This window comes from Apodemus sylvaticus, chromosome 22 (assembly GCF_947179515.1).
Source record: "Apodemus sylvaticus chromosome 22, mApoSyl1.1, whole genome shotgun sequence".
NCBI classification, from domain to species: domain Eukaryota; kingdom Metazoa; phylum Chordata; class Mammalia; order Rodentia; family Muridae; genus Apodemus; species Apodemus sylvaticus.
The window spans coordinates 13,056,387-13,128,475 of NC_067493.1; the positions used below are offsets into that span (position 1 = coordinate 13,056,387).

The 72,089-nt window shown below is 42.9% G+C and overlaps 1 protein-coding gene across 1 annotated transcript; it reads right to left on the minus strand.

Annotated features, from left to right (window-relative positions):
- Window positions 1–31,181: 31,181 nt before the first annotated feature.
- Window positions 31,182–33,990, minus strand: LOC127673301 (uncharacterized). The gene is given in 7 exon segments (XM_052168868.1): window positions 31,182–31,261; window positions 31,264–31,275; window positions 31,567–31,914; window positions 32,161–32,357; window positions 32,887–32,934; window positions 33,470–33,672; window positions 33,859–33,990. Coding segments are annotated over 7 exon segments (1,020 nt in total).
- Window positions 33,991–72,089: the final 38,099 nt, after the last annotated feature.

Below are 72,089 nucleotides of genomic sequence, written 5' to 3' on the forward strand. Positions count from 1 at the left end.
AAAAAAAAAAATGAGATTAGCCAAGAATAAAGACAAAAAGTACATAAGGCACATAAGGGGAAAACTATCAAACAAGTCATGAAAGCCAAATATTGATTTTTTGAGGAAATGAATAGAAGTCAGAACTCTGACAAAACCTGTAAGAAAGTAAAAAGATACATTTAAATGGTGATTTTTAAAATAGCTCCTAGTCATTAAAAAAAACAAATGTCTGGGCATGGTTGTGCATGCCTTTAATCCCAGCACTCAGGAGGAACAGGCAGGGGATTGCTGTGAGTTTGAGGCCAGCTTGATCTACATAGGGAGTCCTAGACCAGTCAGGTCTACACAATGAGACCCTGTCTCAAGTGCAAAAAAAAATGCAATTTATGATAAAGCTTGCAAATTCTCATGAAAAGGATGAAGTCTCAGAGGACAACACTCTCCATTAAGGCTAAGATCATCATAAACTACACTGGTCACCTCGACTCTCAAACTTGCTTTGAGCAAAGCCAGACTGATGAGGCTCAGAGAGGGAAAGCCCTGAGGCAGAAGTGAAGAGCTGAGTGCTTGTCCGGAGGGTTTCTCAAACAGGGCAGTGACCTGGGGAGGATCTGCAGACATTGGAATTTCAAAGCAGCCTTGAAGCTCACCAAATCACTCAAGGTGCTTGGTGTGTGGCTGGGCCACTCCATCCTACCACAGTGCTGGTGGATGGGCAGATGTACTCACCAGGCTCTGCCCTATGAGGGTAGATGCCTCAAGCCAGCTCCACAGAACTCTGACTTCTGCATGCTTGCAGAAATGCAGCATGGTGTGTCTTTCCACTGTCGTGGAGATGTTTAACCATGGCTGCTCTAAGTGGAACAGTGAGCTCTTGGATCTTGGTGCCATTGGCAATCTGAGAAGAGTGAGTGGGTGGCCTGCCCTGGATGGCCACAGCTGATGGAAGTGACTGTTTTAATTTTCCATTACATTATTTAGTTGCCACAGTTTTCATCAGAGAAGACTGCTCGCATATAGATCTTAGCCAATGCATTTTAGTCTCTGTTAGCTGCCTGTTGACTACACTGGGTGTTTGGTATCCCAGTGTAACTCCAAGCTTTTCTCAGGGTGAGCTTTCAAGCTCACAAAAAGACATTGTCTTGGGATGACATATTTCAGTTAGCAAGAACAGTTAGCCAGAAGTAGAACTACAAAAGTCAAAAAAGCAAAGTTAGTATGGAATCTTTCTCAGAACATTGGACTTCGATGGATTAGACCTCTGTTTTAGTTTTGGCAGGTGGTCCAGGGTATATGTAGAGTTTTATGGCCTGAATGGTGCAGCCATCATAGAATCAGTAGTGCTAAGGTCTGGAGCCCTGCTACACCAGGATGTATTTGGGCCACCATGATAGCCTTCATCTCTATGTTGGAGATTGATGCTAATGCTGTGAATATGCATGCCCAGATGCTGAAGGTCCTTGTCCCAAGTTGGTTTGGGATCTATCAATAAATATTCCAGTGGCCAATGCCTGGGAATGGGGCGGGACACTTAGAGTTATGTTGGTAGGAACCAGAGAGAAGTACCTGGATGAGGGAAGAAGAAGTAAACACAGTAGTGGCAGGAAATGAAGCCAACCAACCATGTGGTTTTGAATAGGGGCCACTGGCCACTTCCCTATTGTGCCTGGGATAACAGTTGAAGGTTTATCAGTACCCAGCCTTTGAAATATGCAGGGCATTTCCATTTGCAGATCCAAGATAGTTCCTGAGTGGGGGCATGGGTGAGATCCTCTGGGACCACAAAGCGATGCTGCCAAATTGTCATTGCCACATCTCTACAGTGGATCAGGAGTAAGAGCTCACAATAGTACTATTGTAGACAATGAAACTTAATGTCCCCCAAATTAAAGTAAAAGTATGCAATGTGGACAAATATGAACAAGTCCTATCAGAGCATCTGAACTTTCAGGCTGAAGAGTACCTGCTCCATCAGTGGAGGCTGGGGGATCCCAAGAGGCACATAATGAAAGATTCCCACGCAGGAAGAATTATGTTCAAATCCTGCCTGTGTTGCCATCCATGCAGGTGCAGTTCCACTCTCCTCACTGATGTGGGAGGATTGACTTAATGAGGGATTGTCCTAAATCAGGGGACTCTGTGCTCTTTGTTGGACCCAACCTCAACTCTCTTGTGGGGAAAAGGAAAATGAAAGCTTGACAAGATGCCTTGTCCTTGTCAAGCTGTCTAGGGATGCAGGGAGGCCTTTGTTTGTTGCAGAGGGAAACTTCAGAAAAGCCCAAAGAACTTCAAAGCACACCAAGGAGTATCTGGACACTTTGTGAGGAAAAAGAAGAGAGAAAAACAGACAAGTCTGCCTTTCAAATTCTGCATGGAGACGGGCGGCAGACCCTGCAGAACCTCATGGTGGCTTGGCTTGTGGGGTCTGTACTCAGTGTGGGTAGAGGAGGAGGTGGGGTCTCCTGAAAAAGAAAATTAAATTATCTCAGGGTAAACCTGCATCCTATAGGTCCTAGCTAGATCACTGACCTGCAGCACTGGCCCAACCCTTTAAGGGAAGAAACAGGGCATGTCTCTACCTAGAGGGAGATTCCATTCTTTACATTTAAACCCTCTTGGTTGTTTTATAATTATTTTATCTTTTTGTGTGTATGGGTGTGTGGTGGCTAATCTAGGCTGTCATTTGACTACATCTCTAATCAATTAACACCCATGCAGACAGGCACTGCTGAGGGATTTTATTGATTGGTTCATTTGAGGTATGAAGGCCGCTTAAAAGGACAGGGAAGAAGGAAGCTTTGCTTTTTGCCTGCTTGCCTTTACTCTCTCTGGTGTTAGACCCTGCTTTGGGATTTCAGTGGAGACCAAGGACCACCAACTCTTCTTGAATTTCCTCGGACTTCAGCACCAGATAGGGAGGACTGAGGCAAAGAGTCTCACGGACTGAGCAACCACCAAATCCTTGCTCAGCCATTGAAGAAGACAGCCAATGTTGGAGTATCTGAACCACAGCCTGTGAACCACCATAATAGATCTCTTTAATACATATTTATGCTGAGAGAGAGAGAGAGAGAGGGGGGGGGGGAGGGATAGAGAGGGAGACAGGGAGAGAGACTGAGACAGAGACTGAGAGACAGAATCAGAGAGAGAGGGAGAGGGAGAGGGAGAGGGAGAGAGAGAGAGAGAGAGAGAGAGAGAGAGAGAGTATTCATTCCAGTAGTTCTGTTTCTTACATAGTCCTGAGGAACACAGGGTGTTTTGTCTACAGATATGTCTGTGCACAAAGTGCAGGCAGTGTCCAAAGAGGCCAGAAGTGGGCATCAGATCCTGTACAACTGGAGTTAACAGATGGTTATGAGCCACCCAGTGGGTGCTAGTTATCAAACCCAGGTCCTCCAGGAGAGCAGACAGTGTTTCTAACTATTAAGCCATCTCTCCACCCGATCTTTAAGTTTTCACAACATTTTTATAGAGTTCAGTTAGTGTGGTGGCTTGAATGACCATGGCCCCCATGGGCTCATATATTTGAATGTCTTGGTCCCTAGTTTGTGAAACTGTTTTGGAAAAGATTAAGAGGTGTGTCTTTGTTGGAGTAAGAGTAAACTTTGCTGTGTCAAAAGGCCATGCTAGGCCCATCAGCCTCTCTCTCTCCCTGATGTTTGCTTATGGATCAGATCTAAGCTCTTGGACACAGCTCTGTCACCACACCTACCTACCTGCTGCCCACCATGATGGTCATGGATTCACCCTGTGAAACTGTAAGCAAGCCCCCAGTTAAATGCTTTCTTTTATAGGTTTTCTTGGTTATGGAGTCTCTTCAAAGCTATAAAAATAGCTAAGACAGGTTCACTTTCACTTTGCAAGGAAAGAACAGAATCCCTCTGTACAGTGTCTCTACCTGCGCATTTCTCTTTCCAGCTATCTATAGAAGGCCTTGCTAGTCAGCACAGCCAAGGACTGACACAGACTCATTGTTATTATCTGATGATGTCTGTGACATTGGGTTCTACTCTTGTTGTTGTGCATCCTTAGTCCTTAACAGATGTTCTTTACACAACACTTATTCTAGTTTATACAGTGCTCTGCAGACAAATTCTACCATCCCAAAGAGCTCCTCTGTGCTATCTGTCTTGCAAACTGGGGACCTGGTGTTCAAATACACAAGTCAAAAGGGCAACATTTCCCATGCAAACCATCACACACACCATAGCACAACTGGATGAACCAACGAGTCTACAGACATGAGTTTTAGGAGTACAGGTGAAGAGTCACAGGGGCAGGGAGCCCTTGAAGGCAGCCACATCACCAAAGAGGCCCATCACAGCCTTGATAGTGACCCACAGAAACAGCAGTCATGGTGGATGTTCTTTACTAGGAGGCAGCCAGCCAGGTCAGGGTCACCTTCCCAATAGTCGTTTACTGCCTCTATAACCTGGCGCACAGTGGGGAGAATGAGTCTTGATCTGGCTCTGAGTTGTGTGACATCTGTATCACTAAGAGGTCTCGGGAGGCAGATGAGTGTCAGCAACCCACTTAATGTGTTGATTTCACTGCAAAGTCTTCCTGGGAGTCTATTTCTGGGCCCCTCCCTCTCATTAACCCCTTCCTTGTACTGAAACCTTGTGTTCTCCCTAGTTGTGTAGAGCCCATGTTCTCGGTCTAGTCTTTTCAGCTAGGTGTCCACAAACTTATATGCAGGGGCAAGTCATCTAATGATCCAAGCAGCTCCCACGCTGGAGAGCACTCTGCCAGAAGGTTAAACAAGTTGGGTTTTTTTTTTCTGGGAATGGTGGTGCACACCTGTAATACCATTGTTTAGAGCTGTAGTTCTCGACCTTCCTAATATTGTGAGCCTTCCTTACAGTTCAAGTCTAAGTGACCCAAGCCATAATATTATTTTCATTGCTACCTTATAACTCTAATATTCCTAGTATTAAGAATTTTATATATATATATATATATATATATATATATATATATATATATATATAACTTGTCTATAACAGTATGTATGTATGTATACACATACATATGTTTTCTGATATTGTTAGGTGACCCCTGTGAAAGGGTCATTTGACCCTGTACTGGCTGATTTTTTTGTCAATTTGACACAAGCTGGAGTTATCACACAGAAAATAGCTTCTCTTGAGGAAATGCCTCCATGTGATCCAGCTGTAAGGCATTTTCTCAATTAGTGATCAAGGGAGGAGGGCCCCTTGTAGGTGAGGCCATCCCTGGGCTGGTAATCTTGGGCTCTATAAGAAAGCAAGCTGAGCAAGCCAGGGAAAAGGAAGCCAGTTAGAAAGATCCCTCCATGGCCTCTGCATCAGATCCAGCTTCCTGACCTGCTTGAGTTCCAGTCCTGACTTCCTTTAGTAATGAACAGAAATGTGGAAGTGTAAGCTGAATAAAACCTTTCCTCCACAACTTGCCTCTTGGTCATCATGTTTTGTGCAGGAATAGAAACCCTAACTAACAGACCCACAGTTTGACATCCACTGATGTAAGGAATTTAAATTGGAGGACCTGTAGATCAAGGGGAGCACAAGCTTTGGGGTGAGCATCAAGCCATCAGAACTACATAGTGAGATTGTGTGAACACTACATTCCAGGACTGTTTTCTGTGTATACTTCTAAGCTCTTGTTTCAGCTCCATTGACCCTTCTGACTACTTTCCTGATGGTTGACCATAGCTGCTAAGAACTGCTTGAGGTGTGATTTGAATTTGGCAGTGATGTAGTTGTGTGTGTGTACTACGCATGTAAGTGTGTGTGTGAGGGTTTGTATAAGATTGGAAGAGGGAGTGGCACTATTAGAAGATATGGTCCTGTTAGAGTAGGTGTGTCACTGTGGGTGTGGGCTTAAGACCCTCATGCTAGCTGTCTGGAAGTTGTATTCTGCTAGCAGCCTTCAGAAGAAGAGGTAGAACTACCAGCTCTTGCATCATGTCTGCTTGGATTCTTCAATGATCCTGCATTGATGATAATGGACTGAATCTCTCAACCTGTAAGCCAGCCACAGTTAACCGTTGGCCTTATAAGAGTTGCCTTGTTCATGGTATTTGTTTACAGCAGTAAAACCCTTAGACTGTGTGTGTGTGTGTGTGTGTGTGTGTGTGTGTGTGTGTGTGTGTGTGTAACTATGTGTGTATGTGTGGTTTGTGTCTGTGTCTGTGTATGTGTATGTCTATGTGCATGTGTATTGTATGTGTGAACTTGTGTGTTTGTGTTCATCTCTATGTCCATGTGGGTGGAAGCAGGAGTTTGACATGAGGATTCTTCCTCAGTCCCTCTGCTCTTAGTTTTTGTTGAGCTGTGTACTCTCTCTGAATCCAGTGCTCACCAAGATATAAACTGGCTCAGCATTGAGCTAGGGGGTCCCGCCTGATCCTAGGGTCTCTTAGTTTTCTTTTCTATTCCTGTGTTAGAACACTGACCAAAAACCATTTCAGAAAAGCCTTGATTTATCTCACTTTCAGATTACTGTCCATCATGAAGGTAAGTCAGGGAAAGTAGGAATGAGAAGTCAGGAAGTGAAGTAGAAGCCATGGTGAAACACTGCTTACTGGCTTGTTCAACCTTTCTCACACCACTTCAAACTACCAGTCCAGGGATGGCACTGCTCACGTTATCCTGGGCCAACCCGAAAGGAGGATTCATGAAGAAAATGCTTCACAGACCTGCCTACAGGCCAATGTGATTGTGGCATTTTTCTCAACTAATGTTGCTTCTTCCAAGTTTACTCTACCTTTTATCAAGTTAAAAACAAACAAAACTAAACAGGAAACCAGCACCGAGTGTATCCTATGCACATGACCATACCATTTTTTGAGGTGAATGTTGGGGATCCCAGCTCAGGTCCCTACACTTTCTCAGCAGACACCATACTGACAGCATCTCCTAATTCCTGATACATACTGTTTAGTGGGTCCTTCGGAATGTCATAGGAACTTCCACATTAGAATTCCCCTGCTGTCCATAGTAACTGGTTGGAATGTGCTGATTGATTCCTATGCTGCTAATTTCAAATGGTATTGTCTTTCAATCCAAGTCCCTACCTTGTCTGCATCTTTTGACTCTCTGTGTCTTTTTTTAACCTACATGCTATAATTTCTGCTGTAGGCCTTACCCATTGTTTACAGTCCTTTATATATTTCCTGAGAGGACTTCAAACACTGCAGAGAGTAGGAGACAAGTCAGAACCTTGGCCTGTGCAAATGGCCCTGCCTGCTTATTTTCCTGCCCAAGTGGTGTCCAGTCAGTGCGCTCATCTGTGCATGGCTGCTGTGCAGCTGACTTCATTTCAGTTCAGGTGCAGAAGTGTTTCCTTTGCAGCATTGTTGGATTTGCTTACCAGATTTAATAATGGTTCCTCAAAATTCTCTACACACATTAGCAATGGACTAGGTCCCCTTTCCTTGTGTGCAGATGACAGCTAGACGCCCTGCCACCTTCACTTCTAGCTACCACTCCTTCTCTGCCGTCTGTGCTGCACAGGCCTCCAGTGTTCACTCAGAAAGCCAACCTGCAGCCTGTGTGTGGTTTTCCTAAACTTGGCTACAGTAACCCTGGGTCTCCAGTCCTCAGGGTCACTGGACACCTCATCTCAGGAACTAGATGAAGTGTACAGCTCAATTCTTGATGAGACAGGGACTAGCCTGGTGTATATAAACTTTTCCCAAGCTAAATGCCAAGGTGGCAAGTGATGTGGTTTGTGTGTGGGTCCTCCATCATCAGAGCCCACATGAGTTGACCTATACCCTGGAAGGGGCCCAGACATCACTGAGTATCTGCTAAAAGTTTTCAGGAATCACACATGCCCAGGATGAGGACTTAGTGAGCCATTTTTCCTGGTGACTCCTGGCTTTGACCCATACAGGCTTCCTTATACACAGAGAAAAGTAAGACTACATGCAACCCATTCCCTACAGACCAAATGTGTAAAATTTTCAGGGACTCACCCCTGTTGTGTGTTGATCACCACTAGAATTATGGTAAAGCCTGGCAATTCTTTAGGATAACCATCTGTTAAAACTTGATGCAGTGTGTCTGAACAGCTTTGGGCTCAGGGATGGCTAGAATGGTGAGTTCCATTACAGTTAAACTGACTTTCTCCTCTGCAGGGCTCCAGTGTCCAGTTTGACAGAGAAAAAGCCAGTAAGTAGAGACCTCTGTCCATGAGCCCCGATATGTCTTGTCTAGAATCTGTGTTCCTAACTGCTAGGGGCACTGCTGAGCCCAAGACCTCCAGGTCACAGTCACATAGTTTATACTGTTCACCATTGTTGGTATTTGCACAATTACTGCAACATCAGTGGCTTGTTTTACCTGAATACAGGGTGCCTGCCGGGGTTCCCTTCATGTGATTGACCTGTTTGTCTCAGAGATGCAGTCCACAGGTAGATATGTTTAGAATGGACCACTTGGGAAATGAATTGTATCATTTAAAATGAATAAACAAGTCATTTTTATTAATATTCAAACAAATGAAAATTCAACAATGAAACCAATGTTATGAAAGAAAAAAATCAAGCAAATGAAAGGAGATCCTTTCTCTAAAGAAATAAGAACAGCTTATATAGGAACCACTGCTGGGTACAAGTCAGCAGATAATTTTCCTAGCTATATGTCTACCTCAGGCAGAGGGAAGAAGACTTTGCTGCACCTATGTGCACAACAGCAGATAGAAATATGTGCTGGAAAGCTGAAACAGCAGCAGCCACACCTCCAGCCACATCAGCAGCCACATCTACAGGTGACTGGATAGCATCTGGTATTGATAGAGCTTGATCTATATTTGGAAGATGTACTGGACCAGCTTCTTACTCAAATGGTTGCACAACTGTTACCTCGAAGAGCTCAGTTTCCTCACAGAGCAGCAGACTTTCCTGTGGCTCGGCCTCAGAAGCTGGCCTACGAACCAGATTCTTTTGCATCCCAGAGACTTGGGCATCCTGCACTTGGGCCTCTGCAATTGATTTGTAATCTAAAATCAGATGGAGATGGGCTTTTAGTGAAGGCAGCCTAGGATTGGTTGAGCTTCCCTTGATGCTCACAAGAGGACATTTCATGCCAGAGAATCCCTCATAGTGGGGCATCCTACCTGACTGCTGTCCAGCCCTGGCTTCTGGCCAAAGCTCTGCAGAATTCCCTGGAAGAACCCATCACTGAAAACCACTCCTACCTTCCCAGGCAATCCACCCCAGGCCTCCTCACCTCTCTGAAAGTTCAGATATTTGGCCTCGAGATCCTCCAACACTGAGAAAATCTCCCTGGCTTGGGGATCCAAAGCTCTGGAGAATTCCCTGGTGGAACCCATCACCGAAAACCACTCTTACCTTCCCAGGAAGTCCACCCCAGGCCTGCTCACCTCTCTCAAAGTTCAGGTATTTGGCCTCGAGATCCTCCAACACTGAGAAAATCTCCATCTGTGGAATTGAGTCTCACACACACCTTTAGGTGATTCACAATGTTCTAGTTTGGAGAACTGCAAAATTCTTAGGGAAGTGTCTGAATCCAATATATGATGAAACGGAATATTGCACTGCAAGGAAGAGGAGGATGGAGTGAAGTAGAGTCGGATGCCTGGCCTTGCATCACCAGCGGAGCTGTGGGCTCCATCAAAGGAGGCAAAGGCCACCAGCCTGTGTGCTGATGGACATAGTGGTCAGGAGTGTAAGGAGTGGTCAGGTTGTGTGCAGAGGGCTCCAGATGCTGTCTGTCCCCTGGAGGACAGATGGAACTGGACTGTAGTGGGGATGGATTCTCCCAGGGCCCTTCAGATTCCATCCTTCCCTCAGCTGCTCAGAACCAAGGATCCCATTGGAGACCTCTAATTTTCGCCACCTGAAGGTGATATATCAGGTACCATCCCTCTAGTGGGAATCCCCAAAGCAGGACACCAGGCAAGTGCTTAGTCCTCAGCACAGATGTGCTTGTCTCCTGACAGCCCAGCTCCTCAATGTTCTGCTCCTGTCCCTCTGACAACCACCAGAGGGCACAGAGACAGGGAAGCCTCCAGGGGTTTGTAGGGTCAGAGCCTGGGCCCTGGCAACCCTACCAACCTAGACTGTGGCCACCGATTTTCCATGGACCTGTTTGACAAAAGAGAGGAGCAGAAAGAGACTGGGTATTGTGATGGGTGCCTTTCACACTCACAGACTGGGTATTGTGATGAGTAAGCAGGGCTCCCTCATGGCCTCTGCTTCACCTCCTGCCTCCAGTTCCCTGCACTGAGTTCCAGTGCCTGCTTCCCTCAGTGATGGACTGTGACTGGAAAATGGAAGTCAAATAAATCCTTACCTCCCCACGTTGTTCTTAATCAGTGTTTTATCACAGTTGAACCAGACCTGTGCATTGCCTGACCATTATAAACCTCCTAATATGTTAATTGCAAGATAAGTTGGCTCTGTCATGGCCACCCTCACTGCAAGCTCAGCATGATGGATCAGGCTCCTGTTGACAGGAAAGATCACAGATGGATAAATGGGCATGGAAACCGATGGATTCACTAAGCAGCATCTGGCAATCTCTCAAATGGCCTTGTTATAGAGTGCACACTGACAGATTGTTCACCAAGGTGTGTATCTACCCATTACTCTGCAAAACTATAGCTAAGAACAGAGGGTAAAGCAAATTGATCGTGTACATATAAAAAAGTCTACGCCATGGTCTGTTCCATGACAGCAATGGCGGTCTCTCCACACTCATGGGCATCCCCAAGTGGTGGTCTGTCTAGCTTTCTCAGTCAGCTGTTGCAGAATTGCTCTGCACCCTTGTGGCTAGCCTGTGGAAACTGGCTGTCCCTGGCTCTAATCCCCTACCTCTGTCAAAAGAAAGTCAAATGAAAACTCCAGAGGCTTGTAATTTGCCAGTCAGATTTATATTAGTAAATCCTTAAACCCCCAAAATGCCCACTCAAACTCAATAGATACTGATATAATTTGTATACTTATGTTAAACAAAAGTGTCCTGTAATAGTAAATCATCTATCTAAGAAATTCCCTGGTACTTATGGCTCCTAGGACCACGTGGATCTGGCTCATCATCCTCTCCTACAGATTCCATCTTATCTCTCCCATCTCAGTTTCTGTCTCTCTCTGTGTGCTTCTCCCCTTCTCTTCCTATTCTTCCTGTAAGATCCCGCCTCCTTATCTTCACCTAGTGATTGGCTTCCTGTTGTTTCTTCAGCCAATCAAATAGCTAGGGGAAATCCCCCCTGTAAGTGAGTCTACCTGTTCTTAATTCATGGCTGTTTTCTTTTGTTTTGCTTCTTGTTTTTTTTATTGATTACATGTAGTTCCATATTATAGGTTTACATCTATGACCTGTCTGTAAAGTCTTGTTTTGGTTTTGGTATGAATGTCAGGTAAAGATTCGTGATGTAACATGCAGGTTCAAATTTTCCAATACTGTTTTGTGGAAAGTGTTCCCTCCAAAACTCATTAGACTTACTACTTGTGTAAGTGGGGGCATTTTCTCATCTGTTCGATTCAATTATAGCTTGTTCTTCTCTTTTCTGGGTACCATTCCCTCTTGGCGAGTGTCATCATGTGGATAACTCTTTCTACATTTTTTTTTTAGAATTGTTTGGTTGGTTCTTGAACCTTTGCTTTTCTATCCTATTATGAATAACTTGGAATGTAAAGGCTCAGGGAGATTTCTGATAAAAATTGAAGTAAGTATAGGGGAGATCTTTTTATTGTGTTGTGTCTTCTGATCAGTGGCTACCATATGACTCTCTGATTTTTAGTCTGTTCATTCATCCTTTAAGCATTTAATTTGTAGTTATTGCTATGACATCATTTCCTTACTATTCCCAACTTATTGTCACCATTGCATACAAATGCATTTGAATCCTGTGGCCTATGAGGTTTTCAGGTTACTTCTTTGTCCTATACATTCATTCTGTGTACACTTTGGTGTGCTTTGCATGGACAGCATGGTGAGGCCTGAATATGAGATCCCTTCTATTCACTGCTTTATCGTCCTATGGCTGCAGTGGAATGTTCTTGCCTTACTGCACTAGCTGGCACTTCTATGATGGGATTGAATGGCTGTAGTCAGAGTAGACTTCTGAATTTCTTCTAATTTTGGCATTTCCCATCACATATGAAGCCAGCTGAGGAGTTTGTATAGATTTTCTTTATTGGGTAGAAGAAGTTTGTGTTGTTCCTTTTTTCCAAGCTTTTATCATAAAAAAGTTTTAGAAGCATTCATTGTGGCCCAAAATACAGTTTTGGAAGATAGAAGAAAATTCATAGCAAGAAAATAGAATCATCCTTTTTCCTTGTGTCCCACTTTATAAAATTAAATGGATTTCTCTATGAGGCTAGTAGATGTCTCAGCAGTTAATAAAATCCACACTGAGTGGTTCTCAAGCAACTGTAAGTTCAGTCCCATGTCGTCTGATGCTTTCTTCCTTCCTTGGTGGACCCTGTGCATACATGCTACACAGATATACAGGCAGGCACAACAGTCATATGCAGAAAGATAAAAATAATTTTTAAAAAGTCAAATGCATAAAAAGATTTTCATGTTATTAAATTCATTCTTAAAAATAACAGATATACCCTTAATCTTTTTAATATATTTTTAATTGTGTGTCTGTGGCGGTATATGTGCATGGCTGTGCATATGTCCTTGGAGGCCATAGGTGTCAGAACTTCCAGAGATGGAGTTCTGTTGGTTCTAAAGTGCTATCATGGGTACCGGAAACCACACTTAGGTCCTCTGCAAACTGAGCAAACACTCTTAAATGCTGAGCCATTTCTCTATCACCAACTCTTTTTTGCTTGTTTGTTTGTTTGTTTTGAGGCAGGATCTCTCTGAGTATCCCTGGTGGAGCCAGAAGTCAACTGTGAAGGGCAGCTATCCTGGAACTCACAAAGATCCATTAACCTTGACCTCCTGAGTGCTTGGGACTACCATCCCCAATCCTCATGCTTTTCTTATCGCCAGCATTAAGAAAACAACAGTGTCTGTTTTCTCCAATTGATATGCTGTTGGTATGAATAAATGCAAAACTAGCCTGAGTTAACAGTATCCGAAGACCATTTTTCAACATGTGTCTTAGTTAAGATTTATATTGCTTTGATGAAACATTATGACCAAAGACCAAGTTGGGGAGGAAAGGGTTTATTCAGCTTACACTTCCACATTGCTGTTCATTACCAAATGAGCCAAGACAAGAATTCAAACAGGACAGGATCTTGGAGGTAGGAGCTGATGTAGAGGCCATGGAGGGGTGCTGTTTAGAAGCCTACCTACCAGACTTGCTCAGCCGGCTTTCTTATAGAACCCAGGAAACCAGGCCAGGAATGGCACCACCCACAATGAGCTGGACTCCCCCTCACTGATCACTAATTAAGAAGATATCTTTCTTAAAAAAATATTTTTATTTTCTATATTCTTTGTTTACATTCCAAATGATTTCCCCTTTCCCAGATTCCCCCTCGCCATATGTCCCATAGGCCTTCTTCTCTCCATCCATTCTCCAATCACCTCCCTCCTTTTTCTCTGTCCTTATATTCCTCTCCAATGCTAGATCAGTCTTTCCAGGATCAGGACGTTCTCCATACTTCTTCATGGGAGTCATTTGTTATGCAATTTGTGCCTTGGGTATTCAGAGCTTCTGGGCTAATTAATATCCACTTATCAGAGATTGCATTCCATGTGTATTCTTTTGTGACTGGGTTACCTCACTTAGGATGATATTTTCCAGATCAAACCATTTGCCTAAAAATTTTGCAAATTCATTGTTTCTAATTGCTGAGTAGTATTCCATTGTGTAAATATACCACATTTTCTATATCCATTCCTCCTTTGAGGGACTTCTTGGTTCTTTCCAGCTTCTGGCTATTATAAATAAGGCTGCTATGAACATAATGGAGCATGTGTCTTTATTGAATGCCGGGGAATCCTTTGGGTATATGCCCACGAGAGGTATAGCAGGGTCCTCTGGAAGTGTCATGTCCAGTTTTCTGAGGAACTGCCAGACTGATTTAAAAAGTGGTTTTACCATCTTACAGCCCCACCAGCAGTGGAGGAGTGTTCCTCTTTTTCCACATCCTCACCAACACCTGCTGTCTCCTGAGTTTTTTACCTTAGCCATTCTGACTGGTGTAAGGTGAAATCTCAGGGTTGTTTTGATTTGCATTTCCCTAATGACTAATGATGTTGAGCACTTTTTAAGGTGCCTGTCGGCCATCCGAATTTCTTCAGGTGAAAATTCTTTGTTTAGATCTGTACCCCATTTTTAATAGAGTTATTTGGTTCCCTGGGGTTTGACTTCTTGATTTCTTTGTATATATTGGATATTAGCCCAGATGTAGGGTTGGTGAATATCCTTTCCCAAATTGATGGTTGCCTTTTGTACTTTTAACAATGTGCTTTGCCTTACAGAAACTTTGTAATTTTATGAGGTCCCATTTTTCAGTTCTTGATCTTAGAGCATAAGCTATTGGTGTTCTGTTCAGGAACTTTACCCATGTGCCCATGTCTCTAATTGAGAAGATATCTTACAGCTGGATCTCACAGAAGCATTTTCTCAACTGAGGCTCCTGCCTCTCTGATGATGCTAGCTTGTGTCAAGTTGACACAAAATGAGCCAGTATAGTGTGCATGAGTGTTTTTGCCAGAATGTAGTTATGTATGCTGCTTGGATGTAGTGGTGTCAGATCTCAGGGAATTACTGATTGCTGTGAACTGACCTATTGGTGCTAAGAACCCAACACGGGTTGTCTGCAAGAGCATCAAGTGCTCTTAGGTTCTGAGCTATCTCTCTAGCCCTTAATCCCAAAGGCACTTGAACCCACTTTACTCTGCACAGCCTTGAAAAATACTGTAGGGTTTTTTCTATTTCCATGAAATAACCGTTTTTTCCTGTGCAAGAGGGATTTCATTTAAGAAGATACTTTAAACTAAAGATGTAAATCCATGCTCTCTGGATAGGTGACACCTATGTTTATATAGGTGGCAAGGTAATCTCTATGAAGTGTGTTGAATACAAGCAAGGCCTGCCACTTAAGACCAAGAACTACTTGTTATTTGCTTGATTTATTTCCTGGAGTTATGGATGTACACATAACTTCTGCAGGGCTAATTGCCTTTCCATTTGAATTCTAACCTTTTGGGCCAGCATGATTTATAAGAAAGGCTGTTACCATATCTGAGGATGATGAATGGAAGAGACTTGGAACACTCCTGTCTCCAACTTTCACTAGTGGCAAATTCAAGGAGGTGACCATTATGGGGAGGGAGTTTCCTTAAGGAACAAATCTGGGACAGGTAGAAAACAAACCCATAGTCCTTCTCCAATGGTCAGTCCTCTGGGTTAGAATTTTTATTAGATGGCCTTTTGTCTTCATACCAGAGAACCCATTATAAAATCAACTGAAAATCATCGCATCCTACTCAACTCTTCAAGACTAGGAGGATGTGTCTTTTGAGGACCTGAGTTTCCACATTTAGCTCTTACATTTTGTGCTTAGATGTTACCCATCATTGGGCAGAATGGAGAAATGTGAACAACTTGAGCCAAGAAGAGAAAGGGGAGCCCATCAACATGAAAGAATAAATAAGTGTTGATGTGGTTGATGGGACTGTAAGTACCTCAGTGTCCCCTCAACCCTAGAAATGAGTTCACACTGCCAGAGCAGAATAGGTTACCCCCAGCCTAGTGATTCATGGTACAATTGGGACACCTGACACATTTAGTGCTAGTTACAGCCAATCTATATTTTAAGGTTAAAATTATAACATATACACACCATAGAATATTTGTTTGTTCAAAGAGGGTACGGTATAGACAGGACAACCTGAATGGCAGTTTCCTCTCTGAATGGCATTGATGAGGAAAGGCAGAAATGTCCAGAAAATGTCACTGGCCATTTTGTATGTTGGGAGTACAGGTACAATGCAGACTTTAACATATTCATAAAATAGCACTCACAGGTTTCTTATCTATTAAGCTGATGCAGAACCATATAAACTTGTGCAAGATATATAAAGTTTAGATGGACAGCCTCATCCATTGCTAGTCACAGAGGCATAGGGTATTAAAGGAGTTTCTTACAGAGGTCATTTCAAATACCTCAACAAAAGATAGTTAAACAGAGCTTGATAAGTTAATTCCTAAATAGCCAAAAGCTTTGGAAAATCAGTGAAAAACATAAAAGATTGTTTTTTTAATTTCAAACCTTTTTATTGATTCTCTGAGAATGTCATACCATGCACCCCAATCCCACTCATTTCCCTGTCCCCTCATACATGCCCTCCTCCCTTGCAAACTACACCCCCAACAGAGAAGAAAATCTCCTTGTGGAAGTTGTAGTGTGTCACAGTGTATCTCCCAATATACCCTTTTGTTCACAATTCTTTGCTTGCAAGGATTCCTGACACCCTCACATGCACCACCAGGGGAAGCTCTCCTACCCTGCCCCAGCTGGGCCATCCAATGCAGCAGCAAGCAAGGGGTAGTGTTCTGCCCCATTTGTGCATAATGACTCTGGACACGGGTCATCGTGCATGGAGGATGCCTGTGCTTACCCCACATCAAGTGACTGGAGATCATCTTAGGCTAGCTCCTCTTTTGGCCCCATTGGGGCTGGATTGCTGGTTGTCTAAGGCTTGCTCCTTGCTTGGCCGCTCAGGTGGCCCCAGGCAGGGGTCATATGTCTCAGGCTCACTCCCACCAATTTTAATTTTTCTTTTATGTGTATGGGTGTTTTTTCTGCATGTATGCTAATGCATCACATATATGCAGGGCCCTCAGAGGTCAGAAGAGGACATTGAATCTCTTGGAACTGGAGTAACAGGTGGTTGTGAGCAACCATATGTGTGCTGAACTAAACCCAAGTCTTTAAGGCCTGTGTGAGGGGGTGGGAGAGGATGTCCCCCAGGTGCCCACTCTACCACAGGGCAGACTTTTTGTTTTATAGGGCTAACCATGTGAAATGGTGGGAGGTACTGTCCGTAGTCTTTAAGTAGGGCAGCCAGTGCAGTTAACTGCTGAGCCCTCTCTCCAGCCCCCAGATTCCCCTATTTCCTTTAACTTGCCTACCAGATGATATTTACATCAATACACTTGAAAAGTACCTTCATTTCTAACTTCTCTTGTTTAGGTAATATGAAAACTTCAAAGTGTTACCACATAGAGGGGGTGTGCAGTTAAGGGGCCATGAAAACTCATATTTGTCTCCAGAATAAAGTTTTAAGTTTTTTGAGGTGTCTCTTGTGTGTTTCAGTAATTTCACAGCCAAATTTTGTGTGTGCACTTGGTTGTGAGTGTTTGTGTGCGTATGTGTGTGTGTGTCTGTGTGTGTCTCTGTGGGTGACAGGTACCAACTTTACCCAGGGCATAATAGATGGGGCAAAAAAACCAAACAAAAACCAAAACTAAACAAAACAGCAGCACTCATGGTATCCAATGCACATGATCACACCAGTTTCCTATGTGAATGTTGGGGATCACAACTCAGGTCTCTACACTTTCTCAGCAGGAGCCATACTGACAGCACCTCCCAATCCCTGATAGTGTTTGGTGGGTCCCTCATACCTGCATTGGGACCTCCACTTAAGCATTCCCCAGCTGTGCACAGTATTCTGGTGCAGTGTGCAGGTTGATGAAATTCCATCGTCAACCCCGTCATACATTCTTTCAGAAACCAAGAGATCCAGAAAGCCCTCTGCCTCATTTGCTGTGGGTGCATCCCTTCCACGCTGTCTCAGAGATCTCAGTCTCCCAGGGACACGTAGCAGCCTTCTCCCCATGGGATGCTGACTATACTAAGTGGCCCTATTGCCCAGGACAGCCAGTGATTTCCTTCCCTTAAATTCTTTACACTGGATCTCTCAAGTAGAAGCGGTGACATCTTTTAGACTGGTGTTGACAGTGGGAATCAAGTTACGAGTGTTTTAAAAAACTCGACTTCTTGGCTTAGAATTCTGTTGTTTGGTTTGGGAGTTAGGATTTGTTTGTTTGTTTGTTTGTTTGTTTTGAGGGTGTACTGGGACCACATATGTCCACGAAATATTTACTAGTCTCAGAATTTTTAACCTAGGCTTAGAAATAAATCAGAGATTTAAAGGCAATTTGAGAAGGAACTACTTTTTTGAACATTTTTTTAAAATCAATGTAGATCTTCCATTATGTATGTATCTAACAGGATTGGAGCTTTATATTGGAGTTTATATAATTACATTTTGAATGGATTATGCTTATTTCCATGAACTCAGTAATAACTTGCCAATAACAAAGGCATGAACTACTTTATTCTTGCTTTACTTTCAGCAGCAGTGACTGCTGGTAAGAATCACTTTGCAGTTTCTCTGTGTTACACTTTGGTGTGCATGGTTAACTGTGGTAGTTAGATCATTAATTGCAATATTGCCATGGAAACCTATTATTAAAAGAGACATTTTTCGATACAGTTTTTGAAATATCCTTTCTAAAGTGAGTCATGAAAATAATGTTTCAATTACACCTGAGATAGCACTGATTAGATTTGTCATTGTGATTTTTAAAACTCTAGTCTGGCAGTTTTCAGAAAACAAAAGAGACAATATTAGTAGTATCTATCAAAATTAGATTATATTTATTTTTAATGTGTTATGATATAATAAATGGGTGTGGCACTATGTAGAATATACAAGCATCACTTTTCATACCCATGTTTCTGAATACATTTTTATTCTTGGTTAAGATGAATAGAATTAATGAAATATTATAAATGGAAATTTTTTTGGTTCATGCTGTTGGTAACACAAAATGCATCTGAAGCAGGTGGGCTCCTACCTTATCTACTAGGTTTGTGGAATGCCCAGCTACCATGACTGATGTGTTCCAGCTGTGTCCTGTGTGCTCACAAGAAGAATGACCACCTTTCTGTTGGTGAAAAGTTTAATTTCCTTTCACCACAAGACATCCTCAGTGCAACAGGGACTCTGCTGCCTGCATTCAGAAAGCAAAAGTTTGTCTGGGAAATTACTAGAAGAAGCAACTTAAAATACTGTACAAGGTCATTTTCTGTGAAAGCAGATGGATACAGACACAAACACTGTCCCTCTGTTTGCAATGGGCTCATGGCTGTGTCTATACAGGAAGTTGAAGGATTCCTGAATGGCACATCAAGACCAGTATTTCAGGGCCCTTGGTGGTGGTGGGGGGGGGGGTCATTTGGAAAAGATCCACCTCAAAGACTTTTCCCAATCAGTATGGCCATTGTGATTTTAGGACCATTCGCCTGAGTTGTTAGTTGTTAGGCTTGGTGGCAAGCGCCTTTTAACTGCTGAGCCATCTCTCCAGGCCCTTGAGCCAGCATCTTGCTATGTAGTCCAGGCTAGAATCTGATTTCTTTTCCATAGATTTCAAGTCCAGTATGAAAGTACAGGCCTGGGACTCTGAGGCAGCAGGATCACGAGTCTAATGCTACACAGCATGAACCTTCTCTCTCTCTGAACCATATTCTAGAGTTGGACACCAACTAATAGACTTTTCATTTGAAAATAAATTTAGAGAAGAAATTAAAAGATTCATTTGGGCACAGATTATCTTGGAATTTGGTTCTTTATACAGATTTCTTTGAGTAGAATATTTTAACAATCACACACACACAAACCACCGTCACCACCACCACCATCACAATCACCACTAATTTGAGTAGAATATTTTAAACACACACACACACACACACACCACTACCACCACAATCACCACCAAAAAAAAAATAAACCCTTATGGAATTTTCACTAAAGTTTGGAGTTGCATTTCTTAACCAAACAACACGATTGGAATCTAGGGAGTCCTACTTAGGTAGCTGAAAATGTAAACTTTTCCTACAGGGAGAGGCAGGGAACAGTCTTCTACAGACTTCATTAAGTTATTGGGGTAAATGAGAATGAGATAAATGATAGATAGATAGATAGATAGATGAGAGAGAGAGACAGACACAGAGAGAGAGAGAGACAGAGACAGAGAGAGAGACAGAGAGAGAGAGAGAGAGAGAGAGAGAGTCCTGATTCATCTGTAAACTCCTTCTACAGGAAATTTGAAGCACAGTAATTTTATTCTTGGATTCTACAGTCTACTACTTGGAAAGGAACTAATAAAGTTGAATTTTTCTAAATCAAACATGAATCTGGGTCAAGGTGTTTTTGTAAAGTGAGACTGTGAACTCTCCGTCAACTTGCAGCAGTATTTTAATATGCCCAAGCTTGGGTTTTTCTCATTGCATTAGGATTTTTTATTTGGTCTGGACCTAGCATCTGGAGGTACAGAGACACTTACTAATTCCAGGAGTTATAGTGAGATTTTTAGCTTGAAAAGATGTGTTGAGGTTTGCTGGGGAAATAGCTCAGTGGTTAAGGTCATCTACTGCTCTTCCAGAGGAGCTGAGTTCTTTCCCAGAGCCTATGTCAGCTGGCTCACAAGCACCTGAAACTCCAGCTCCAGGGGATTGGGTGCCCTCCTCTGGCCTGTGTGGGTACTGCACTCATGTATACATATTCACACAGACCTCCTAAGTTCACATAATTAAAAATCTTTGTAAAAATGGTTGTTGAATATTATTGCTTTCTCCTTCAAGAAAAATCACCCTCGGCGGCGGCGGCGGCGGCAGCAGTGCAACAGTGGCTGCTCCAGCTGAAGGGCCATCAGCAGTGGAACCAAGGCGACACAGGGTCCAGTTAGGCCCTGTGCCCACGACCACTGACCTTCGCTGACCAGCCGGGCGGCAAGCAGCTGCGGTTCTGCGGAGCCTTTCGCTGCACGGAAGCCACTTCAGAACTCGGCTTCCCGCCAGTCAGGAGAGACTCACCTCCATCTTGATTTCGGACTCCAGAGATCGGACAGACTGAGGTACACAAACATAATCCAAGGCCAACACCGCAGGGGTCTGAGCCGGACGGGCGTTGGCCTGCACCCAGGCCCTGGGCTGTTCGAGTAGCCATCGGGGCGCCAACCCAGCCAGGAGGTTTTTTTGCCCTGGCCAGCGCACGCGCCGCCATTTTGCCTACAGGACCCAGAGTGCTCGGGAGGGCAGAGACGGCTAACAAGCGTAGCCTGAGGCTAACAAAACGGGGGTCTAGGCCCCAAAAGGCACAGGACTGACCCCAAGAACTGGGCAGCTTGGTGGGCCATCTATGTGTCAACCCACCCAGGAGATTGTTAGCACAGCAGACTCTCCCGGTGCTTTCGGGGAGCGCAGACGCGCACGCCGGCCATCCAGGTCACCTGGCAGACCCAATTAACAGTAATAGCCCTAGGGGAACTTTGCTCGGACCTTGGCCTCCCAGGCTTTTGCCTGGACTCAGGGACTGGGTGGCCAGGCTAACCTTGTGTGCGCCAGCCTGGTTGGGGAATCGGCTGCCCAGCGGAGTGAGTGGAACACAGGGGAGGTCACAGCAGCATACACCTTCGGCGCTCCCTGGGGGTGCACACGGGCTCCATCTGGTCCACAGACACAATCTGGGGCAAGGCCTCAGGCAGAAGCCCTCAGCTCAACTCTCTCCGCTTCAGCTCAGCCTGGGCAGACGCACCACATCTCCAGGTCCCTCAAGAGGCTAGCGGGGGCTTCCGGGCGGCCAGCTGGGAGAAGTCGGTGTGCTCCCGTAAATACTGCGGGCCCCAGCAGGAGCCTTCAGGTGCCTGCTTCGGGATCTGAACAGCCTGGACAGCAGCACCCTGTCTACAGGCAGTGCAGGGTGTAAGCTGTGCACCAGAGGCCAACGGGGAAGGGGCAGCTTGCACTAGTGAGTCCAGCATTGACAAGACCAAGTAACACCAGTGAGAGCTAGATGGCAAAAGGAAAACGCAGGAACGTCACTAACAGAAATCAAGGCAATATGGCAACATCTGAACCCAATTCTCCTCTACCAGCATGTCCTGGATACCCCATCACACCAGTAAAACAAGATCTGGATTTAAAATCACTGGTCATGATGCTGGTACAGGAACACATGAAGGACATACTTAAAGAAATTCAGGAGAAAATGGATCAAAAGTTAGAAGCCCTTGCAAGGGAAACACAAAAATCATTGAAAGAAATCCAGGAGAATACAAAAGCCAACAAGGAGGAAATGCAAAAAACACTTAAAGAAATACAGGAGAACTTTGGTCAACAGGCTGAGGTCATGAAAGACGAAACACAAAAATCTCTTAAAGAAATACAGGAGAACTTTGGTCAACAGGCTGAGGTCATGAAAGAGGAAACACAAAAATCTCTTAAAGAATTACAGGAAAGCACAAACAAGCAAGTGAAGGAGCTAAGCAAAACCATCCAGGATCTAAAATCAGAAGTAGAAACAACTAAGAAAACTCAAAGGGAGACAACTTTGGAGATAGAAAGCCTTGGGAAGAAATCAGGGGACAGAGATGCAAATATCAACAACAGAATACAAGAAATAGAAGAAAGAATCTCAGATGCTGAAGATTCCATAGAAACCATGGACTCAACAGTTAAAGAAAATGCAAAATGCAAAAAGCTTGTAACCCAAAATATCCAGGAAATCCAGGACACAATGAGAAGACCAAACCTAAGGATTATAGGCATAGATGAGAGTGAAGATTTACAACTTAAAGGGCCAGCAAATATCTTCAATAAAATTATGGAAGAAAACTTCCCTAACCTAAAGAGAGAGATGCCCATGAATATACAAGAAGCCTACAGAACTCCAAACAGACTGGACCAGAACAGAAATACTTCCCGTCACATAATAATCAAAACACCAAATGTTCTAAACAAAGAAAGAATATTAAAGGCAGTAAGAGAAAAAGGCCAAGTAACATATAAAGGAAGACCTATCAGAATCACAGCAGACTTTTCACCTGAGACTATGAAGGCTAGAAGGTCCTGGGCAGATCTCATGCAGACTCTAAGAGAACACAAATGCCAACCAAAACTACTATATCCAGCAAAACTCTCAATCACCATAGATGGAGAAACTAAGATATTTCACGACAAAACCAGGTTTACCCAATATCTATCCACAAACCCAGCCCTAAAAAGGATAATAGGAGGACAACACCAATACAAGGAGGGAAACTTCACCCTGGAAAAAGCAAGATAGTAACCTTTCATCAAACCCAAAAGAAGTTAAGCAATCAAATTTAAAAAATAACGTCAAAAATGATAGGAAGTAACAATCACTATTCCTTAATATCTCTTAACATCAATGGACTTAATGCTCCAATAAAAAGACACAGACTAACTGACTGAATACGTAAACAGGACCCTACATTTTGCTGCTTACAGGAAACACACCTCAGGGTCAAAGACAAACACTACCTTAGAGTAAAAGGCTGGAAGACAATTTTACAAGCAAATGGTCTCAGGAAACAAGCTGGAGTAGCCATTTTAATATCAGATAAAATTGACTTTCAACCCAAAGTCATCAAAAGAGACTCTGAGGGACACTTCTTGCTGGTCAAAGGAAAAATACAACAAGAAGAACTCTCAATCCTGAACATCTATGCTCCAAATGCAAGGGCACCCTCTTTCATAAAAGAAACTTTATTAAAACTCAAAGCACACATTGCACCTAACACAATAATTGTGGGTGACTTCAACACTGCACTTTCCTCCATGGACCGATCAGGAAAACAGAAACTAAACAAGGACACAATGAAACTAATTGAAGCTATGGACCAATTAGATTTAACAGATATATATATAGAACATTCTATCCTAAAACAAAAGAATATACCTTTTTTTCAGCACCTCATGGTACCTTCTCCAAAATCGACCATATAATTGTTCACAAGACAGACCTCAACAAATATAAGAAGATCGAACTAATCCCATGCCTCCTATCTGATCACTATGGAGTAAAAGTGGTCTTCAATAGCAACAGAAACAATAGAAAACCCACATACACGTGGAAATTGAACAATACTCTACTCAATGATACCTTGGTCAAGGAAGAAATAAAGAAAGAAATTAAAGACTTTTTAGAACACAATGAAAATGAAAACACAACATACCCAAATCTATGGGACACAATGAAAGCAGTGCTAAGAGGAAAACTCATAGCCCTGAGTGCCTCCAAAAAGAAAACGGAGAGAGCATACATTACCAGCTTAATGACACACCTGAAAGCCCTAGAACAAAAAGAAGCTATTTCACCCAGGAGGAGTAGAAGGCAGGAAATCATCAAACTCAGGGCCGAAATCAATCAAGTAGAAACAAAGAGAACCATACAAAAAATCAACAAAACCAGGAGCTGGTTCTTTGAGAAAATCAACAAGAGAGATAAACCCTGATAGCCAGACTGACCAAAGGGCACAGAGAAAGTATCCAAATTAACAAACTTAGAAATGAAAGGGAGACATAACAAAGGAAACTGAGGAAATCCAAAAAATCATCAGATCCTACTACAAGAGACTGTACTCAACACAACTGGAGAATCTGGAGGAAATGGACAATTTCCTTGACAGATACCAAATACCAAAATTAAATCAGGACCAACTAGACTATCTAAACAGTCCCATAAAGCCTAGAGAAATAGAAGGAGTCATAGAAAGTCTTCCAACCAAAAAAAGCACAGGACCAGATGGTTTCAGTGCAGAATTCTACCAGACCTTCAAAGAAGAGTTAACACCAATACTCTTCAAACTATTCCACAAAATAGAAACAGAAGGAACACTACCCAATTCCTTCTACGAAGCCACAATTACGCTGATACCAAAGCCACACAAAGATCCAACAAAGAAAGAGAACTTCAGACCAATTTCCCTTATGAACATCGATGCAAAAATACTCAACAAAATTCTTGCCAACCGAATCCAAGAACACATCAAAACGATCATCCACCATGATCAAGTAGGCTTTATCCCGGGAATGCAGGGTTGGTTCAATATACGGAAATCCATCAATACAATCCACTACATAAACAAACTCAAAGAACAAAACCACATGGTCATTTCATTGGATGCTGAAAAAGCATTTGACAAAATTCAGCATCTTTTCATGCTTAAAGTCTTGGAGAGAACAGGAATTCAAGGCCCATACCTAAACATAGTAAAAGCAATATACAGCAAACCGGTAGCCAGCATCAAACTAAATGGAGAGAAACTTGAAGCAATCCCACTGAAATCAGGGACCAGACAAGGCTGCCCCCTTTCTCCTTATCTTTTCAATATTGTACTTGAGGTACTAGCTCGGGCAATTCGACAACATAAGGAGGTCAAAGGGATACAAATTGGAAAGGAGGAAGTCAAACTATCATTATTTGCAGACAACATGATAGTCTACCTAAGTGACCCAAAAAACTCCACTAGAGAGCTCCTACAGCTGATAAACAACTTCAGCAAAGTGGCAGGTTATAAAATCAACTCAAGCAAATCAGTGGCCTTCCTATACTCAAAGGATAAGCAGGCTGAGAAAGAAATTAGGGAAATGAACCCTTCACAATAGCCACAAACAATATAAAGTATCTTGGGGTGACTCTTACCAAACATGTGAAAGATCTGTATGACAAGAACTTCAAGACTCTGAAGAAGGAAATGGAAGAAGACCTCAAAAAATGGGAAAACCTCCCATGCTCATGGATCGGTAGAATCAATATAGTTAAAATAGCCATTTTGCCAAAAGCAATATACAGATTCAATGCAATACCCATCAAAATCCCAACTCAATTCTTCACAGAGTTAGAAAGAGCAATTATCAAATTCATCTGGAACAACAAAAAACCCAGGATAGCTAAAACTATTCTCAGCAACAAAAGAAAATCTGGGGGAATCAGTATCCTTGACCTCAAGCAATACTACAGAGCAATAGTGTTAAAAACTGCATGGTATTGGTACAGTGACAGGGAGGAGGATCAATGGAACAGGATTGAAGATCCAGAAATGAACCCACACACCCATGGCCACTTGATCCTCGACAAAGAGGCTGAAAACATCCAATGGAAAAAAGATAGCCTTTTTAACAAATGGTGCTGGTTCAACTGGAGGTCAGCATGCAGAAGAATGGGAATTGATCCATCCTTGTCTCCTTGTACTAAGCTCAACTCCAAATGGATCAAGGACCTCCACATAAAGCCAGACACTCTGAAGCTAATAGAAAAGAAACTGGGGAAGACCCTTGAGGACATCGGTACAGGGAGAAAGTTTATGAACAGAACACCAATAGCGTATGCTCTAAGAGCAAGAATTGACAAATGGGACCTCATAAGGTTACAGAATTTCTGTAAGGCAAAGGACACCATCAAGAGGACAGATCGGCAACCAACAAATTGGGAAAAGATCTTCACCAATCCTACATCAGATAGAGGGCTAATATCCAATATATATAAAGAACTCAAGAAGTTAGACTCCAGAAAATCAAACAACCCTATTAAAAAATGGGGTACAGAGTTAAACAAAGAATTCTCACCTGAAGAACTTCGGATGGCAGAGAAGCATCTTAAAAAATGCTCAACTTCATTAGTCATTAGGGGAATGCAAATCAAAACAACACTAAGATTTCATCTTACACCAGTCAGAATGGCTAAGATTAAAAATTCAGGAGACAGCAGGTGTTGGAGAGGGTGTGGAGAAAGAGGAACACTCCTCCACTGCTGGTGGGGTTGCAAATTGGTACAACCACTCTGGAAAGCAGTCTGGCGGTTCCTCCGAAAACTGGGTACCTCACTTCTAGAAGATCCTGCTATACCACTCCTGGGCATATACCCAGAGGATTCCCCACCATGTAATAAGGATACATGCTCTACTATGTTCATAGCAGCCCTATTTATAATTGCCAGATGCTGGAAAGAACCCAGGTATCCCTCAACAGAAGAGTGGATGCAAAAAATGTGGTATATCTACACAATGGAGTACTATTCAGCCATTAGAAACAACGAATTCATGAAATTCTTAGGCAAATGGATGGAGCTAGAGAACATCATACTAAGTGAGGTAACCCAGACTCAAAAGGTGAATCATGGTATGCACTCACTAATAAGTGGTTATTAACCTAGAAAACTGGAATACCCAAAACATAATCCACACATCAAATGAGATACAAGAAGAAAGGAGGAGCGGTCCCTGGTTCTGGAAAGACTCAGTGAAACAGTATTAGGCAAAACCAGAACGGGGAACTGGGAAAGGGTGGGAGGGAGGACAAGGGAAGAGAAGGGGGCTTACGGGACTTTCGGGGAGTGGGGGGGGCTAGAAAAGGGGAAATCATTTGAAATGTAAATAAATTATATCGAATAAAAAAATTAAAAAAAAGAAAAGAAAAATCACCCCCATATAACTAAGTCATTTCTTTTTCATTTAATTGTATTCAGTTCTTGTTATTTTGCCAATTCTTTGTTCCTTGTTATGTATTCTTCCTTTGAATATTTCCTGGCATCAAGTCATTAAAATGGGAACTGTCTTAGTCGGGGTTTGTATTCCTGCACAAACATCATGACCAAGAATCAAGTTTTGGGGACAAGGATTTACTCAGCTTACCCTTTCACAATATTGCTCATCACCAAAGGACGTCTGGACTGGAACTGCATCATCTCACCAAACATCACACCAACCTCACAGCCCTGTGACTTACATTCCAGAAAGATCACTAAGCAGTAGCAGTGAACAGACCTGAGCAAAAGTTTTCTGGACTCTACAGCCAGCTGGTCTGAACCTGTTTCCTCAGCTTTGAAGCCTGTTGTTTTCAGTAAGTCTCTTCATCCTTCAGATTGTGACACTGTTTCAGACAGTTTCCTCTAAGAAAATCTTGATGCCAAGAGACCATGTTCCAAGTGGTCAAAATGTCCATTAGTGAAGCTGCTTCCCTTTTGTGAGTTTTTGGTCTCAGGCACAGAGGTGGTGTCTGGGATCCCCCTTGTTCTCCCAATGTGAGTAGCTAACATGTACATGTTAAGATGTGGTGACACCCCAGAGATTGGTTTGGAGCCCAGGACTTAATCCCACTGATGTTGCCTTACCTACTACTCAACTGGGATTTTTCTATCTGAGCATGCAAGTTCTGATTTGCTAAATTAAGCATACTCCATGAACCCATCTCAATATTAGATGAGACAAGATACAATAAATGTATGCATTGGACAGACAGGTCAGGTGGGTCCAGTATAAGCCCCCCTTTTTTTTATCAGTTATAGCCTTGTTCTAAGTCCAGAAGCACATGAATTACACATTTCTGCTTGGAAGCTGCTTTCTGTGGTTAATGTGAAATTACATGCATTGGACCTGTCTTCATTACTCCCTCCCCAAGGCTTGATATTTAGTAATATTTCTCCCATTCATCCATGAGTGAAATGCCCAGATGTCAGGTAATCACTGCAGCAACTCCAGGAGGTATGTGTGATAAGCTCTCCCATCACAGATCAGGACCAAAGATGGATGTAGAAGGATGAGGAGCATCTCCAAAGAGAGTCACAGCTCAGGGACAGCAGTATGGTGCAGGACCAATGGGCTACAGATGAAGTGTGTCTGTGTGTGGTCTCCTGTGTATGCATATGTGTGTGGATGCATGTGTGTCTGCATGTTCAGTGAGACCGTGTATGTCTAGTATATACATATGCATATATGTATGCTTATACATATACATATGCATATGCATACGCATACACATACGCATATGCATATACATATACATACATATACATATACATGTGTCTGTATATAAGTGTGTCTCAGTTTATGTATATATGTATATAAGTGTGTCTAGATATATGCATGTATACATGAATGTCTATATATATGTATATACATATGTTTGTGTAAATATGTGTTGGTGTGTGCAAGTATGTATTTCTGTGTCTGTGCATGTATATTTGGGTAAATTGTGTCTTTGTGTGTATTCATGACTTTCCGTGTGTGTATATATATATATATATATATATATATATATATATATGCAAATAGGTGTGTCTGCATATGTACATGTATGTCTCATATATGTCTGTCTGTTTATGCAGCCATGTATGTACAAGTATGTGCACTCTCACTACAGTTTGGTAATGAAAAACTATTGAGGATGTGCAAAATAGAGATTGCTTTTTTTTTGCAAGACAAAATAAAATATGGTTAGAAGCTTATTATCAGATTACAGAATTTAGGCGGCACACACTCAGTTTTTTCCAAAATTGCATTTTTATATTCTATTTTTCAAATTAGACTATTTAATAATTAGTGATTTTTATGACGATGCACATGAATACTTTGGATGTATAACTTTAGCTAGAAAAAGTTTAGTTGAGAATGGTCAAAGCCAGATGACACATTTGAGAAATTTGAGTGGGCACTGGAGAGATGTCTCAGCAGTTAACAGCACTGGCTGCTCTTCCAGAGGGTCTGGGTTCAGGTCCCAGCACCCACATGACAGCTCACAACCCATTGTAACTCCAGTTCCAGGTGATCTGGCCCCTCTGTGCAGACATACATGCAGGCAAAACACTAATGCACATAAATAAATTCTTAAAATGAAGAAAAGCTTGACCAGCTTTAGTTTCTGCTTTTTGAACACTGAGGAAACAGGACTTCCTGACAAAGCGTGCCCACATGTACCTTACCTGCTGTAGCTAGTGAGCATCTGAATACCAGTCAGAACAGCTGAGGAATGTCACCTTTGTTTGTACTTCATTTTAACCAATTACATTTAAAAGCCACACAGGGCTGTAAGATACTGCACTGGGAAAATTATCCAGGAATTAAAATAATAGATCATGGAGACATCAATAAGAGATCTTTTTTAAAAATTGCTTTTTGTATATGAATGGTTTACCTGTAATGAACATCTGTGTACCGCGTGCATGCAGTGCCCACAAAGGCCAGAGGAGGAGTCATATCCTCTGGAACTGGAGTTCCAGATAGTTGTGAACAACCATGTGGGTACTAGGGACAGTGTCTTCCTTGAGAAGAGCAGCCAGTGTTGTTATCATCTGAATCATCTCTCTAGTCCCAAGAGATCATTTTTACAGTAAACCCAGCAATATTATTTTTGAAAGCCTGGTTTCTGCATCTTGGTCTTTCTTTTTTCTTTTCTTTTTTTTTCTTTTTTTTTTATTCGATATAATTTATTTACATTTCAAATGATTTCCCCTTTTCTAGCCCCCCCCTTCCCGAAAGTCCCGTAAGCCCCCTTCTCTCCCCCTGTCCTCCCACCCATCCTTTTCCACTTCCCCGTTCTGGTTTTGCTGAATACTGCTTCACTGAATCTTTCCAGAACAAGGGGCCACTCCTCCTTTCTTCTTGTACCTCATTTGATGTGTGGATTATGTTTTGGGTATTCCAGTTTTCTAGGTAATATCCACTAATTAGTGAGTGCATACCATGATTCACCTTTTGAGTCTGGGTTACCTCACTTAGTATGATGTTCTCTAGCTCCATCCAATTGCCTAAGAATATTATTTTTGGAAGCCTGGTTTCTGCATCTTGGTCTTTCTTATCATTCTACCAGCTTGAAGCTAGATACTTCATCTGTTTTATGAAAAATTTGGCATACAGAGAAATTGAATCAATGTAATAGACAAATATGGAGCAATAGTCACTTTAGATAATAGCTGTAATTCAGGAAATTTCACCATGTCTGTGTATGTGTATGTCTATGTGCATGCATGTTGTATGTGTGAACTTGTATGCTTGTGTTCATCTCTGTATCCATGTGGGTGGAAGCAGGAGTTTGACATGAGGATTCTTCCTCAGTCCCTCTGCTCTTAGTTTTTGTTGAGCTGTACTCTCTCTGAATCCAGTGCTCACCAAGCTATAAAACTGGATCAGCATTGAGCTAGGGGGTCCTGCCTGACCCTAGGGTCTCTTAGTTTTCTTTTCTATTGCTGTATTAGAACACTGACCAAAAACCATTTCAGAAAAGCCTTGATTTATCTCACTTTCAGATTACTGTCCATCATGAAGTGAAGACAGGGCAGAAACCCAGGCAGGAATGAGAAGGCAGCATCTCCTAATTCCTGATATGAACTGTTTGCTGGGTCCCTCAGAATGCCATAGGGACTTTTGCATAAGAATTCCCCTGCTGTCCATAGTAGTCAGTTGGAATGTGCTTATGATTCCTATGCTGCTAATTTCAAAAAAAAAAACCCAGAAAGTAGAGACCTCTGTCCATGAGCTGTGATATGGGGCTCTAGAATCTGTGTCCCTAACTGTTAGGGGCACTGCTGAGACCAAGACCTCCAGGTCACAGTCACATAGTTTATACTGTTCACCACTGTTGGTATTTGCCCAATTACTGCAACATCAGTGGCTTGCTTTACCTATATCCAGGTGGCCTGCCAGGGCTCCCTTCCTGTGATTGACCTGTTTGTCTCAGAGATGCAGTCTACAGGTAGACAAGAGTAGATTGTACCACTTAGGAAATGAACTATATCATTTAAGATGAATAAAGAGATTATTTTTATTAAAATCCAAACATAAATAAAAATTACAATCAAAGCAACAATATGAAAGAAAATAAACAAATAAAAAGAGATACTTTAAAGAAATTAAAACAGGTTAGGTGGGAACCACTGCTGATTACAAATCAGAAGATAATTTTTCCTAGCTATATATCCACCTCAGGCAGAGGGAAAAAACATTCTGGTTCACCTAATTGCACAACAGAATGTAGAAATAGGTGCCCAGAAGCTGAAACATTGGCACCCACGTCTGCAGACACATCTACAGTCATATCGGCAGACACATCTGCAGACACATCTGCGGCCATATCTGCGGCCATATCTGCAGACACATGTGCAGACACATCTGCAGACACATCTATAGGTGACTGTGTATCAGTTGATGTGGGCAGAGCTGGATCTGAACTTGGAAGCTGCACTGGACCAGCTTCTGGCTCAAATGGTTCCAGAGGTGTTGTTTCCAAGAGCGCAGTGTCCTCTCGGGGTGGCAGGTCTCCCTGTGGCTCTGTCTCAGAAGTTGGCCTCACCGTCAGACTCTCTTGCATCACTGAGGCATCCTGTACTGGGGGCTCTGCTGGTGCTGTTGCACAAGCTAAGGGGAGAAGGAGAAGGGATTTCAGTGAAGACCTAGGATGGGGTGAGTTTCCAAGATGGCATTGATGGTCATACAAGACCTTTTCATGCCAGAGTATCACCGGTCCTCTACTCACAGTGGGACATCTTACCTGACTGTTGTGCAGCCCTGGCTTCAGGCCAAAGCTATGGAGAATTCCCTGGTGTAACCCATCACAAAAACTCCATCCTACCTTGCCAGGCAACCCACCCCAGGCCTCCTCACCTTTGTCAAGCTTTAGCTTTTTGGCCTCCTCCTCCTCCAGAACTGAGAGCAGCTCCGTGGCTCGGGCATGTACTTCTTCAGAAGGCACATTGAGCTTCACGTAGGTCATTAATCGCCTGATGACGGTCATGTCTGGGTCCTTACTAAAACTATCAGGAAATTTCTCAAACCAGCGGGATAGAAAACTGAATATGTCGCTGTGGGGAAGAGGAGGATGGAGGGAAGTGGAGTCAGAAGCCTGGCCTTGCTTCATCAGTGGAGCCGTGGCCCCCATCAGATGAGGCAGTAACTGCCACCCTGCCTACTCGTAGGAATAGTGGTCAGGAGTGAGAGGTTATGTGGAGAGGGCTCCAGACACATTCTGTCTCTTGGATGAAAGATGGCACTGGGCTTTAATGGTGATGGATTCAAACAGGGCCCTTCAGATTCCATCCTTGTCTCTGCTCCTCAGAACCATGTAGTCCATTGGAGACCTCCATTTTTATCCACCAGCAGGTGACCTGTCAAGTACCATCCCTCTAGTGGTGATCCCCAAAGCAGGGCACCTTTCAAGCCTTTAGACCTCAGCACTAACCCCAACCACTACTTGGTACACAAAGGCCCTTACCACCCTCCTCCACACACACACCACAGATGGGCCCTTACCTCCCTTTTCTCTCCCCATCCCCGACCACATCCCACTGCACAGATTGTCTCTTACCTCAATTTCACCTGAAACCCACTCACCTCTTTGTTTGCTGGTCCTCCCGTGAGTCAGGCTGGAAGGATGCATACCTGTGGCATTATATGAGGGTGTCACACTTAAGGCCTTGTTTCCCAGACTACTAATAGATCTACAGGGAGCTACTTGAATCTGAAGAATCTAGAAAGGGTGTGGGGATCCTGGGTGCTCTCTGCCCTGCTCTGACTTCCATGCTGAGGCCCTGTGTCATGAGATGTTCAGTCAATGTGTGGAAGCCTCACTGCTCCCTACTAGGGCTCTTGCTCTGTTCCAGGCTTCTTGTGTGGTCCCCCAGGGACCCTTGTCTGGTTCCATTAATCCCATATAGGTCTGATAGGACCTAGAACCTTTTATAAAAATGGGAAAGGAGCTCTGCCCAAGGCACAAGTAAGGGCATTGCTTGATACTCCCTGGGGACAGTGGAAGACACAAACCAGAGGACCCCAACCCCACATGTGGCCATGTCACTTTGCAGGTTCAGATCCAGGACCAACACTGCCAGGGTACAATAAACCTTGTTCTGAGGGAGCACAGAGGCCTGAAGAAGAGCACATCCATCCTAAACCCATGGTGCCATTAGCCACTCACATTGTCATTATCAGGTCCAGCACCTCCCAGGTGGTAACATACTTGTGGTAAACAGTAAGAAAAATGCTGATCGAGAGGTGGTCGTTGTACCGAACTGCAGTTGGTAAATACTCTACCATTTGTTCAATATATTCTGTGGTTCTATAGTTGAACCTGGGGGGCTTGGGCAGAGAGTCTGTCTTCTTTTTATTCTGAGGACAGACCTAGGAAGGCAAAGGTGTTTAAATGTACAAACTCTGAGAGACAGCATCAATCCATTACTGTACCCTGAAGAGTGAGCATAAAAGAATGTTCCTTAGTGTCTCACAGGAACCCACACCCAGACATGGACCTCAGAGATTCAGGGGGACCAACCAGAAAGTTCCCTGCTAAAGGCTCTCGCCTGTTACCTCGGGATCCCTGGGGGATACACGCCAGCAGTGTGTCAAAGGGCGTATCCAACGTCTCCAAATGTGGCCAAGGCGACCACTCTTAGCTTTTTTGTGGTCAGCACCACTTGAACGCCAGAAACAAGAGAACATCCTTCTGTCTCAAGCACCTCCAGACAAATAAGTCAGGTAAGGCTACTGTTGGCCTCTGGTTACCTGGTAACCAGCATTCTGAGTTCCATCTGGACCGTTAAGTAAGTGAGGTCACTTCCTGAGGTCCTTCAGTGTGAACCCTTCATCATAGGTTTTCTCTAGTGGTTACCAGTACTGCAAACTGCTGTCCTTTTTTCCCTATGTGTACAATTTGACACAGTGGTGTCCATAAGCTCATGTTGCTACACTGTCCTGGGAAGCCTGGCATCAGGGTGAGCCTCAGTTTTGACAATGCAGGCAGAAGTTTCCAAACCATCCCCTCTGTACCACAAGCATCCCAGAAAAAAGCATTTTCCTCTTAGGGTCTTCTCACAATCCTGACCTGCTCCCTGAAGATGTGTTTCCTAGTATGTCATCATGTGTATATAACGACCTAAGCCCTATAACTTGGAAACATCCTAATAGTGTTACGAGAGGTAAAGACACACATGAGCACTTGTGCCCATTCATATACACATGTGCACACAAAAGGCTACACACACACACACACACACACACACACACACGCTCAAACCCAGGGACACACAGATCTTCCATTTACCTATGCCCAGGAACATGTCAGTGTAGAGCAGGCCATCCTAGGTGGGCATAATAATTATGTGGTGGAGGTTAGTGTTGGGGTAACAAACTTTAGCAAAGTGTATGTTTTCATTTTTTAATGTGACGTTCTCTTAGGGGAGTGATCAAGGCTCCTCTCTTTTTCTATGTGTCCTAGTGTTTGCCCCCCCTTGGGCTTCCACAGGCAACAGAGTGCTTCTTCTTTGTTCCCAGACAATACCTGACTGGGTTCTGGTTTGCAGGTGTCCCACATGCACTCCTCAAACCAACATTCCCTACCTTGAGGAAAAACATGAAGTCTTTGGAAGAGTTTCCATATCCTAAATCTTTGATGAGTACTTTAAAATATATTCACAGGTCAGTCTCAGATTGTTGAAGGGAAATGAAAAAAGTAATCCTTCTGTGCAAAAACAGACAATGAAGGAAGGAAAAAGAGGAGTTAATGGTTCCTAGATTTTATAGAAATATCAAAAATTCTTATTAGTATACACAGCATGGAACTCTCTTGGGAGGTAAATAGGATCAATGGAGTCCAATGGGGAAAGAAGAATGTATGATTGTGAGCTGCCTGGTGGGTGCAAGGAATTGAACCCAGGTCGTCTGCCCTAGCAGCCAGTGCCCTTAACAGCTGAGCCATCTCTCAGGATCATTTTGGTGATTTACTGGTCAGAGTACCCCATTGTATAAATCACTATAGTGTTCAGTGACACCCAGCAGAAAGTTTCCTGCTGGGTTATCAGATATAACATGGTAGTGAGTGTCATTAATTTCTGTCTCCTTACTTAAATTATATCAAAACCATCACATATTAGCAATGTGAGGTGATGACCATACCTGTTCTGTGAGCGCCCATTGCAGATTGATAGAATTGACCCCAGGATACAGGTGGGCTTCCTACCAGATGAGGTCTCAAGGGTCTAAAGTCTACATAACTTGGGCCTGCCAAGGGGTTCTATATTGTCTTCCAGCTGGGAGATCAGTGGTCTGGCTTCCCCACAGCATGGCAGTGGAAACGAACTAGAAGGCCTCTCTGAGCCTGGCCTTAGAAGCCAGTCATGCTGTGGGGAAATAAAAACACCCAACAGCTTCAAGGGGGGAAGCACAGTACTCCTGGTCATAGGCAATAGAATGTTCTAGAAAAAATGATTTGTACAGCCTACTCTGGTTATACTAATAGACAAACCAGAGGCAAAGTTTGTATAGCCTGACAAACTTTGGAGATCATATGTTTTTTTTATTTTTAACTAAGGTTTGATAAATTGTGCACCCAGGAAATTGTTCAAATTCTCTCCCAGTAGCAATGTGACGAGGGATAACAACAGGTTAATTGACAAAAATGGACTGAGTGCCTGTGAGCCTCTTCCCAAGAATAGGATGCTGCATCATGTGGCCACTAGAGGGCGGTGGTTCTCCATGAAAGCACAAGGAGGGCCTCCCTGACTCTTGTGCTATGAGACTTGGGGTGGCCACTGCAGTGAGCTCAACAGAACAGGATTGGGGCAGAGGCTTCATTCCTGTCTCAGATGCCCTTGATAGGCAGTGAAGATGAAATCAGATAATGTACCTTTCAGGTTATCTTATTCTCTGCAGAGCAAGGGGCCCTGCCACTATGAAAGTTGTCAGTCCAATCTGCAGAAGCAAGGGCCTAAGCAGGACTGACAGTTCCTTTTCTGTGGCAGAGGCTGTAGAGGATAATCAATGGGAGTTCTTCAGCGGCATATTTCCAGACAGATTCAGCTTTACCTAGGAATGCTGGGGCATGTCCCATGTTCAAGGCCATGGAAGCCCCTTATATATACTGGGTGGGTCTGGTTGACAGCTCCTTTCCAATCTGTGTTCATATAAAGTCCATGTTAACTTACCCAGGGTGGGGCTGAGACACCAGCTCCATGTTGTCTGGCTCCTTCTTTTTTCCCAGGGGAGCCACAGGAGAATGGCTGAGCATTCCAGGGAAACTGTTGCGGCTTCTCTGATCCAGGATGCCACCAGCCACCAGCCAACAGGCACCAGCCAGTAGTACTTGTTTCCTGACACCCCAGCTCCTCAAATATCTGCTCCTGTCCCCCTGACATCCACCAGAGGGCATATAGACAGGGAAGACTCTAGGACTTTTAGGGTCAGAGTCTGTGCCCTGACAGCCCTATGAACCTAGAGTGTGGCAAACCATTTTCCATGGTTTGACAAAAGTGAGGAACAGAAAGAGCCTGGATATGATATTGAGCGACTTTTCCCCAGTGCTCAGGAGGCAGAGGCAGGTGGATGCCTGTGAATTCTTCATAATGAGTTCCAGCAGAGTCAAGCTATATAATGGACTCTCTCAAGATCAAAATACAAAGAAAAAACAAAAAGTAGCAAGGAAAGGAGATGTGATTCTAGTCAGCACACTGGAAAGAGGAACAAATAATGTGCTCCAAGGTCACCACACCCCAACTTAGGGTCCTCACATGAGGGTTCCTTTGTCATACAGAGCAAGAAGTGTACAACACTAGGGACAAGTGACCAGAACTCTGGGAGGCTTTTGTGGGAGTCAAGTTTCTCCTCCTGCCAGTACCAGGCCCCATGTCTGCAGTAAACTCCCCACGGGATTCCAAATGTTTCTGGTGTGCCTGCTTTGGTTTTCCAGTATCTCAAGGGAGGGGCGCAGTGTCTCTTTGGAGTGTCTTCACTTTTCCAAGTCAGTTATGTTTCCCCAGTCTTCCTTTGTACAGGTCAGACTTGAGTGATGATGCCCATATCCAAAACTAACAACATAAATGTAATAGAAGTAGGAGCCTGGGTAATTTTTCAAATAAATCTAAGTAATAATTTAATCTCCCAGCTGTATTTCTTTTATTAGGTTGTCCCCAACAACCACACAGAAAAGTAAGGTTTATTAAAATAGACTTGAGTCAAATATTGAGCAAATATCACTTCATTCTAACCCTTCAAGCTCCTCAGGGCTCCTCACAGTCACCATCTCCACATTACTTGCATTTTTATCCTCTCTTGGTCCAAGTCTTCTCTCCTGATGCTTTTTGCACCTCTCCTCATGGTTCCACTCTTTCACTTCCTGTCTCTATAGCTACCTGTCTTAGAATAGGAAATCCCACCATCTCTCCTCTAAAGCTCTGGATTGGCTCATTGGCCTTTATTGACAAGGCCGAGAATAAATGAGGAGCAATGAGCATCTAAGAATAAACAACAGATCTATGTCAGGATGGAACCCAGATAGTGGGATAGAAAAACCAGCATTAGAAATAACACAAGAGTAAATCTTACACAGGGTACAAAAACAATATGCCTACAGATCAGAGCACATTCACGGTGTTCCCAGCCAACCATACACAGAATCTTTGCTCTATACTCTTTTGGTTTTAGCTGCTGTTGAATCAACTAGTACTATTGTCTCCATTTTGTTTTTGGCTTGGGGACAGATGGAGCCTTGAAGCACATGCTGGTTTCAAAATCTTAGTCTCCTCTGCCCTGGCATCTCGAGTTCGAGTCACAGCTGTGCTGGTTAGTTTCTTGTCAACTTGATATGGCATCTGGGAAGCTAGATTTGACAGTCATGGGGAAGAGGCTTGAAGATCAGCCAAGGAAATATCTCCATTGGGGTGGCTTTCAGGCAAGGGTGTGCTTCCTTTTCTTGACTAATGATTGCCATGGGAGGGTTCAGCTCACTGTAGGAGGTGCTACTCCCAGGCGCATGGCTTTGGGTTGCAAAAGAAATCAAGCTTAGAGGCCAAGTGGAGCAAGCAAATAAGCAGTGCTCCCTGTGGCCTCTGCTTCAGCTCCTGCCTCTAGGTTCCCGCACTGAGTTCCTGCCCTAGGATCCCTTAGTGGTGGTCTGTGACAAGGAAATGGAAGTCAAATAAATCCATTCCTCCCCAAGTCGTTGTTGGTCAGTGTTTTATCACAGCTATAGAAACCTAAGGATTGTGACAGGTAAAGGTTGCATTGCCCAGCAAGATTCCATCGTGTTTGGTCTTCCCTTGTTCTTGAGTAATAGTCTCTGGACACTTCACAGATTATTAGTCTTGTTTTATCTTCTCTGTCTGTCACCACTGAGAAGAGATCTCTTCCATCTGTTCTGATCTCCCACTGGGAAAGAAAGTGCCATGTGTCAAGGAGCCAGGACCCATAAAACCCCACATTAAAGGACATGATTTGAAAGTTTGCAAGAAAACAAATGACAGTCGTAGCATTTATTTCCTTTCATTTAATTTTTGTGGGTGTTTTACTGCCCATGTGAATGCAGTTCCTGTAGAGGCCAGAAGAGGGCATGGGATCCCCTGAACTAGATTACATCAGGTTGTGAGCCTTCATGAGGGCACTGTGAACTTAACCTGGTTCCTGGGAAGAGCAGCCAGTGCTCCACATCCCTGAGCCATCTCTCCATCCTCTAAGCTCAAACACTTAGAGAAAACTTCAGATGCCCTCCTTAGGTGTCCAGTACCTTTCAATTAGTTACACACACACACACACACACACACACACACACAGACACGCCACTACCACCAGTACCACCACCACCACCAGAAAAAAAAAAAAAAAAAAACACTTATAGAATTTTCAGTAAAGTTTGGAGATGCATTTCTTAGCCAAATAACATATTTTGAGTCTAGGGGAGTCCTACATGGGTAGCTAAAATTGTAAACTTTTCCTACAGGGAGTGGCAGGGACCAGTCTTGAGGTTATTGGGGTAAATGAGGAGGAGGAGGAGGAGGAGGAGGAGGAGGAGGAGGAGGAGGAGAGAGAGAGAGAGAGAGAGAGAGAGAGAGAGAGAGAGAGAGAGAGAGAGAGATGCTCCTGATCCAACTGTAGCCTCCTTCTAAGGGTCATTTGAAGCACAGTATATTTATTCTTGCATTCTACAGTCTACTACTTGGAAAGGAACAAATAAAGTTGAGTTTTTCTAAATCAAACATGAATCTGGATCAAGGTGTTTTTGTAAACTGAGACTGTGAACTCTCCTTCAATGTGCAGTAGTATTTTAATATACCTAAGCTGCGTTTTTCTCATTGCATTAGAATTTTTGTTATTGTCTGGGCCTACTGTCCAGAGGTATACAGGCATTTCCTAATCCCAGGATTCTTCCAAGCTACATTTTTAGCTTGAAAAGATGTGTTGAGGTTGGCTGGGGAAATAGCTCAGTGGTTAAGCTCATCTACTGCTCTTCCAGAGGAGCTGAGTTCTTTCCCAGAGCCTATGTCAGCTGGCTCACAAGCACCTGAAACTCCAGCTCCAGGGGATTGGGTGCCCACTTCTGGCCTCTGTGGGCACTGCACTCATGTGCACATACCCACACAGACCTCACAAGTACACAGAATTAAAAATCTTTGAAAAAATAGTTGTTGAATATTATTGCTTTCTTCTTCAAGGAAAATCACCCCCAAATTACCTAAATCATTTAATTTTCATTTAATTGTATTTAATTGTATTCTTTGTTCCTTGTTATTTATTCTTCTTTTGAACATTTCCTGGCATCAAGTCATCAAAATGGGAACTGTCTTAGTCAGGATTTCTATTACTACATAAACATCATGATCAAGAATCGAGAATCCTCCCTTGTGGAGGAAAGGGTTTATTTAGCTTAGACTTCCACCTTGCTATTTATCACCAAAAGAAGTCAGGACTGGAACTCAAGCAGGTCAGGAAGCAGGAGTTGTTTCAGAGGCCATAGAGGGATGTTACTGGCTTGCTTCCCCTGGCTTGCTCAGCTTGCTTTCTTATATAACCCAAGAGCACCAGCCCAGAGATGGCAACACCCACAAAGGGCCCTCCCCCTTGATCACTAATGGAGAAAATGCCTTACAGCTGGATCTCATGGAGGCACTTTCCGAACGGAAGTTCCTTTCTCTGTGATAACTCCAGATTGTGTCAAGTTGACACACAAAACCACTCAGTACAGGATCCATCACTCACTAACAGAATACTTCGTGGGTAAGAGAAGTGTGAGTTGCCAGTGTTGTGGTGAACAATGGCTCTTTGAGGGTGGCCCATTACCACCACCACCACCACCACCATCACCACCTCATGGGTACATACTCCAGTGAAACTACAGACTGACCCCAGACTTATTGCTTAAAACTCAGAGAGTGAGGCCCTGTGATCCATGGTTAGCACCCCATGGTTTCTGGTTTACAGGTTCAATCCCAGTATCACATGAGTTTGCTGGTGACATTAACATCTCTGTACCATAGGGACCCTCTGGAGTCATTCTGCCACATTGGTGCCAAACAGCCCTTGGAGATGAATGTGGTCTTGGTTTGTAGGTTCTGCTCACACTGGTTACTGTTTGCAGGATGTTACATCAACCTCAACTGAACTCCAGCTGCCACAAGTTAACTGAACTCCAGCTGCCACAAGTTCTGAGCCACTGTCACCTGATGCCTAATGTCCCTTAGACGGAATGCAATTCAGCAATGAGAGCCATTGGCACTGCAGAGCCTGGTCTTTCTGTGAGTGCCTGGACATTCTAGTTGGACTTCATCCAGGCATCTTCTGTCCGTCCACACCTGCCTTCTCTAGTCCTGAGATGGCATACATGTGAATGCATGCATTGTGGCCCTTTAAAAAGAACAGCGTTTCCCTTCCATTCTTCCTTTAAATCGAATTAATTTGTAGAAAGTAAAAGGAGCCACAGCCATTCCTGGAGACATTCCTGGTGACAATTCTGGGCTGAGGGCCAGGGTCACTTTTTCCTGCTTCAGGTCAGTCAGTCATCTTTGTGCTCATAAGCTGTGCCCAGAGCTGCTTATCCTGATATGTGGGATGCAGAACTGGACTGGGCTCAAGCTGGCTCCCTGGGGAGACTCCAAGATCCCTTATTCCCTGTTAGTCAACCTCTGAGACAACTTTGTTCCTGAGTTTAAGATCTTCATTGTGCCTCTTTAAATTCAAGCAGGCTTCTGGCAATGTTTACTGCAAACAAGACCATTATGTGCTGGTGGAGACTCTAAGTGGATTCAACCCCTTATCACCTGTGCCAGGTGTCACAGGCAGTTTTTCATTTACTAACCTATTCTGGGAAAGAGTAGTGGCCAAGGACTCCTGAGGGTCAGATGACAGGGAGTCTGTAGGACAGGGGAGAAGGTATGTGTAGGAGGCTAGTATTGGAAGAGGTGCTGTTGGCCCAGAGCCATTTGTATCCTGAGATTGGTGGCTAAGGTGGCCCCAGGCAGGAGGGCCTAAGGAAAAGCTGGAAGAGCTTGTCTGACAAAAGGGCTCTCCTCTTTTGTGCAAGATGCTGGGATCAACCTGTGGTAACAAGGGAAAAGCAAACCACCAGACCTCTGCTTTAACAGCAGAGAGAAAGCATCATTAAACCTAAGAATACTGCCAGGAGGTCGTGGCATACACCTTTAACTCTAGCACTTGGGAGGCAGAGGCAGGTGGATGTCTCTGAGTTCAAGGCCAGTCGGTCTACAGAGTGAGTTCCAAGACTGTTCGGGCCACAAAGAGAAGCCATGTGTGGAAAAATAAAACAACAAAAAAACCAAAAAATAAACAAACAACCCCCCCAAAACAAAAAAACCCCAACAAAACAAAACAACAACAAAAAACAATAAAGAAGCTTTAAGGCATTTTCCTTACATTTTTACAAGAACCTGATTAGAATGGTTTTGTATAAGCAACTGCAAATATTTTAATTTATTATTTGATTTGTATTATATTATGTATCAATACATTTGCATGCATGCACGTGTGTGTGTGTGTGTGTGTGTGTGTTTGTATACATGCACTCCCATCACAGCACACCAGTGCAGGTCAGGAGTTGGCTGTCTCTTTTCAAACTCTGAGCTCTGTGGATAACAAGGCATCAGGTTTCCAAAAAGTTCTTTTCCCCACTTCCCAGCCCAAACCCTTCCATTTTACACATTACTTTTTGTTGGTTTTGTTTCCTTTTTGTTATCCTGTTCTGGGGACCTAAACCAGGAGGCTTTTGAGCCAAGCTAGATTGACTCTCTACCACCAAGCAGCATCCCCAGCCCCAGAAATCATTTTAAATGAATGGAAAAATGTACAAAGGTTTATGTGATGTACACCAGAGGTGAAGCAGGAAATGAATAATATTTTCACATATTCCAGAAAATGAATTTTGATTTCTCCTCTGAGAATTGATATCCATTTAAGAATGTTTCCACTTTCAACCAAAAACTTATTCTTCCTACAAGAAATGCAGGGATTGGGGGATGGAGCGAGACTGAGGGAATAGCCAACCTGACCAACTTGAGACCCAACTTGAGACATACATAAGTATTTCTGGAGTTAGCTGTATCTCTCGCTTTTATTCAGAACTGGGGTGAGCCAATGAGGTTTAATGTCCCCAGCAATCAGAAGCAGGTACCTGTCCATGGTTCTGGGAGGGAGGTCACCATCCCCACAGTTCATAGGAGGCATCATTTGATTTTGATAGAAGCAGGGCCCAGATGTAGTGGAAGAGGGCTTATAAAAAGACCACACCTGGACTCAAGCCACACTTCTCCTTGCATAGGGATTTGTTGTTCGATCAATCCGTGTCTTCTGAGGCTCTTTCCAGGAACTTCTGCTGCCGTGGCCTGTTCTCCTACCTTCAGGACAGGGACACTAGAACCTTCAACTCTCACAGGATCTGCACATTATCAAGTCTACCAATCCAAAGGCTGAGGGTGGCATCAAATAAACTCTGACACCCATGGCAAAGTATCCCTACCTTGCTGCTGCCCAGCTACCAGACGTGCCCGCAAGTGTGTTACCAACATATCCTTGATTTATTGTTTTCTTACTATTACTATATAATGTCACCAAACGGTTACAGTTTCGTACCATAGTATTTACCTTTTATAACCTAATGTTCCTAGGCCCTGGTAACTCATCTTTGGCTCTAAAACAAATGATCTTCGTGGTTGTCGAAAAAACTTGTTGAGGTAGAAGTGTCCTTTGCCCCAGAGGCAGTTACCAGAATATGCCAGAAGCATCTCACCACCAAGGCAGCAGGCTGGGAGAAAGAGACAGCAGCCCAGCCTCCCATAGACACCATGAGAGCCTTCTCATGTTTCACCTAAGATGACTTCATTATATTCACAATGGAATATAGCTTCAAAGTAGAAGAAGGAAATATTTGTGGAATAAAGGGTGGGGGGAGACAAATTTGTTATCATCTGCCTCCTTTTTTCTCAGACATTAGAGAGACATAGACAGTTCAGATTACTAGATGCATACAAATTATTGTAAGTTATCAGCAAATGGTACCTAATGGACCTAGTGGTAACAGATCACCCTGAGGCTTGCTGATGCATTTCATCACATGCTAAAGTGGCAAAAGTTTCCAAGGAAGAATGCCATAGAGATAGATTGGTTTTCTTACTAAAGAAAAATCAGTGACAAAAACCCAGGACATTGTCACCTGCTTAGAAGTGAAGCATTATTTTACTAAAGGGACTCTGAAGAAATAAAATAACCCCCAAGGAAGGCAGAAATAATTTACACCATCATTGAGCACTAATTAATAATTAGCAATTAGTGAAACAAATAAAATTAATAAAATAACTAATAGCAACTAGTTATTAATTGAGTTTGCAAAATCAGCCTCCAAATTATTGATATCAATAAGTTATCAACTATAAATTAGTAGTTAATTGATTGTTACTTAACAGAGGGCAGAAGGTTGTTAACCAATAATTATTTATTAGTGTTCAGTAGTACTTAATTATTAATTGTTATTAATAATATCAATTAGTTATTAATTAACAATTTATTCTTTGTCAGTTATTGATTAATAGATTATTCTTTTTTATTATTATTACATCTGCAGAGATGGCTCAAAAGCACTACTGATCTCTCAGAAGACCCAGGTTCAGTACCCAGCACTCACATGGCAGCTCACAATGAGCAGTAACTCTGGTTCCATAGAATCAGACACCCTCCTCTGGCCTCTGTGGGTACTGCATAAATGTGGTGGTTATATGCACATATAGACAAAACCCACATAATACTTTAAATTAAAAAAATTAGGGTGATATATTAAATTTGGGGTGCAGAGAACATCATGGTGAAAAGAAATATTAAAGCCTTTTGTTAGGAAAGAAGGCTAAAAAACCAAGGAAGTAGGAATCTCTCTGAGGAACACTTAGAAAAACAGAAAATAAAGACAAAGAAAGAAGTTGAGATTAGACAAGAATAAAGATAAATAATACATAAGGGACATAACATAAAACTACCAAAAAAGTCATGAAAGCCAAATAGTGATATTTTTTGAGGAAATAAATAAAAGTCAGAACTCTGACAAAAGCAGTAAAAAAGTAAAATTTTGAATTTAAATGGGAAATTTTGTTTAATAGCTCCTAGACATTAAAAAACAAACAACCATAAACAAATGTCCGGGCATGGTGGTGCATGCCTTTAATCCCAGCACTCAGGAGGCACAGGCAGGGGATTTCTATGAGTTTGAGGTCAGTTTAGTCTACATAGAGAGTCCTAGACCAGCCAAATCTACACAATGAGACCCTGCCTCAAGTGCAAAAAAAGCAATTTATGATAAAGCTTGCAAATTCTCATGAAAAGGATGAAGTCTCAGAGCACAACACTCTCCATTAAGGCTAAGACCATGATAAACTGCTCTGCTCACCTAGACTCTGCAACTCTCTTGAGCAACACCAGACTTGGAGAGGGAAGACCCTGAGGCAGAAGTGGAGAGCAGAGCACTTGTCTCAAATAGGGCAGTGAGCTGGGGTGGATATGCAGGAATCAGAATTTCAAAGCAGCCTTGAAGCTCACCAAATCACTCAAGGTGCTTGGTGTTTGGCTGGGCCACTCCATCCTACCACAGTGCTGGTAGAGGGGCAGAGGTACTCATCGGGCTCTGCCCTGTGCAGGTTGAAGCCTCAAGCTGGCTCCACAGAACTCTCACTTCTGCATGCTTACAGAATTGCAGCATGGTGTGTCTTTTCCCTGTTGTGGAAATGTTTAACCATGGCTGTTCCTAATGGAACAGTGAGATCTTGGATCTTGGTGCCATTGGCAATCTGAGAAGAGTGAGGGGGTGGCCTGCCCTGGACGGCCACAGCTGATGGAAGTGACTGTTTTAGTGCTCCATTACATTATTTAGTCACTTCAGTTTTCACCAGAGAAGACTGCTCAGATAGGGATTTTAGTCAACCAGTTTTAGTCTCTAGCTGCCTGTTGACTACACTGGGTATTTGGTATCACAGTGTAGCCACAAGTCTTTCTCAGGGTGAGCTTTAAAGCACAAAAAAACAAACAAACAAACAAACAAACAAAAAAAAAAAAACATGTCTTGGGTCGACAGGCTTCAGTTAGCAAGAACAGTTATCCAGAAGAAGAACTACAGAAGTCAAAAGAGCAAGGTTAGTATGTAGACTTTCTCAGAACTTTGGAGTTCCATGGAATAGGCCTTTGTTTTAGTTTTGGCAGGTGGTCCTGGCTATATGTTGAGTTTTATGGCCTGAATGGTACAGCCTTTTATGCCAAAGGCTGGGAGCCTACCGGCCTGGAGAAGGTAGTGGTAGAGGCACAGAGTAGGCACAGGTGATGATGGCTTTGAAGTCTGAGGGACTCAGGGCTTTCTAGTTGTAATAAAATGCTGATGATAACTTCTAAAATATCCTAGAAACTTTCTTGCTCTTTCTGAAGGTGAAAGACTGCTGCCTTAGGTGATTAACACCTGTAGCCTAACAGCAGGGGATTAAGCAATGTGGTCTTTGTTCTATCTCAGCAGGAACTGCTGGGCTCTAACTTTCAGCTTGCTAGTCAGAAGTCTTTGCTGGGAGAAAAATAGAACACTTAAAGAAGTGGTTAATGAGTTTATTACTAAGTTGTAAAAAGTTTCCTATGAAAGCTATCTAAGAGAGAAAAGCAGAAATATACTATATGGGGAAAGGGAAAAGTTCTTCTAATTGGAGAAAGGTAAAAAGTGAGAGAGAAGGGGAGAGGGAGAGGGAGAGGGAGAGGGAGAGGGAGAGGGAGAGAGAGAGAGAGAGAGAGAGAGAAGGAGGGAAAAAGCATACATGAGAGAAGAGAGAGAAGTAGTGTCCTTTCTCTTTTGTCTTCAGTACTTAGACATCTATCAGAATCCATGATCACAGGTTACAGAGTTTATCAGACGTTCACACAAAAATCAAATCATAAATTGAAATGGAAGTTTACAACAGAGAATGTTTACGTGCATATCCATGAGGAGTAATTATCTAGATAGTGACAACTATCATTTCTCTTCTCTACATGTTCCTAGAAAGTTTAAAACCATAACTTAGTTAGAAGTGAATGTTGGGAACCAGAGAGCTTGGCTCAACGACCCCCAGCTGAGCTGTTTGCACAGGTTTCTTGAGAGCAAAACATCCAGTGGCTTAGCTTGATTCCTGCCTTCCTGCCCGGTGTGGTACAGACTTCCCAGGTGCCTGACCTATGGCTATAATTGATTTTTCCTGTTCCCTTCCCTGGCCTCTAGTATATATAATGCTGGTCTCTCAATAAGGTTGGGGTGGGGCATTCTCCTTGCAGAATGACCCACGTCTGTGTTTTTCTAATTCCCCTGGGAATAAACTGCTTGAAGAAGATCTTCCTGCGTTGGGTCATTCCTTGCTGATAAGGGGGTGGTCGCGACAAGTGAAGTTTTGTATACATATACACAGTCAATATTTTATCCTTTGTCGTAGCAGCTATAATAAATTGTTATTTCCCTTTTTATGATCTTTAGTTAATTGTTTTACTCTATTTTATTTTACTTTATTTTTTTATAAATTGCTTAGAGACTCCTTTTATTATTTTATTTTATTTTTTAAAGGGAGGTAAAACACTTTATGGAGAAATTAAAGATTTGCATAGGAAATATTTCAGATAAACACTTGAAAATTGACAATTTTCATGGAAAATTAAGGAGTAAAGTGGTAGGCATGTATGTAAAACTTGCTAAATTCATTGAAATATGGGATAGAAACATTTTATAACAGAATGGAAGATTTACAGGGAAATATATCTGATAAAATTGTAGAAAAATGTAGAACAAACATGTTAAGGTTGAAGATTGTCATGTGAAATTTTATATAGATATAATAGTGGTAGGCGTAAAAGTATTCTTTTTTTAATTTTTTAAAATTTTTTAAAATTTATTTTCTATATTCTTTGTTTACATTCTAGAAGCCTTCCCCTTTCTCAGTTCCCCCCCCCCATATGTTCCATAAATCCTCTTCCCTCCATCCATTCTCCTGTCTTTCTCCCTCCTTTTTCTCTGTCCTGACGCTCCCCTACTATGCTGGATCAAGCCTTTCCAGGATTAGGGCCCTCTTCTTCCTTCTTCATGGGAATCATTTGATATGCTAATTGTATCTTCAGTATTCAGAGCTTCAGGGCTAATTAATATCCACTTATCAATGATTGCATTCCATGTGTATTCTATTGTGATTGCATTCCCTTGCTTAGGATGATATTTTCCAGTTCCATCCTTTTGCCTACAAAATTCATGAAATCATTGTTTTCAATTGCTGAATAGTATTCCATTGTGTAAATATACCACATTTTCTGTATCCATTCCTCCACTGAGAGATATCTGGGTTCTTTCCAGCTTCTGGCTATTATAAATAAGGCTGCTATGAACATAGAGGAGCATGTGTCCTTATTGCATGCTGGGGAATCCTCTGGGTATAATGCCCACGAGAGGTATAGCAGGGTCCTCCGGAAGTGTCATGCCCAGTTTTCTTAGGAACTGCCAGACTGATTTCCATAGTGGTTATACCATCTTACAACCCCACCAGCAGTGGAGGAGTGTTCCTCTTTCTCCACATCCTCGCCCACACCTGCTGTCTCCTGAGTTTTTAACCTTAGCCATTCTGACTGGTGTGAGGTGAAATCTCAGGGTTGTTTTGATCTGCATTTCCCTAATGACTAATGATGCTGAGCATTTCTTAAGGAGCTTCTCGGCCATCTGAATTTCTTCAGGTGAAAATTCTTTGTTTAGGTCTGAGTGGAATTTTAAACATTTTCTGAAAAACTTGAAGATTTCCATGGAAAATATTTCTGATAAAATTGTAGAAGTATACAGAAAAACATGTTAAAATTAGATTATCATGGAAATTATATAGATAAAATGATAGGCATAAAGATAATCCTAAATTGATTGAAGGCAGACTTATAAACATTTTCAGATAACACTGACGATTTACATGGAAAATATTTCTGGTAAAATTAAAAAAATAGACAAACATGTTAAAATTGACGATTTCATGGAAATTTTTACATAAAAATGGTTGATATAAAAACTCTAAATTAATTGAAGGTGGAATTAGAAACATTTGTGATAAAAATCAAAAGATTACATTCAAACATTTCTGATAAAATAGAGGAAGTATATAGGAAGACATATTAAAATTGAAGACTATCATGAAAAATAATGCAGATAAAATGATAGACATAAAAGAAAATACTAAATTAATTAAAAGGGGAATTATTTTCTGTGTATACACCTAAGCTCTGGTTTCAGCTCCATTGACCCTTCTGATTACTTTCCTGACAGTTGATCATAGCTGGTAAGAACTGCTTGAGGTGTGATTTGAAATTGGCAGTGATGTAGTTGTGTTTGTGTGGTTTGTGTGTATATGTGTATTTGTGTGGTTTGTGTGTGTATGTGTTTGTGTGTATGTATGTATGTATGTATATATGTATGTGTCTGATGGTTGGTATATGCTCGAAACAGGGAGTGGCACTATTAGAAGATATGGCTGTTAGAGTAGGTGTGTCACTGTGGGTGTGGGCTTAAGACCCTCATGCTAGCTGTCTGGAAGTTGTATTCTGGTAACAGCCTTCAGAAGAAGAGGTAGAACTCTCACCTCTTGCATCATGTCTGCCTGGATTCTGCAATGATCCTGCCTTGATGATAATGGACTGAATCTCTCAAACTGTAAGCCAGTCCCAGATCAATGCTGTCCTTATAAGTGTTGCCTTGTCCATGGTATTTGTTTACAGCAGTAAAAACGTAAGACAGTGTGTGTGTGTGTGTGTGTGTGTGTGTGTGTAAATATGTGTATACATGTGGTTAATGTCTATGTATGTGTATGTCTATGTGCATGTGTATTGCATGTGTGAACTTGTGTGTTTGTGTTCATCTCTATGTCCATGTGGGTGGAAGCAGGAGTTTGACATGAGGATTCTTCCTCAGTCCCTCTGCTCTTAGTTTTTGTTGAGCTGTACTCTCTCTGAATCCAGTGCTCACCAAGATATAAAACTGGCTCAGCATTGAGCTAGAGGGTCCTGCCTGATCCTAGAGTCTCTTAGTTTTCTTTTCTATTCCTGTGTTAGAACACTGACCAAGAACCATTTCAGAAAAGCCTCGATTTATCTCACTTTCAGATTACTGTCCATCATGAAGGGAAGACAGGGCAGAAACCCAGGCAGGAATGAGAAGGCAGGAAGTGAAGCAGAAGCCATGGTGAAACGCTGCTTACTGGCTTGCTCAACCTTTCTCACACCACTCCAAACTACCAGTCCAGGGATGGCACTGCCCACAATAGCCTGGAACATTCTACAAAGAGGGTTAATGAAGAAAATGCTTCACAGATTTGCCTACAGGCCAATGTGATTGTGGCATTTTTCTCAACTAATGTTCCTTCTTCCCAGTTTACCCTACCCTTTGTCAAGTTGAAAACAAACAAAACAAGACACCAGCATCTAGGTTATCCTATGCACATGACCACACCGTTTTTTGATATGAATGTTGGGGATCCCAGCTCAGGTCCTACACTTTCTCAGCAGGTGCCATACTGACAGCATCTCCTAATTTCTTATTTTTGTTTGCTGAGTCCCTCAGAATGGCATAGGGAATTTCACATAAGAATGCCCCTGCTGTCTGTAGTAATCGGTTGGAATGTGTTGATTGATTCCTATGCTGCTAATTTCAAATGGTATCAATCTTCAATCCAAGACCCTACCTGTCAGCATCTTTTGGCTTTCAGACTGTTTTTTTGAACCTACATGCTATCATTTCTGCTGTATGCCTTATCCATTGTTTACACTCCTTTAAATATTGTCTGAGAGGACATCAAACACTGCAGAGAGTAGGAGACAAGGCAGAATCTTGGCCTGTGAAAATGGCCGTGCTTGCTTATTTTCCTGCCCACGTGGTGTCCAGTCAATATTGTCATCTTCCCATGGCTGCTGTGCAGCTGTGTGATGACTTCATTTCAGTTCATGTGCAGAAGTGTTTCCTTTTCAGAATTGCTGGATTTGCTTACCAGCTTTAATAATGTTCCTAAAGATTCTCTACACACATTGGCAATGGACTAGGTCCCCTTTCCTTGTGTGCAGATGACAGCTAGACCCCCTGCCACCATCACTTCTAGCTACCACTCGTCTGCTCTCTGTGCTGCAGCGGCCTCCGATGTTCACCCAGGAAGCCAACCTGCAGCCTGTGTAGGGTTTTCCTAAACTTGACCATAGTAACCCTGTGTCTCCAGTCCTCAGGGTCACTGGACACCTCATCTCAGGAACTAGATGAAGTGTACAGCTCAATTCTTGATGAGACAGGGACTAGCCTGCTGTATAAACTTTTACCAAGCCAAATGCCTAGGCGGCCGGTGATGTGGTGTGTGTGGGTCCTCCATCATCACAGCACACATGAGTTGCCCTACACCCTTTGAAGGGGCCCAGACATAAATGAATATGTGCTAAAAGGTTTCAGGAATCAAACATGCACAGCATGAGGATTTAGTGAGCAATTTTTCCTGGTGACTCCTGGCTTTGACCCATGCAGGCTTCCTTATACATAGAGAAAAGTAAGACTGCATGCAACCCATTCCCCACAGACCAAATGTGTAAAATTTTCAGGGACTCCCCCTTGTCATGTGTTGATCATCCCGAGAATTATGGAAAAGCCTGGCAATTCTTTATGATAACCATCTGTTAAAACATGGTGTTTTGGGCTCAGGGATGGCGAGAATGGGGAGTGTTATTACAGTTAAACTGACTTTCTCCTCTGCATGGTTCCACTGTCCAGTTTGACAGGGAAAAAGCCCAGCAAGTAGAGACTTCGGTCCATGAGCCCCAATATGGCTCACCTAGAATTTGTGTCCCTAACTGTCAGGAGCACTGCTGATGCCAAGACTTCCAGGTCACAGTCACATAGTTTATACTGTTCACCATTGTGGTTATTTGCCCAATTACTGCAACATCAGTGGCTTGCTTTACCTGAATCCAGGGTGGCCTGCCAGGGTTCCCTTCCTGTGATTGACATGTGTCTCAGAGATGCAGTGCAGAGGTAGATATGAGTAATAATACCACTTGGGAAATGAACTATAGCATTTAAGATGAGTAAACAGATCATTTTTATTAACATCTAAACATAAATAAAAATTCAACAAGGAAATCAACAATATGAAAGAATAACATCTAACAATAAATGGAGATAATTTCTCTTAAGAAATTATTTGTACCAGCAATGGTTCCCACCTAAGCTGTTATATGATAACAGGTAATTTTCGAGCTATATGTCTACCTCAGGCAGAGGGAAATAACACTCTGGTGCACCTAATTGCACAACTGCAGAGAAAACTATGTACTGCAAAGCTGAAACACGTGCAGCCACATCTGCAACCACATCTGCAGCCACTCCTGCAGCCACACCTGCAGCCCCATCTGTAGACACGTCAGCAGACACAGCTACAGGTGACTGTGTATCAGATGATGTGGGCAGAGCTTGCTCTAAAGTTGCAAGCTGCACTGGACCAGCTTCTGGCTCAAAGGGTTGAACAAGTGTTGTTTCCAAGAGCTCAGTGTCCTCTCGGGGGAGCAGGCTTTCCTGTGGCTCGGCCTCAGAAGCTGGCCTTGGAGGCAGAATCTCTTGCATCCCAGAGACTTGAGCATCCTGCACTTGGGCCTCTGGGGTTGTTCTCCAGCCTAAAGGCAGAAGGAGATGGGATTTTATTGAAGGCTCCCTAGGATTTGGTGAGCTTCCCATGATGGCCTTGATGCTCCCACAAGGACTTTTCAAATACCAGAGAATTCCCATTCTTCTCCTCATAGTGGGGCATCCTACCTGACTGTTGTCCAGCCCTGGCTTCAGGCCAAAGCACTGGAGAATTCCCAGGGGGAACCCATCATCAAAACCCACTCCTACCTTCCCAGGCAGCCCACCCCAGGCCTCCTCACCATTCTCCTGCTTGAGATTTTTAGCCTCAACATCCTCCAGGACTGAGAACAGCTCCCTGGCTTGGGGATCTCCTTCTGCTGAGTTAATTCTCACATACACCTTTAGATGCTTAATGATATTGATGTTTTCAGATTCACAGAAATCCTCCGGAAATTTTCTAATCCAATAGGTAATAAACTGGAATATTGAACTGCAGGGAAGAGGAGGATGGAGTGAAGTAGAGTCGGAAGCCTGGCCTTGCATCACCAGTGGAGCCGTGAGCCCCATCAGATAAGGCAATGACCACCAGCCTGTGTGCTGATGGGCATAGTGGTCAGGAGTGTAAGGAGTGGTCAGGTTATATGCATAGGGCTCCAGATGCTGTCTGTCCCCTGGAGGACAGATGGGGCTTGACTGTAGTGGGGATGGACTCTCCCAGGGCCATTCAGCTTCCATCCTTCCCTCAGCTGCTCAGAACCAAGGAGCCCATTGGAGACCTCCAATTTCCTCCACCTGCAGGTGACATCTCAGGTATCATCCTTCTAGTGGGAATCCCCAAAGAAGGGCACCGGGCAAGTGTTTAATCCTCAGTACAAACTCCCCCCAACCCCGACACTGTCCAGACAGGCCTTTACATCCCTCTACCTCCCAACCACATCTCACTGCACAACTGGGCCCTGGCCTCCCTCTTCCCCTGCACCTCACTGCACAGATGGAATCTTACCTTGCTTTCATCTGAAGCCCACTCACCTCTTTATTTGTTCGTCCCATTCTGAGTCAGGCCAGAAGGTACCATACCTGTGGCATACCAGGAGGGTGTTATAATTAGGGCCTTGTTTCCCCGACCTACTAATAGATCTACAGGAAGCTACTTGAGTCTGAGATATCTAGAAAGGCAGCATGGATCCTAGGGTCTCTCTTTAGTGTTCTGACTTCCATGCTGTGCTCACAGTTCTTCAGGGATGTTCACACAATCAGTGGAAGCCTCACTGCACCCTCCCAAGATACTTAGCTGGTCCCCCAGGAACCCGTGTCTGGTTCCATTAATGCATATAAGTCAGATAGGATCTAGAACCTTTTAAACAAATGGGGAAAGAGCTCGGACAAAGGCCCAAGAGATGGTAGTGTTTGACACTACCTGGGGACATGGAAAGACACAAATGAGAGTCTCACAACTCCATATGTGGCCATGTCATTTTGCAAGCTCAGATCCAGTACTAACACTGCCAGGGTACAATCATCGTTGTCCTGGGAGCACAGAGTCCTGGAGAAGAGGAGAACCCTCCAAAAACCTGTGTGAATGTAGTCACTCACATTCTCATCATTTGGTCCAGCACTTCCCAGGTGGTAACATAGTTTCTGTATATGTCAAGAAAAATGTCGATGGAATCGTGGTCGTTGCGCTGAACAGCACCTGGGATATAGTACAGTATTTCTTTAACACATTTTCTGTTCTTCCTGGTGGACCTAGGTGTCTTGGGCTGAGAGCCGGACTCCTGTTTATTCTGAGGAACGTCCTAGGAAGGCAAGAGGGTATAAATGTAGAAACTCAGAAACATCAGCAATACAGTGTCCATTGAAGAGTGAGCATAAAGACAGTTCCTTGGTCGCCGCCCTTTGCCATCGGATGTGGGAGCCCTGCACCATGTCTGGCACAGAGAGGACATTGCTTCCTGAGGCCCTCTAGTATACTGACAGGAACAGGGTATTAGTTCCCCTATCCCCTTCTGCCACTGCTACCCCTCCCTCCTCCCCTGTTGCTGCCCCTTGCCCTCAGGAGTGGGAGATCTGTACCACACCTGGTACAGAGAGGACACCACTTCCTGAGGCTCTCCAGAGAACCGACAGGAGCAGGGTATTAGGAAAGCATCAGTGCCCAACACAGAGAGTCACAGAGCCCCTGTGCTTAGGGACTCATTCCCCTTCAGCCAACAGTTCACCTAGCCCCTTCAGCCCCTGCTAACCCTCCCTCCTCCCCTGTTGCTTCCCCTTGCTGTCAGGAGTGGGAGACCTGCTCCACATCTGGTACAGAGGACACCATTTCCTGAGGCTCTCTAAAGTACCAACAGAAGCAGGGTATTAGATGTGGGAGCCCTGTACCACGTCTGGCACGGAGAGGACACTGCTTCCTGAGGCCCTCTAGAGAACTGACAGGAGCAGGGGCGTTGGAAAGAAAGAGAATCCTAGGAGCACAGAAACACAGACCCGCAGGATAGAGAAGATAGTGTCAGCAAGACCAGCTAACACCAGAAATAATGAGATGGCCAAAGGCAAACACAAGATCATTATTACCAGAAACCAAGGTAACATGGCACCATCAGAACCCAGCTCTCCCACAACAGCAAATCCTGTATACCCCAAAACATCAGAAAAGCAGGAACCAGATTTGAAATCACATCTCATATCGCTGATGGAGGACTTCAAGAAGGACATAAATAAGTCCCTTAAAGAAATACAAGAGAACATGGGTCAACAGGCAGAAGCACAAAAATCCCTTAAAGAAAGACAAGAGAATATGGATCAAAAAGTAGAAGGCCTTAAAGAGAAAACACAACCGCTCTTAAAGAAATATGGGAGAATATGGGTCAACAGGTTGAAGCCCTTAAAGAGGCAATACAAATATCCCATAAGGAATTCCGGGAGAACATGGGACAACATGCAGAAACCCATATAGAGAAATCACAGAAATCCCTAAAATATACAAAGGAGAACATAAATCAACAGGTAGAAGCCCTTAAAGAGGTAACACAAAAATTCCTTAACGAATTTCAGGAAAAAAACGAAAAAACAAGTGAAAGAGCTGAACAAAAATATCCAGGATCTAAATATGGAAATAGAATCAACAAAGAAATCACAAAATGAGATATCTCTGAAAATAGAAAACCTTGGGAAGAATTCGGGAGTCATAGATGCAAGCATCAACCACAGAATACAAGAGATAGAAGAAAGAATCTCGGATGCTGAAAATTCTATAGAAATCATTGACTCAACAGTCAAAGAAAATAAAAATGCAAAAAGTTTGTAACCCAAAACAACCAAGAACTCCAGGAACACAATGAGAAGACCAAACCTAAGAATTATGGGAATAGAAGAAAGGAGGATTTACATCTTAAAAGCCCAATAAATATCTTCAACAAAATTATAGAAGAAAACTTCCCTAACCTAAAGAAAGAGATGCCCATGAACATACAGGAAGCCTACAGAACTCCAAATAGATTGGACCAGAGCAGAAACTCCTCCTGTCACATAATAATCAAAACACCAAATGCACTAAACAAAGAAAGAATATTGAAAGTAGTGAGAGAAAAAAGTCAAGTAGCATATAAAGGAAGACCTATCAGAATTACACCAGACTTCTCACCAGAGACAATGAAAACCAGAAGAGCCTGGGTAGATATCATACAGACCCTAAGAGAACATAAATGTCAGCCCAGACTACTATACCCAGCATAGCTTTCAATTACCATAGATGACATTCCATGACAAAAGCAAGACATTCCATGACATACAAGACATTCCATGACAAAAGCAAATTTACACAATATCTTTCACAAATCCAGCTCTGCAAAGGATAATGGGTGGAAAATAGGAACACAAGACAGCAAACCACACTGCAGAAAAATCAATAAGGTAATCTTTCATCAAACCCAATAGAAGATAGCTACACAACCAGAATGTCAACTTTAACTAAGAAGATAACAGTAAGCAACAATCACTTTTGCTTAATATCTCTTAATATCAATGGTCTCAACTCCCCTATAAAGAGATATAGAATAATGGACTGGATATGTAAACAGGACCCAACGTTTTGCTGCATACAAGAAACCCACCTCAGTGACAAAGACAGGCACTATTTAAGAGTCAAAGGATGGAAAACAATTTTCCAAGCAAATGGTCCCAAGAAACAAGCTGGAGTGGCCATTCTTATATCGGATAAATTCGACTTTCAACCAAAAGTTGTCAAAAAAGATAAAGAGGGACACTTCATACTGGTCAAAGGAAAAGTCTACCAAGAGGAACTCTCAATTCTGAATATCTATGCTCCTAAGGTAAGGACACCCACATTCATAAAAGAACCTTTACTAAAGCTCAAAGTACACGTTGCACCCCACACAATAATAGTAGGAGACTTCAATACCCCACTGTCAAAAATGGACAAGTCATGGAACAAGAAACTAAACAGAGATACAGTGAAACTAACTGAAGTTATGGACCAACTGGATCTAACAGATATTTATAGAACATTCCACCCTAAAGCAAGAGAATATACCTTCTTCTTAGCACCTCATGGTACCTTCTCCAAAACTGACCATATAATTGGTCACAAAACAGGACTCAACAGATATAAAAATATTGAAATTATTCCATGTATCTTATGAGATCACCACGGCCTAAGGCTGGTCTTAAGCTCAAACAAAAGCAATGGAAAACACACATACACATGGACTTTGAACAATGCTCTTCTCAATGATAGCTTGGTCAAGGAAGAAATAAAGAAAGGGATTAAAGAATTTTTAGAATTCAATGAAAATGAAGACACATCATACCAAAATTTATGGGACACAATGAAAGCAGGGCTAAGAGGAAAACTCATAGCTCTGTGTGCCTCCAAAAAGAGAATGGAGAGAGCTTACACCAACAGCTTGACAGTGCACTTGAACACCCTAGAACAAAAGGAAGCCAATAACCCAAAGAGGAGTAGACAGCAAGAAATAATCAAACTTAGATCCGAAATCAACCAAGCAGAAACAAGAGCTATACAAAGAATCAACAAAACAAGGAGCTGGTTCTTTGAAAAAATCAACAAGATAGATAAACTCTTAGCCAGACTAACCAGGGGGCACAGAGACAGTATCCAAATTAATAAAATCAGAAATGAAAAGGGAGACATAACAACAGAAACTGTGGAAATTCAAAAAATCATCAGATCCTATTACAAGAGTGTATACTCAGTAATGTTGGAAAACCTGGATGAAATGGACAACTTACTAGATACGTACCAGGTACCAATGTTAAAACAGGATCAGATAAACCATCTAAATAGTCCCATAAGCCATGAGGAAATAGAAGCAGTCATTAATTGTCTCCCTTCAAAAAAAAAAAAAAAAAAAACCCAGGGTTTAGCGGGGAATTCTATCAGATCTTCAAAGAAGAGTCAATATCAATAGTCTTCAAATTTTCCATGAAATAGAAGCTCAAGGAACATACCTAACTCATTCTATGTAGCTACAATCACACTTATACCTAAACCAAACAAAGACCAAACAAGGAAGGAGAACTTCAGACCAATCTCCCTCATGAACATTGATGCAAAAATACTGAACAAAATCTTGGCCAACCGAATCCAAGAATGCATCAGAACTATAATTCACCATGATCAGGTAGGCTTCATCCCAGGGATGCAGGGATGGTTCAACATACAAAATCCGTCAATGTAATTCACTACATAAACAAACTAAAGGAAAAAAACCACATGGTCATTTCATTAGATGCTGAAAAGGCTTTTGACAAAATTCAGTATCCCTTCATGATAAAAGTCTTGGAGAGATAGGGAATCCAAGGCCTATACTAAACATAGTGAAAGCAATATACTGCAAACCAGTAGCCAACATCAAACTAAATGGGGAGAAACTTGAGGCAATCCCACTAAAATCGGGGACCAGACAAGGCTGCCCACTTTCTCCCTATCTATTCAATATAGTACTTGAAGTCCTAACCAGAGCAATCAGGCAGCAAAAAGAGGTAAAAGGAATACAAATTGGAAAGGAAGAAGTCAAACTATCACTATTTGCAGATGATATGATAGTATACTTAAGCGACCCCAAGACTTCCACCAAGGAACTCCTAAAGCTGATAAACAACTTCAGCAAAGTGGCTGGATATAAAATTAACTCAAGCAAATCAGTAGCCTTCCTCTACTCAAAGGATAAACAAGATGAGAAAGAAATTAGGGAAATGAAACCCTTTACAATAGTCCCAAATAATATTTCTTACCTAGGCGTGACCCTGACAAAGCAAGTGAAGGGTCTATATGACACGAACTTTAAGCCTCTGAAGAAAGAAATCTAAGAAAGTCTCAGAAGATGGAAAGATCTCCCATGTTCATGGATCGGCAGGATCAATATAGTAATAATGGCCATCTTGCAGAAAGCAATCTACAGATTCAATGCAATCCCCATTAAAATCCCAAATCAATTCTTCATAGATCTAGAAAGAGCAATTCTCAAATTCATCTGGAATAACAAAAAAAACCCAGAATAGCAAAAACTATTCTCCACAACAAAAGATATTCTGGGGGAATCACCATCCCTGACCTAAAGCTCTACTACAGAGCGATAGTGATAAAAACTGTTTGGTATTGGTATGCAGACAGGCCAGAAGATCAATGAAATAGAATTGAAGACCCGGAAAAAAAAAACCCACACAGGTACAGTCTCTTGATATTTGACAAAGGAGCTAAAAACATCCAGTGGGAAAAAGACAGCATTTTTAACAAATGGTGCTGGATCAACTGGAGGTCTGCATGCAGAAAAATGCAAATCAATCCATTTTTATCTCCTTGTACAAAGCTCAAGTCCAAGTGGATCAAAGATTTACACATAAAATCAGACACTCTGAAGCTTATAGAGGAGAAAGTGGGGACAAACCTTGAACACATGGGAACAGGGGAAAAGTTTCTGAACAGAACACCAGTGACTTATGCTCTAAGAACAAGAATCGACAAATGGGACCTCACAAAACTGCAAAGCTTCTGTAAGGCAAAGGATATAGTAAATAGGACAAAATGGAAACCAACAAATTGGGAAAAGATCTTTACTAACCCTACATCTGATATAGGGCTAATATCCAATGTACACAAAGAACTCAAGAAGTTGGTCTCCAGAGAATTAAATAACACTATAAAAAATGGGGTACAGAGCTAAAGAGGGAATTCTCAACTGAGGAAACTCAAAAGGCTCTAAAGCACCTAAAGAAATGTTCAGCATCCTTGGTTATCAGGGATATCAGCAAATCAAAACAACACTGCATCCTTAGTTATCAGGGATATCAGCAAATCAAAACAACACTGAGATTCCACCTTACACCAGTCAGAATGGCTAAGTTGAAAAACTCAGGGGACAGCAGATGCTGGAGAGGATGTGGGGAAAGAGGAACACTTCTCCATTCTTGGTGGGATTGCAAGCTTGTAAAACCACTCTGGAAATCAGTTTGGCAATTCCTCAGAAAATTAGACATAGTACTACCTGTGGACCAGGCTATACCACTCCTGGGCATATACCCAGAAAGTGTGCCTACATGTAATAAGGACACATGCTCCACTATGTTCATAGCTGCCTTATTTATAATAGCCAGAAGCTGGAAAGATCCCAGATGTCCCTCAACAGAGGAATGGATACAGAAACTGGTATATATACACAATGGAGTACTATTCAGCTATTAAAAACAATGAATTCATGAAATTCTTAGGCAAATGGATGGAACTAGAAAGTGTCATCCTGAGCGAGGTATCCCAGTCACAAAAGAAAGCACATGGTATGCACTCACTAATAAGTGGATGCTAGTCCAAAAGCTCAAAATAAACAAGTCGCAATTCCCCCAGCACAGGAAGCTCCAGAAGAATGACTTAAGTGAGGGAGGTATGGTTCCTCTGAGAAATGAACAAAATGCTCACAGTGCCAATAAGGGAGGCAATGTGTGGAGCAGAGTCTGAAGTAAAGGCCACCTAGCGAGTGCCCTACCTGGGGATTCATCCTATAAATAGTCAGCAAACCCGACACTACAATGAGAAGCATGTACCAAAAGGAGCATGCCATGGCTGTCTCCAGAGGGGCCCTGCCAGAGTCTTATGAATTCAGAAGCAGAAACTAGCAACCAAGCTTAGACTGAGCTCAGGGTCCCCAACGGAGGATCTGGAGCATTGTCTGGAGGAGCTGAAGGGGTATATAGCCCCATGGGAAAAACAATGACTTGGGAGACCCAGACACCCCAAGACTCCCAGGGACTGAATCATCAACCAAGGAGTATACATGGTTCCAGCCAAAAATGTGGCAGAGGAATCCCTTTTGGGGCACCAGTGGGAGGAGTGGTCTTTGGTCAAGTAAAGGCTCAATAGATATATATAAACCTGATACCCAGAAATGTAGTTGCTTCCCCGATTTCTAATTGTTTTGTTTCATTTATGCAAAACAATCACTTTGTGTCTAGTTGCATTGACCCTAAATTCAATCTATCTCACAGATAATGAATGACACAAAACCTAGTTTTTAATAAGCAATAAAATAAAATAAAATCAATCTCATCAATGTCTTCTCTAAGCTAGATCACCCAGAGCAATTCTGTGGTGAGTCTAACATATAACACAGTGTCCATGTACTTTAATAAAGAGAGTCTCACAGGAAATAAAGAAAGAAATTTCCTCTCAGGAACACACACCCAGGCAGGGACCTCAGGGGATAAGGGGGGCTATCCAGAATGTTCTCTGCTACAGGCTGGCCCTCATTACCTGGGGATCCCTGGGGGAACTGTGCCAGCAGAGTGTCAGAGTGTGGATCAAGCTTCTCCACAGGCGTCCAAGGCGACTACTCTTGGTTTTTGTGTGGCCTGAGCCACGGGAAGACCTAAAACAAGAAAACATCTTTCAGCGTCAACCGCCTCCAGACAAGTCAGGTAAGGCAACTGTTGGGCTCTGCTTACCTGGGAGCCAGCATTATGACCTCATCTGGACTTTTAAGCAAGGGAGGTCACTTCCTGAGGTCCTCCAATGTGAGTGCCTCCTCAGGGACTTTCTCATGGGGTTAGCAGTACTGCCAATTGCTGTCCTCCTGTCTTCCATGTGTACAATGGGACACAGTGGTGTCCATAAACTCGTGCCTCCACACTGTCCTGGGAAGTCTGGCTTCAGGACGACCTGCAGTTTTGAGAAGGCAGGCAGAAGTTTCCAAACCATCCCCTCTGTAGCACAAGCATCCCTGGAAACAGCATTTTCCTCTTAGGGTCTTCTCAGTGTCCTGACCTGCTCTGTGAAGATCATTCTAGCATGGGTTTCCTAGTATGTCATCATGTGTATATGATCACAGATGCCCTATTTCTGAGAAACACTCTAATAGTGTTTCTAGAAGTGAAGGCACACATGGGCACTTGTGCCCATGCACACACACACATGCTCATGAAAATATATGCACTCACAAAAACCTATGTACACTCAAACTAACATGGACACATAGACACGACACAGGCCCAGGGACACACAGGGCATTCATTTACAAATGTCTAAGACCATGTCAATATAGAACAGCCCCTCCTAGGTGGGCATTAGGGCTATTTGGTAGACTTTAGTGTTGGGGTAACGAACTTTAGCTAAGTGTATATGTTCATCTTTAATTGTGCCTTTCTCCTAGGGAAGCTGGCAGGGCTCCCTTCCCTTTCTATGTTTGTCCCTTTTGGGCTTCCATAGGCAACAGTGTGCTTGTTCTTTATTTCCAGACAATGGGTGACTTGGTTCTGGTTTGCAGGGTGTCCCACACTGCTCACAACATTCCCTACCCTGAGGAAAAACAGTGCACTAACATTAAGACTTTGGAAGAGTTTCCATATCCTAAATCTTTGATGAGTACTTTAAAATAAATTCATAGGCCAGTTTCAGATTGTTGAAGGAAAAATGAAAAAAGTAATCCCTCTGTGCAAAAACAGACAAGGAAGGAAGGAAAAAGTGAGGAGCGTGTGTGGTTCCTAGATTTTATAGAAAAATCAAAAAATCATATTTGTATACACAGCATGAAACCCACTTGGAAGGCAAATGGGATCAATGGATTTCAGTGGAGACAGAAGAATGTATGGGAGGAGATCTGCCCAGTAAAAAACATGTACTTATACAACAATAACCTCCTGGCCTAGAAACCATGCAGAGAAACTTTTACATAGTTAAAAATGTTTTTGTTCTATGAAAAAGGCTTGACATTTTACACGTATGAATGTATGTGTTTCTGTGACTGCATGTGTGAGTTGGATCCCCAGTACCCAGGTTCTGCATGGTTGTGAGCTGCCTTTTGGGTGTAGGGAATGGAACTCATGTCTTCTGCAAGAGCATCTAGTGCCCTTAACAGCTGAGCCATCTCAGGACCATTTTAGGATGCTGCACTGTGTGGCCACTAGAGGGGGGTGGTTCTCATAGAAGTACAAGGAGGGCCTCCCTGTCCTGTGTGTTTGCATCTCAGTGACATTTCAGATAGGGATGGGGTTTGAGGGTGCTACTGCAGGAAGCTCAACAGAACAGGATTGGGGGCAGGGCTTCATTCCTATCTCTAATGTCCTTGATAGGCAGTGAAGATAAAATCAGGTAGTGTAGTTTTCAGGTTATCTTATTCCCTGCAGAGCTCGGGGCCCTGCCACTGTGAAAGTTGCCAGTCCCATCTCCTGCAGAAGCATGGGCCAAACCAGGACTGACTGTTCCTTTTCTGGGACAGAGGCTGTAGGGGGTAATTAATGGGAGTTCTTCAGAGACTCATTTCCAGACAGATTCGGTTTTACCTAGAAATGCTGGGGCATGTCCCATATTCAAGGACATTGAAGCGCCTTGTGTTTTCTGGGTGGGCCTGGATGACAGCCTCTTTCTGAGTTGCGTTCACATCAAGACCATGTTTACTTATACAGGGGAGCAGAGACACCAGCTCATCTTATCTGGCTCCTCCTGTTTTCCAGGGGAGCCCGGGGAGCCTGGGTGAGCATCCTAGGGAAACTGTTGGGCCTTCTCTGACCCAGGATGCCACCAGACACCAGCCAGATGTGCTTGTCCCCTGACACCCCAGCTCCTCAAAACTCTGCTCCTGTCCCCCTTGACATTCACCAGAGGGCATATAGACAGGGAAGCCTCCAGGGTTTTTAGGGTCAGAGCCCGGGCCCTGGCAGTCCCAACAGCCTAGACTACCAGAAAATGACTGGGTATGGTGAGGAATGCCTTTTCCCTAGTTCTTGGGAAGCAGAGGCAGGTGGATGCCTGTGAATTCTACAAAATGAGTTCCAGGAGAGTCAGGCTACATAATGGACTCTCTCGAGATCAAAACAAAACAAAACAAAACAAGATCCCTCAATGACCTGAGACTGCCTAAGGCTGGACTTGCTAACTAGGGATCCACTCATCATGGTTTCCTATCTAGCACCAAGTCCAGCTTTTCCTACACATCTGTGTCTAAATATCCTGCCAGGGGTATATACCCAAATGGTTCTAAAGCTCTTTGGGAGTCCCTGTTGGACATGTGTTCTCTAGCCTCATCCATGGTAAAGATTTGCTTTTCCTTTGTGTGATGTGTAAGTAGCTTCTGGGGAAAGCCTCTCTGTACAAATGCTTTGGTCCTCTTCACTCTTTTATGTACTTAAAATCACTCACAGCTGGGCAGTGGTGGAGCATGACTTTAATCCTTGCAGTGGGCAGGCAGATATGGGTGCATCTCTGTGAGTTCAGGGCCACCCTGGTCTACATCATAGATTCCAGGACAGGCAGGGCAATACAGAGAAACCCTGTCTAGATAAACCATAAAAATAACTTCCAGATTTGTATCTTCTTTGTGTGGTACATGCATGTGCAGGAGTATGTGCACATGTACACAACCCTATGTGTGTGTACAGAGAAGAGACGAAGGCACACAGTGTCTTATTCAATCCTTCTCTGCTTTATTTCCTGGAGACAGGGTCTTTTATTAAACCTGGGGCTAAGTGGCAGCCAGAAGGTCCCAACAATTCTCAGTGTTGTGGTTACAGGGGTTTGCTGCCCACCTGCCTTTTTACGTGGGAACTGAGGACTGAAACTCAGGTTCTCAAGCTTGTACAACAAGCACACTTACCCCTGGAGCCATCTCTCTAACCTGCCATCTGTCTTTATTTTTTGTTTAAGGTCATTTTCACTATCACGGCTGCAAACTGATGGCATTTCAGTTCCTGACTTTATTCTCCAGGTGCGCATCAGTAGCTAATGGAGAGGGAGTCTTCCATTCTTACCCATCTGTTCATTTCCCATGCACTCACTTGCTTATGTGCAGCAGTATGGTCCCTGGGGTCCCCACACTTACTGTTTGAAGTGATCCTGTACTTTGTGTTTTGAGTTCTTCCTTGTTTGCCCACTTGAAACCCTTTCATGTGATCAGATAACTTCAAACTCTCCTACACCTCCTCCTTTTGCCACAGGCTTCTATGTAGCCCAGGCTGACCCACATTCACAATGTGCCTGAGGACCTTTAACCCCTGAGACTACAGGCCTGTGCTACCACGCAGCAGAGTTTTAGCAGAACCGCTGAATCTGGCATGAGTCTGGCATGATGGTACCTCTGCTCAGAAGTACCTTTTTGTAAGTGACTGTTATCTGAGATTTTTATGCTGTTCTTTTGATGGGTTCTCAGATCCTTTATATAATTTACTCTTGAGGTATTCCTGGCAAACCAGGCAGTCTCCTATGTCTGAGAACCGCTCAGGTGATGGGTCTTTCAAGACAAACCCTCTACTAGATAAGAGGGTTTGGTGTGTGGAAAGTGACTTGCTAAAGTGCCTTCTGCGTAACAAGGTAGAGAGCTAGCTCCTAGGAAGCGGTCAGTGCTCAGTCCTTGAGGGGCTGATCCCCTTGCTGCTTAGGAGCCAAATCCTTCCATCACTGGCTGTCTTCTCTCCAGTAAATCTTCCAGTGTACCTTAGAATACAGAAATTTCCATTCTTGATCTATAAAGTACTAAGGACTGAACCCAGGGCTTCATGATTCCTAGGGAAGCACCCCTGTCTACCGACTACATATCTCAACCTTTCTGTTTAATTTTTGTTTGCTGAAATAAAATTTCATTTTAAAGACAGCCACCAATTGTAGATTTATAGTCCAGTTTCAGTTTAGTAACAATTACTTACACTAATTGTGAGAAAGAATGTATGAACAAGAGAATCACAGCGTTCATGGTAGAAGAGGTACAACTGCCTGTAACTCTACCTCTGTGGACCACAATGCCATCTTCTGGCCTCCATGGGCATATGGACAAAGACACATAAATAAAGATAAAAAACATCATAATCTATATGAGAGACCTTCTATAACTGCTTCTGTAGTGGATTATATGCCCTCTTCTGACCTCCATGGGCACCCTCCCCACACACATGGCATTCACCACACATTAATGTCTTAAAGCTGCCCACTGTGGATGGTGAGGAACAGTGGACACATTGGGACAACCTGCCTGAAGCTTTCTTTTCCTTCTCTGGATGTGTCATGCTCTGTCATGGTGATGACAATCTCAGAGTGACTGAGCGGCATCTCCATAGTGTGTCTAGGAAAATGGGGGCTCATTTGATTTTTTCATCTCCTCTGTAAGGGTCCATCCTGACACGCTTGTGATTTTCTTATCACCTCTGTGAGGGCCCATCCTGACTCGACATGCAATTTTCTCCTCATCTACTCCCTGAGGGTCCATCCTGACTTGGCTTACCTGAAATGCTTTCTTACTTCCAGTTCTGTCCAACATGGAGATCACAGCCAGTCAATCATCTTCATGTTATCTGACTTTGAACCCACCCGCAGCACAATTTTCTTTGTCCTGTATTCTCTGGCCACTCACCCTGATATCCAGAAGAAACTGCAGGAGGAGATTGATGTTTCTCTGCCCAATACAGTGAGAGGATGGTGTAGGAGGGAAAAGAAAAAGCCTCAAAGAAGATACCTTCTTGTCACCTCCAATGGTGTGTGTGTGTGTGTGTGTGTGTGTGTGTGTGTGTGTGTGTGTGTGTGTGGACAAGAGTGAGAGACAAAGAAGAGAAGGAGATGGAGACAGAAACCTAGATATGCAGAGAGACAGAGAGATGGAAAAAGAGACTGTGTGTATGAGAGTGTATGTGTGTGAGAGATACACACAGAATGTGTGAGTCTGTGAAAGAGAGAGAGGGATAAAGGGAGAGTGTGTTTATGTGTGTGTGTATGTCTGTATGTGTGTGAGAGAGAAACAGAGACAGAGAGAGAGAGAGACAGAGAGAGAGAGAGAGAGAGAGAGAGAGAGAGAGAGAGAGAGAGAGAGAGAGAGAGAACTAGAGTCTATGTGTGTGAGAGAGACAGGTCAGAGAGTGTGTGAGTAAGGGTTAGTGTGTGTATGTTGTGTATATGCATTTGTGTGTGTGTGTGTGAACTTGTATGTGAGTAAGAAAGTAAGCAGTCACACCACTAAGCCCTTCTTCCAATTCTGGTGATTTTTTTTCTTTTCATGTTTTTATGTATGTATGTATGTATGTATGAATGTACTTACGTATGTTATGAGTGTAAATACGTATGTGGGCATGTGTGCCACAGCAAGTGAGTGGAGGTAAAAGGACAACCTGAAGGAATTTCTTTCTTTCTTTCTTTCTTTCTTTCTTTCTTTCTTTCTTTCTTTCTTTCTTTCTTTCTTTCTTTCTTTCTTTCTTTTTTCTCGATGCAATAGCATGAGGATTTCTTTATTCCAGAATTCTGGGTTCCACAGCCATACACCACGCAGGGGTAGAAGACTGAGGACCAGGAATTTCTTCTCTCTTTCTACTACATGAGTTTTAAGGGTCCTAATCTGGTCAGGAGTCTCAGTGGCAGGTGACTTTGCTCTCTGAGATGTCTCAGCAGCCCTTGACAATTTTTAACAAGAGTACAAGCTCTGGCTTGCCCAGCACCATTTAGAAATTAGAAAAGGGACAGAGGAGGAGAAACGGGCAATAAATCCTCTCATGGCAACGGAAGGTTTTTGTGACTCAGTGCTGGACCTGGTGTGTCTGTTCTCTAGGACCGAGCAAGCAGCATGCACACAACCTGTGTGATGTTAAAGACATGCACTTATCATACAGATCTCTGCAGGGTTCAGTGATGCTGCTGGACCTGCTGTGCTGTCCCAGCTGTGCTAAGCTTCTGTAAGGCAAAGGACACTGTCAATAGAACAAAACAGCAACCTTTATATCTTTACCAATCCTACATCCTATAGAGGACTAACATACAATATATACAAAGAACTCAAGAAGTTAGACTCTGGAGAATCAAATAACCTTATTAAAAATGGGGGTGCAGAGCTAAACAAAGAATTCTCAACCGAGGAATACCGGATGGCTGAGAAACACCTAAAGAAATGTTCAACACCCGTAGTCATCAGGCAAAGGAAAATCAAAACAGCCCTGAGATTCCACCTGACACCATTCAAAATGACTAAGATCAAAAACTCAGGGGACAGCAGATCCTGGAGAGGATGTGGAGAAAGAGGAACACTTCTCCATTTCTGGTAGGATTGCAAGCTGATAAAACCACTCTGGAAATCAGTTTGGCGGTTCCTAAGAAAACTGGACATAGTACTACCTGAGGACCCAGCTATACCACTCCTGGGCACATACCTGGAAGATGCTCCAACTTGGAATAAGGACACATGCTCCACCATGTTCATAGCAGCCTTCTTTATAATAGCCAGAAGCTGGAAAGAATCCAGATTTCCCTCATCCTAGGAATGGGTACAGAAAATGCGGTTCATTTCCACAATGGAGTGTTACTCAATGATTAAAAACAATGAGTTCATGAAATACTTAGGCAAATGCATGAGACTAGAAAATAAGATCCTGAGTGAGGTAACCCATTCACAAGAGACCACACAGGGTATGCACTTGCTGAGAAGAGTCTATTAGCCCAGAAGCTCTGGAATACCCAAGATACAATTCTCAGACCACATGAAGCTCAAGAACAAGGAAGACCAAAGTGTGGATACTTTGGTTTTTCATAGAAGGGGTATCAAATTACTCATGGCTCACATCCAACCAATGGACTGAGCATAGGGTCTCTAATGGAGGAGCTAAAGAAAGGACCTAAGGAATTGAAGAGGTTTGCAGCCCCATAGGAGGCACAATAATAATATATACCAACCTGTACCCCCCCCCAGAGCTCCCAGGGACTAAACCACCAACCAAGGAGAACACATGGAGGGACCCACGGCTCCAGTGAAATATATTGCAGAGGATGGCCTTTTCAGAGATCAATGGGAGGAGAGGCCATTGGTCCTGTGAAGGCTTGATGCTCCAGTGTAGAGGAATGCCTGGTCAGGAAAGTTTCACCTGTGCGCATGTGCTTCAGGCTCTTCCCCACTTTCTCTTCTATTAGATTTAGTGTATATGGTTTTATGTGGAGGTCCTTGATACAATTGGACTTGAGCTTTGTACAAGGAGATCAGAGTGGATCAATTTGCATTCTTCTGCCTGTTTACTGCCAGTTAAACTAGCACTGTTTGTTGAAAATGTTTTTCCACTGAATGGTTTTAGCTCCTTTGTCAAAGATCAAGTGTCTATAGGTGTGTGGGTTCGTTTCTGGGTCTTCAGTTCTATTACATTGATCTACCTGCCTGTCATGGTACCAATACCATGCAGATTTTTATCACGATTGCTCTAGAGTTTTGCTTGAGGTCAGGGATGGTAATTCTGCCAGAGGTGCTTTTATTGTTGACAATAGTTTTCAATATCTTGGGGTTTTTGTTATTCCAGATAAATTTGAAAATTTCTATTTCTATCTATGAAGAATTGAGTTGGAATTTTGATGGGGATTGAATTGAATCTGTACATTGCTTTCGGCAAGATGGCCATTGTTACTATATAAACCCTGCCAATGCATGAGCAGGTGAGAACCATCTTCTGAGATCCTCTTCAATGAAGTTCCTGTCATACAGATCTTTTGCTTGCTTGGTTAAGTCACACCAAGGTATTTTACATTATTTATGAGTATTGGGAAGGGTATCGTTTCCCTAATTTCTTTCTCAGCTTATTTATCCTTTGAGTATAGGAAGCTGATTTGTTTGAGCTAATTTTATATCCAGCCACTATGCTGAAGTTGTTTGTCAGGTTTACGAATTCTCCATTGCAATTATTGGGGTCACTTACGTATACTATCATATCATCTGCAAACAGTGATACTTTGACTTCTTCCTTTTCAATTCCTATCCATTTGACCTCCTTTTGTTGTCTAATAGCTCTGGCTAGGACTTCAAGTTCTATATTGAACAGGTCCCTAAAAGAAAGTGGACATTCTTTTCTAGTACCTGATTTTAGTGGGATTCCTTCAAGTTTCTCTCCATTTGGTTTTACTTTGGACCTTCTTAGAAGAGGTACAAAATAACCACGGAGGAAATACAGAGACAAAGTATGGAGCAGGAAAGACCATCCACAGAATGCCCACCTGGGGATCCATCCCATATACAGTTACCAAACCCAGACACTATTGTGGATGCTAACAAGTGCTAGCTCACAGGAGCCTGGTATAGTTGTGTCCTGAGAGGTCCTGCCCATGCCTGAAAAATACAGAGGAAGGTATTCTCTAACTCAACTATAGATTTGAAAACAGGGTCCCCAATAAAGGAACTAGACAAAGGACCCAAGGAGCTGAAGGGGTTTACAGCCCCATAGGAGGAATAGTAATATAAACCAATCAGTAACCCCAGGTCTCCCAGGGACTTAACCACCAACTAAAGAGTACACATGGAGGGACCCATGGCTCCATTTGCATATGGAGAAGAGGATGGCCTGGTCACACATTACTGAGAGGAGAGGCCCTTGAACCTCTAAAGGCTCATTGCTCCAGTGAAGGGAAATGCCAGGTCAGGAAAATGGGAGTGAATAGGTTAGTGAGCAGGGGGAGTGGGATGGGAGAGGGGATTTTTCAGATTGGAAACGTGGAAAGGGGATAATAGTTGAAATGTAAATAAAGAAAATAACTAATTAAAAAGAAAAAAGTAAGAGAAAATAAGGAAATAAAAAAGAATGACAGGTCAAGTGGTCTTGAAGTATTTATAAAGCATCTTTGTTTTTAATGAACCTATTTTCTTCTGGAGCTGGGTCTGGTTCACTCATAGCCTCTCGCTGTGTCTGCTCACCTTTCCCATGCTGTTTGTGGAAAGGCTTTCATTAACCAGGAAAACACCATTGTCTTAAAGGTTGGAATGGAGAAGACATCATAACAACAGTGTGAATTTCCATCATGATTTCATCTGTGTTCACCAAGGAGGTTCTGTCCTAGACTCCAATCTACCTTTGAATGAAATCCAAATTAAGGTGGGCTTTATCCACCTTCCCTGGGATTGAGAATTTATTACGTTCGATGAACAGACTCAGTGCCTGCACAGAGTTTTATCAACCACATAACGTAAAAGAAATCATTAAGTCTGTGACTGATTCAGGGAGATTCATCTTCTCTGTGACTTGACTCAGTCGATTACATTTGGGCTCTGATTAGAGCAAATGGTTGTGATTTTATCAATGATTTTAAGAACAATGGAAAGAACTATGGTGACCATGTGGCTGTGGATGCATGTACTGTGGTAATGTGACTTAGATTCACTGAATATAGTTCCGGGAGTGGCAGAACTGGACTGTATGGCTGCTCTGATTTTAGTGGCTTTGTTTCCCCTGTGGTAATTTTGTTTTTATGAGGGTTTTTCTTTTCTTTTCTTTTCTTTTCTTTTCTTTTCTTTTCCTTCCTTTTCTTTTCTTTTCTTTTCTTTTTTTTTTCTTTTCTGTAACCTCCTATGAGAGTTTATCCCCTCCTTTTCCCAGACTGACTACTTCTGGAATCCTCTAGAAGCCACACCCAGAGGCTACTTCAGAGAGGTTTAATGGAGAAGGGGAGACCCACCCTGAATCTGAACAGTACCATCCCATGAGCTAGCTAGGGTTCCTGACTGGTTAAAAAGTAAAGTGAAGGCAAAGTATCAGGATTCATCTTTCTCTGCTTAACCGATTGAAGAGGCAGTGTGACCAACCACTTCAGACACCTGTCCCTATTACCTACCCACCATGACAGACTCAACCCTTAACCAGGAGCCAAGATACATCTGTCTTCTGTCAAGTGTGCTTTTCCCAAGTATTCTGTCACAGCAATGAGAGAAGTCACCAACAAGTGCCATAGTGGTTTCCATGGCAACCACATCCATTTACACTCTAACCAGCAGGGTAGAAGAGCCCTCCCCCACATCCTCCTGGTGGGTCTTGATTTCTTAATATAATAATTCTCATTGGAATAAGATGGTATCACCACACAATTTGAATTTCCCCAAAGGTGTGTGCTATTGATCCATTTTTCCCCAAAATGTTTAATGTGTTTTTGCAGTTTATAGAAGGATCTGTTCAAGTAATCTATTTATTGATTGGATGATTTGGGGATGATTGACTTTTAGAGTTCCTAGATCCTAGATTTTAATCTGCTAACTGATGTAGTTGCAGTCTGTCCCTAAGAAGGCTTCCTTTTTGACAGAATGTGGTCTCCCTTTCATGTACTGTTTGTTGATTCTTTAGATTGTATTGTTTATTGGATTTATTTTCAGAATGTTCATGCCTACACCCATATCTTAAGGTGTTTTCTGTGGCCTTATGTGTGGTGTTGGGTCTCAGC